Source organism: Balaenoptera musculus, chromosome 8 (assembly GCF_009873245.2).
Source record: "Balaenoptera musculus isolate JJ_BM4_2016_0621 chromosome 8, mBalMus1.pri.v3, whole genome shotgun sequence".
Classification (NCBI taxonomy): domain Eukaryota; kingdom Metazoa; phylum Chordata; class Mammalia; order Artiodactyla; family Balaenopteridae; genus Balaenoptera; species Balaenoptera musculus.
This window is the reverse complement of record NC_045792.1, coordinates 87,696,472-87,768,560: the sequence shown is the minus strand read 5'-3', so window position 1 is coordinate 87,768,560 and position 72,089 is coordinate 87,696,472. Positions and strand designations below refer to the sequence as shown.

Below are 72,089 nucleotides of genomic sequence, written 5' to 3'. Positions count from 1 at the left end.
AAAAGATATTCCATGCAAATGGAAATCAAAAGAAAGCTGGAGTAGCAATTCTCATATCAGACAAAATAGACTTTAAAATAAAGACTATTACAAGAGACAAAGAAGAACACTATATAATGATCAAGGGATCGATCCAAGAGGAAGGTATAACAATTGTAAATATTTATGCACCCAACATAGGAGCACCTCAATACATAAGGCAAATACTAACAGCCATAAAAGGGGAAATCGACAGCAACACAATCATAGTAGGGGACTTTAACACCCCACTTTCACCAATGGACAGATCATCCAAAATGAAAATAAATAAGGAAACACAAGCTTTAAATGATACATTAAACAATATGGACTTAATTGATATTTATAGGACATTCCACCCAAAAACAACAGAATACACATTTTTCTCAAGTGCTCATGGAACATTCTCCATGATAGATCATATCTTGGGTCACAAATCAAGCCTTGGTAAATTTAAGAAAATTGAAATCGTATCAAGTATCTTTTCCGACCACAACGATATGAGACTAGATATCAATTACAGGAAAAGATCTGTAAAAAATACAAACACATGGAGGCTACACAATACATTACTTAATAACGAAGTGATTACTGAAGAAATCAAAGGGGAAATCAAAAAATACCTAGAAACAAATGACAATGGAGATACGACGACCCAAAACCTATGGGACGCAGGAAAAGCAGTGCTAAGAGGGAAGTTTATAGCAATACAAGCCTACCTCAAGAAACAGGAAACATCTCGAATAAACAACCTAACCTTGCACCTAAAGCAATTAGAGAAAGAAGAACAAAAAAACCCCAAAGCCAGCAGAAGGAAAGAAATTATAAAGATCAGGTCAGAAATAAATGAAAAAGAAATGAAGGAAACAATAGCAAAAATCAATGAAACTAAAAGCTGGTTCTTTGAGAAGATAAACAAAATTGATAAACCATTAGCCAGACTCATCAAGAGAAAAGGGGAGAAGACTCAGATCAATAGAATTAGAAATGAAAAAGGAGAAGTAACCACTGACACTGCAGAAATACAAAAGATCATGAGAGATTACTACAAGCAACTCTATGCCAATAAAATGGACAACCTGGAAGAAATGGACAGATTCTTAGAAATGCACAAACTGCCGAGACTGAACCAGGAAGAAATAGAAAATATGAACAGACCAATCACAAGCACTGAAATTGAAACTGTGATTAAAAACCTTCCAACAAACAAAAGCCCAGGACCAGATGGCTTCACTGGTGAATTCTATCAAACATTTAGAGAAGAGCTAACACCTATCCTTCTCAAACTCTTCCAAAATATTGCAGAGGGTGGAACACTCCCAAACTCATTCTACGAGGCCACCATCACCCTGATACCAAAACCAGACAAAGATGTCACAAAGAAAGAAAACTACAGGCCAATATCACTGATGAACATAGATGCAAAAATCCTCAACAAAATACTAGCAAACAGAATCCAACAGCACATTAAAAGGATCATACACCATGATCAAGTGGGGTTTATCCCAGGAATGCAAGGATTCTTCAATATACGCAAATCAATCAACGTGATACACCATATTAACAAATTGAAGGAGAAAAACCATATGATCATCTCAATAGATGCAGAGAAAGCTTTCGACAAAATTCAACACCCATTTATGATAAAAGCCCTGCAGAAAGTAGGCATAGAGGGAACTTTCCTCAACATAATAAAGGCCATATATGACAAACCCACAGCCAACATTGTCCTCAATGGTGAAAAACTGAAATCATTTCCACTAAGATCAGGAACAAGACAAGGTTGCCCACTCTCACCACTATTATTCAACATAGTTTTGGAAGTGTTAGCCACAGCAATCAGAGAAGACAAAGAAATAAAAGGAATCCAAATCGGAAAAGAAGAAGTAAAGCTGTCACTATTTGCAGATGACATGATACTATACATAGAGAATCCTAAAGATGCTACCAGAAAACTCCTAGAGCTAATCAATGAATTTGGTAAAGTAGCGGGATACAAAATTAATGCACAGAAATCTCTTGCATTTCTATACACTAATGACGAAAAATCTGAAAGTGAAATTAAGAAAACACTCCCATTTACCATTGCAACTAAAAGAATAAAATATCTAGGAATAAACCTACCTAAGGAGACAAAAGACCTGTATGCAGAAAATTATAAGACACTGATGAAAGAAATTAAAGATGATACAAATAGATGGAGAGATATACCATGTTCCTGGATTGGAAGAATCAACATTGTGAAAATGACTCTACTACCCAAAGCAATCTACAGATTCAATGCAATCCCTATCAAACTACCACTGGCATTTTTCACAGAACTAGAACAAAAAATTTCACAATTTGTATGGAAACACAAAAGACCCCGAATAGCCAAAGCAATCTTGAGAACGAAAAATGGAGCTGGGGGAATCAGGCTCCCTGACTTCAGACTATATTACAAAGCTTCAGTAATCAAGACAGTTTGGTACTGGCACAAAAACAGAAATATAGATCAATGGAACAGGATAGAAAGCCCAAAGATAAACCCACACACATATGGTCACCTTATCTTTGATAAAGGAGGCAAGCATATACAGTGGAGAAAAGACAGCCTCTTCAATAAGTGGTGCTGGGAAAATTGGACAGGTACATGTAAAAGTGTGAAATTAGAACACTCCCTGACACCATGCACAAAAATAAACTCAAAATGGATTAAAGACCTAAGTGTAAGGCCAGACACTATCAAACTCTTAGAGGAAAACATAGGCAGAACACTCTATGACATACATCACAGCAAGATTCTTTTTGACCCAGCTCCCAGAGAAATGGAAATAAGAACACAAATAAACAAATGGGACCTAATGAAACTTAAAAGCTTTTGCACAGCAAAGGAAACCATAAACAAGACCAAAAGACAACCATCAGAATGGGAGAAAATATTTGCAAATGAAGCAACTGACAAAGGATTAATCTCCAAGATTTACAAGCAGCTCATGCAGCTCAATAACAAAAAAACGAACAACCCAATCCAAAAATGGGCAGAAGACCTAAATAGACATTTCTCCAAAGAAGATATACAGATGGCCTACAGACACATGAAAGAATGCTCAACATCATTAATCATTAGAGAAATGCAAATCAAAACTACAATGAGATATCATCTCACACCGGTCAGAATGGCCATCATCAAAAAATCTAGAAACAATAAATGCTGGAGAGGGTGTGGAGGAAAGGGAACACTCTTGCACTGTTGGTGGGAATGTAAATTGATACAGCCACTATGGAGAACAGTATGGAGGTTCCTTAAAAAACTACAAATAGAACTACCATACGACCCAGCAATCCCAATACTGGGCATATACCCTGAGAAAACCATAGGTCAAAAAGAGTCATGTACCAAAATGTTCATTGCAGCTCTATTTACAATAGCCAGGACATGGAAGCAACCTAAATGTCCATCGACAGATGAATGGATAAAGAAGATGTGGCACATATATACAATGGAATATTACTCAGCCATAAAAAGAAATGAAATGGAGTTACTTGTAGTGAGGTGGATGGAGTTAGAGTCTGTCATACAGAGTGAAGTAAGTCAGAAAGAGAAAAACAAATACAGTATGCTAACACATATATACGAAATCTAAGGGAAAAAAAAAAAAAAGGCCATGAAGAACCTAGTGGCAAGACGGGAATAAAGACACAGACCTACTAGAGAATGGACTTGAGGATATGGGGAGGGGGTGGGGTGAGATGTGACAGGGTAAGAGAGTGTCATGGACATATATACACTACCAAATGTAAAATAGATAACTAGTGGGAAGCAGCCGCATAGCACAGGGAGATCAGCTCGGTGCTTTGTGACCACCTAGAGGGATGGGATGGGGAGGGTGGGAGGGAGGGAGATGCATGAGGGAAGAGAAATGGGAACATATTGTATATGTATAACTGATTCACTTTGTTATAAAGCAGAAGCTAACACACCATTGTAAGGCAATTATACTTCAATAAAGATGTTTAAAAAAAAAAAAAAAGATGAATCAGAATGAGTCAGAGCAATTACAAGAGAATCTACTCAAGATTGACCTTCCAATTGCTTCTCTTCTGTGGATTCCTGGCTTCCCTGATTTCACCTTGAATTTTATCATGGCTACTTCTATCTCTAGATCTTGATCTGAATAGATATTCTTGTTCAAGCTATGGCTGTTGAGAGACCCCTGCTGTTTGCCTCTTGCTCAATTTTCACATTATCCTCAGGAGGAGTTTAACTCCCTGTGGATACTATAAACAATGACATCCACCTGGTATATTACCCATATCCCCGTTCCTCGGACTAGGTTAGAACTGCCTCTTCTACGACAGATCTATTAGCCATGACACACCACTTATTTCCACACTTGTTAATGTAGGTCTTTCTGCTGATCTGCAATTATTTAAGACTTAATACAAAATAGATTTCATATGAAGGTCCAAAATCAATTTGTAGAGATGTGTGGAAGTCTACACAGAAATGGATTCAAAGGCCATATCAAAGCTCAATAAGATAGATTCCAGGGCCACATCTAGCTTCAGTGAGAAATAGCATATTTACTGATTAATATTAGTCAACCATGATACAGGATGCAGAATCCCCCTGTCTCCAAGTTGAACCCATAGTGCACATGCAGCATGTTTCCTTCCCAGCTTCCTTTCACTTAAGAGAACTACCTCTCCCATGTTCATTTCGCCACAGCTTCAATCTTCATACTACTAAACACACCTATTCTCCTGGCTCTGCCAACCTCATTGATGCGAATGTTTTCCAGGCCTTCCAATCATGTTACCTGTCATCCCACCTAAGTAATTCTTACAAAGTGTGAGCAAATGACCCCAAAACATATTCCTTTCTAAGGACAGATGTAAGATATCCAGGAGGAAGAGGCATTCTCTTTCCCTGTGAAGTTGCTATGGGATGATATATTTCTGAAGCTGCCAGCGGCCATCTTTCCCAGTTGCATGGAGGAAGACCACCTATATAGAAGCAAATAAGGCCAACACGTGCACATAAACACATACATACACACACAACCAAGAAGCAGGGATATGCAGTGTTGAAAAATGGACAAAGAGAGGGTATTCTAGAGGCATTAATAATTTTCCTATTCTTCCCACTGACGAATTTATTTCTTTGTAATTATTTCTTCGATTAGGTGAACTGCATCCTTTTTAGCTAAACATGTAAGTAATAATTTCCTTTTTGCTCAAGCCATTTATTCTTTTTTCCCCATAATATTTATTCAGTGCTTATGATTTGCAAGGCCACTTTTTAGATAATGGCAATACAATTACAAACAAAAGAGACCGAGCCCTGACTTAGTGGAACTCATACTCTAATGGAGAGAGAAACAGTGAACAAGATATGTAAGTAATTATTTATTTAAATTGTGTTAGGTACTGATATATGCTAAGGAAAAGAAAATAAAGCAGAGTAGCAATATGAGTGCTGTTGAAGGTAAAGAGAAGTTCAAATTTCATATTGTGTAGTTAGGAAAAGTATTTTGAATTAGGCTTCTGTCACATATCACCAAAAACATTTTATTACAAAGCCCAATATAATGTGAGTTCATCATCCTGTTAATTATATTTATCTTTTTAATTTTAATCTTCCACATTACCATCATATTGCACTGAAGGAGTCTATCCCACAAGATTATATCATGACCTTATTTTGCAGCATTTACTCTACCTTTTAAATGTTCTCATTTTATTTGGTTTTTAATCCTATAGGTACACGTAAATATTTACAGTATTAGGTTGCTTCAAAAACTCAAATTCATATTCTTCATTTGAAGCAACAATAACCAGTTTGCTGTAGTTTTTAACAATGAGCATGGTTGCCGTATTAGCTTTTGCTGCAATATTGCTGCTTAAAAAACAACCCCAAAATCTCAATGGCTCATAACAACATTTTATTTCACACTTACGGTATGGCAGATTTTTTGATCTCATGATGGATCAGAAAAGCTTGAGAGAGATAAGTGGCAACCTGCTTAAGGACATGGCTCAGAAATGGTACCCTATCATTTCCTTCCAAATCCCATTGGTCAGTTCAAGCCACAGGTCAAGCCCAACATATGGGATGGAGGAGTATATTCCACTCATAGTGAAACACTGCAAGGGCAGAGAGGAAAGGAAGCATTTTTAATAAAAAATACAATCTACCATCGTCACTAAGTTTAATTCTACAAACTGAGCACTATAATACCAGGGAGCGATCTAAATACGGCTACACAATAGAAATTCTAGGAACTTGGCCCTATTCAGGTTACACAGGAAGATCTGCCAGAAGGGAGGCAGGACTTAAAAAACAAAAACTATGTAAAGGTGATACACCCATAAAAGGAATATCTCCATGTAGTTGCCTGAACATGCCATGCTACCAGACGTCCCCCTGCCTTCTACCTGAAATTCTGTCCTTCACAATTGATACTATCCTTAGCAGAGCCCAGTTCGGCATTCATTCCTAATTTAACTTTGCCACCTATATTGGCCCTGTAAAACAGAATGTGTATATGACTGTAACACATTTATTGTAATTATCAGAAATGTGTTATAATCCAATCGTTTATCAGCATTATGGGTTCTCTGAAGGTAAGCACAGTATATTCACCACTATACATCAAGGTTAGTTTAGTTCCTGGCTATAGGGATATTCAAATATCAGACAATCCATTTAATCTAAATGATCTTAAAATTTCTCCCTACTCTAATATTAAACACAAAGCACTGTGTTGTCACAAGAGTTTGGAATGTTGTTCTGATAAAGTAGCAATGATTCTCCAGTCTTAGTGCTAAAAATCCTAACAATAATCGAAAAAGTTACTCTGCTTGCTGCATTTAACCAGCATTTGCTCCAACCTTTAGCTCCCTACCTTGGATTTCTTATCCTCAGGGTCCTCTTTTCATTCAGTGTTCAGTTGTGCTCAGTCTTTGGATTGCTGTTCATTCTGCCGATCATTTCACAGCAATGATTTTGGCAGACAAAGCAACTCCTATGCACAGCCAGGTGTTCGCTTTGGCACCCTCACCAGTGGTAGGGGTTGACTCAGATGTTTCCCACACCTGTGAATTGGCCGCCCAATCTCAGCCAGCTCCCATGAACTTAATTATCATGCTCAATTTCAAAATTTAAAAAAACAGTTAAGAGAACATGCATAAAATTTCAGATGCTACTGCTTCTTGCCATCCCCTGCCACGTCCTCCTCAACAGAGCGCTACTGTAAACAGATTAGTGTTTCTTCATCATCATTTTATCTTGATTTGTGGGATGTGGAAATGGAATACAATTCATTATGTCTGAAGAGCTGATTCATTCCAGGGGTGAAAGCATCTCTGTACTTGCCCATCAGATTGTAACAAAGGTGCTCAACCTATAATCCATGAGTAAGTGAAAGGTCCAGGAATGACTTTGACATTTAACATGTCTTTTTTTGAAGCATGTTACAATTTTAGACATCAAAAGTTGGAATTTTATATTAAAATAAAATTGTAAACAGAATTAGACCTCAAATACTCTCATATCTTTCCCTTTTCTCTCAGTCAATGATGTGCTGTATTTCCTTAATGAAGAATGTTTTTGTAGACTCTGAATTGCCATTCATTTGTTTAATACCTTTCCTGCTGCTCCATTTGTTTTATCTACTGTACCAACCTATTGGTCAAAATCCCATGTTTATTCTCCATAACCAAAACTAGGGTACTCTCAAAAGAATAGGCATACAGATCAATGGAATAGAATTGAGATTCCAGAAATAACCCCATACATTTATAGTTAAATTATTTTTCACAAGGGCACCATGACAAATTAATGGGGAAAGAATAGTCTTTTCAACAAATGATGCTAGGACAACTGGATATCCACTTGCAAATGAATTAAGTTAGATATCTTCCTCCCAACAGAGTCAAAATGAATTTGAAATTAATCAAAAAGCTAAATGTGAGAGATAAAACTTTAAAACTCTTGAAAGAAAATAGATATAAATGTTTGTGACCAGGAATTAGGCAATGGTTTCTTAGAAATGGCACCTAAAGCACAAGCAACCAAGGAAAAAAATAGATAAATTGGATTTCATCAAATTTAAAAACTTTTTTGTTTCAAAGGCCACTATCAAAAGTGAAAGTACAAAAGAATGGGAGAAAATATTTTCAAATCATATATATGATTTGTATACAAAATATATAAAGAACTCCAAAATAAAAAATTATAATAACTCAATTAAAAATGGACAAAGGATTTGAATATACATTTTTGCAAAGAATACATAAATGGCCAATAAGCGCATGGAAAAATGCTTAACATCATTAGTCATTAGGGAAATGCAAGTAGAATCAACAAGATACCACTTCACATCCACTAAGATGGCTATAATCAAAAAGACAGACAATAACAAGTTTTGGCAAGGATGTGGAGAAATTCAAACTCTTACGCATCACTGATGGGAATGTGAAATGCTGCAGCCACCTGGAAAATAGCTTGGCAGTTCCTCAAAAGTTAAACACAGAGTTACCTTATGACCCAGCAATTCCACCCCTAGGTATATACCCAGGAAAACTGAAAACATATTTTCACACAAAATGTTCATAGCAGCACTATTCATAAGAGCCCCAAAGTGAAAATAACCCTAGTGCCCATCAAGTGAAGAGTGGATAAACAAAATGTAATATATCCATACAGTGGGATTCAGTCATGAAAAAGAAAGAAACACTGATACATGCTACAAGGAGGAAGCTTGAAAACATTATGCTAAGTGAAGGAAGCCACAGAGGACCCCATATTACATGATCTATTTATGTGAAATGTCCAGAATAAGCAAATTCATAGAAACAGAAAGCATATTAGTGGTTCCCGGGATTTGGGGGAAGAGGAAATGGGACTGACTGCTAACGGGTATGGGATTTCTTTTGGGGGAGATGAAATTGTTCTGGAATTAGACAGTTGCGTTGATCTTTTGAATACACTAAAAATCACTGAATTATGTACTTTAAACGGGTGAATTTTATAGTATGTGAATTATATTTCAGTAATAAAAAATGAACAATCTATTGATACATTAAACAACATTGAGGTATCTCAAAATAATTATGTTGAGTGAAAGAAGCTACACCAAAAAAAGAGTAATACTCTAAGAGTCTATTAATATATTCTAGGAAATGCAAACTTATCTGTACTGACAGGAAACAGATCAGTAGTTGCCTGATGGGAGATATGAGAGGAGGAAGAGGTTACAAAGGGGCAGCAATAAACTTGACGGATGATGAATATATTCATTATCTTGATTGTGGTGATGGTTCCACAGTTGTATACATATGATAAAACTTATCAAATTGTACATTTTCTATACGTGCAATTTATTATATGTCAATTATTTCTTAAAAATTATTAAGGAAAAATACATACTGAACCTATTGGTGGTGAGTAAACCATCAACTGGGAGGAGACACTCAGACTTAGAAAACTGAGATTATGTGGACATATTAGCATGTTCCTGGCAGTGGGCAATTACAAGAATGTTTGGCCCAAAAAGCAGTGACAGCAGAAAACAAGGTCACAGGCATTTGTAAAGCCACCTAAAAATTATGCCCTAGACAGAGCTCCATGAGAACCAGGTCTTTTCTGTGTTCAACCTCACTATGTAGAGCAGTACCTAACACAAAGCAGCCTTCAATAAATGACTAAATAAAGTATTCTGAGCTTCCAATGACAAAATGATCTGTTTTCGTTGAAGTCCATCATTATTTAAAACACACACAGGGTGTGTGTGTTTTGTGTATGTATATTACAAGTTGACAGAAGAGTCATACATTTAATTAGAGTCTCAAATGGGTTTATGGCCTAAATATGGTGACAAATCCGTTCTTTTGACCTAGGAATTAGGATTTTAAAGCTTCCTATTTGAAACTGAGGAAAGAGAGTACTTTTTGGCTCACAACTGATCCCAGTTTGGAGGAGTGATGTAAGAGTTGAGAGTTGACACTACCTGATATTGTTCCCCAGATTCAAAATTCTTTCTCTGCTTAAGTTCTTTTTACCTGGAACTCTCTTTCTCTGACCCCTTGAGAGGGTCTATATGGCAGGGTCTATATTCCAACAGAGAGGAATTCCTAATCATGCTATCTTAGTGCCTCTCATGACACAAACTACATTGTATTGTCTCCATGCATTTTCCTCATAACACTAATGCATGCCACTAACACTTTTTTTATTTGCTTTTTTTTTAATCTGACTCCTCCAACTAGAATTCTAAGCTCCATGAAGGAAGGAATCTTATTTATCTTTTTTCTGCTAAATATCCAGTACTCAAACACAAAGACTGGCACATTTTAAACATTTAATAAACATCTGTGAATGAATAAATGAATGAATGAATGTATGGGTGTAAGTATAATAACTTTAAAGGGAAAGCTAGTTGTATTCTTTGAATACTATAAAAGTTGGGTTGGTCTCGCCTGCAAAAATAAGTAAGGCTCACATCCAGTTTCCAGTTCAGGAATAGCAAAGATCCTTTCCTTCCATTCCATTCTAACAGTTCAATATTTTTTGAACATCCACTATGATCCAAATTTTTTATTAGGCCCTGAAGATAGAAAGATGAAATAAGGCGTTCTGTTGTTTCCCCTGTTTGGAGGACAAGGAACATGGAAAGAGATGAAACCTGAATCAAAAGATATCATCTCCAGGTAGCGCTTCTCGTGTGCTTCGTGCAAGAGGAGCAGGATGTAAGTGATTAAACTTAAGTTTGAAGACAGTCTGTGAATTTTAATTATCTCTACTATCCCTGTCTCCCATTGCCATGGATAATTGAAAGTTGGCCATATTGCTAGGTAACGCTTCATTCCCTGCATAACTTGGCACTTAGATAACGTTCTGCAAGAGAAGCAATTATAGCAATTGTCTCATCGGGAGCGGGTAGAGGATGGATATAAACTGACTCTTGATGACATTTTTGCTTTCAACATATTTATTAGATTTATCAACTTAGTTTTGAAAACCTTCAAATACATATGCTCAGTTGTTGTACCTACCAACCTGGTTGGGGGGGGGGTGGAGATTGCAAGAAATGGGTATCATTCCAGGTGTAGCTACTTATGTAAGGGCACTGAGCAGTGACCACTATGGTCCCTCATTTCCCCCAACATATGTCTATCCAGGAAGTTGTGAGAAAGCTATGATTAAACAAAGATTGAAAATGAAAACAAACAAAGTAAAATGTAGCTTTGGGAACATGTGTGCGAAGGTGCTGGAGTAATTCTCTTTGCCCTGTAGATTTATTGGTGCTTTGGTGGAAAGGACTTCTCAGTTTTTCAAATTGTTGAAGTAGCTCTTTTGTTCATTTCACTACCTTTCCCCAACTGCCTCACTTCCTAAGTCAATGCTTTGTGACTTTGCAACAGTCAGTTTAGACTTTCTAAAGCATGGTGCTTGAGACAATCATCCCAAAGCTTGAATGCTGTGTTTGCTGTGTCCATCTTACAGCCATTGCCCAACAGTCTTCAAGGAAGGTAGCTGCACCACCTCTCAAATACTATTCTGACCCTCTGTAGAATATGCAGAGTGAAGATATTTTTTCCAGCAAGAAGAACCAGCAGGCATTTTAGCACTGGGCTGATCTGAACAGGATCCATTTAGTGTTATCAATACAACTGTCAGTATCTCCTAATGTCAGCTGTTGGGAAGCTGTCTGTAATATTTAAGGCATGGTTATGAAAATATATCAAAGGCAGGTGTCTGAGTCAGAACAATTAAAACTCAGTGATACCTGAAAAGCCAGCAGGATTTGTATTTGAAAATGCCAGTATCTTTTGCTATGTGTGGTGGTGTTTGGTTGCTTTGGGATTTTTTTTTTTTTTTGGTAATCCTTTTCCTTTGAGTAGTGAACTGCACTTTTCAGGGTATATCTCAGTTTTCTTTCAACTTCCTTTACTTCCTGTTAAAAATTTTGAAAAGAAAGGAGAAAAACACTTTTAAGCTTAAAGTTATCATAAGTTACGATATGGGTAAGACTCCTTGACCTCTCATTACCTAATGAGCTACTCTCAGGCAAGTGATTTCTACAGACTTACATGACATCTCCCGAATTTTTTAAAATAATAACAGAAAACCGATTTCTAATTATTGAAATTATTTTTCCTCACCACCATCAGAATCTCACAGAGGTCTCCTACAACTCTAGATACTCTGTGGAAATGCTGGTGCGGATGGATGATTCACAGTGTACGAGAAACATCGCTGATCCCCCTGATAGTCTGGACCTTCTGCCATATGCTCCCACATTGTCCAGTACATCTCCTTTGCAGAACTTAGGACAATGGCAATTGATTATTTGTGTGCCTTTTGCTGACTAAGCTCTACATGTGTGTCATTATGCTAAGTGCTTTGCAAATGTTTTACAATGTAATCTTTACAACAACTCCGCGAGCTTCATATGTTCATTAAGTCAGTATTTTAGAAATGAAAAATGTGTCTTGAGAGATGCTCGGTAGCTTGCTCAAGGTCACGTACTTTGTAATTGGCACTGCCCCGACTAATGGTTACGTGACCTCAATGGACATCATCTTAACCACTATGCAGAACTGACTTTCTAGTTGATAAGCCAATGCTAGATTTTTTTTAAAAGGCATTTTCAATTGCTCTTTAGGGGTAGTTAATTAAAGAACACAATGTAAGATAGTTGTCCACATCTTGGGATGAACTACACAAGACCGATGAAGGAATAACTGCAAAATGCAGCTACAACCAGCAGAGTTCAAGAGTATAGCCACACAAGATAGAAGCAGATTGCAAAAAGTGTAGTGGGGTATGTGGGTGATGGACAGGATTTAGTTAGATATGTGTACATACAGAAGTTTATTTAATTTTATTGTCATTTCTAGATTTATAAATAAATGTTCTTAGTTTTAAAAAAATAATAAAGGGATAAAGAAGAAGGTATAAAATCACCCCAAATCCTGCCACTGAGAAATAATAATTATCAACATTCAGTGCACTTCATTCAGGATATTGAGACAATATACATAGCTTGTGATCTTGTCAGTCATTCTATCAGTACAGATAAGATAGGATGAATCACAAGATTGTTATTTATAGAGACATTATTAAACATGGATTCATATTCCTTATATTTTAAAAATAAAATATGGAGATTATTCAATGAAAATTAATATATTTAACAAAAATGTTGGCTTATAGCTAAACTAAAATAGGTACTAAATTTAAAGAATTATTTCTTAACAGTGAAGGTATTGCTAAAATAATTCAATACAAAATTTAATTAAAAACCATGAGAAATATTGAGGTTGAAATAATTCATTTTTAACTACACTTTACAGGTTTAATTAAGCTTAAACTGTATCAAGTGACTCTGCTATGAAAGGTGAGAAAGAACTTCATTCCCCTTACAATCTTCTTAATTATATTGGAGTTTTAAACTGTCAGTATTCTTAACATATATATTATCTTCTGTAATCATTATTTTAAATTTATTTAAAATTGACTATATACTCACTACTAGTCCTTTGCACATACATTCATTCCTAAGTTTTTTTATCACGAATTCATCCCTCAGTGGGCTAGATTTCATTATCAAGATTTTTTACTCTCCAGGAAAAATGGATGGGTGCTATAATTGCTAAATTCTTGCCTTTTGAGAATATCTGTCTCTTGGCTTTATTTAAATGATATGGACAATTTGACTGGGTTTAAGTTATTTGTGATACTTTGTTTCATTCAAAAGATAATGTATATTGCAACACAGTTTTCTGATACATACTGTTGTGGAAGAAAACTTGGCTTAAATTTTCCTCTTCATTGGTAACTTGCTTTTTCTGTCTAGACATTGACTTTTTTCTTTGTCCTTGAAGATCAGCATCCCCAAAATATATCTTGATTTTGATTTTCAGTTTTATTTCCACATCACTCACCAATATACCCTTTTTAAATGGAGAAACAACTTTTATTTCAAGAACATAATTCTGGCATTATTAAACAAATGTTATGGTCACCCTTGCTTTTAAGCAATTGTTTAGGAACTTTTTTAAAAAGCTGAAGTAATTTCAATATCTCTAATATTTCTGATGTCTTGAAATGGCACCCCACTTTTAACTTTTTTCTAGATTTTCTCTACAAGATCCGAAGTGATCTGATCAAATCAATGGCACCATCAACTAAAAGATGCACCACCATCTTAAGTACAACTAAGAATGAAAACATGCTGTCACTTATAAGATGCTATTTATTGTTATATGTGTTCCAATTTAAAAGAGGATAAAATTGGAAACTGAAAAGTAGGTCTTAGAATTGATGAAATATGAAACTATTTTCATTTTCAGGTAAAGAAACCCAACCGGGTATAGTAAAAAGATTCGACTCAGCTACTTCACTGAACTTGACTAAGCTAGTCAACAGTCAATAAAGAAACCCCTGCTTCCATATCTTCTAACTCCTATCATTTTTCATCCACCAAAACAGCTCCCTCCATTCTAAAGTATGAAGAGGTAGAGGACAGAGCTATAAACCTAAATCACAATAACAAAAATAATAAAATGGCTAAATTACTTTCAAATAAAAATGTCTGCTTTCATATGGATCCCTGATATTGGATCATTTTAAATGGGCCACATGCAACCTAAAGTCAACATCTTCTCTGCTTCAGAGGTTGACCGGAAGATTATGATCTCTTAATTTTCTTCCTTTCATTTGTGGATAAAACTGAACTAATGGTCTGTTGATTCTATTGCACGCACAGCATTTAGAATGACTTATTATACTGCAGTTGCATCTTCATTGTCTGGTATTTTATCTTATGATGGAAATTCTATTACCATTTGAATAGTGAGTCCTCTTTGACCATTTTTAGTTCATTATTATTACATTATCTAAACATGATTAGGTTTAAAATGAATATGAATAAACTCTCTCCACTGAGAGTAGTTTTTATTTTGTTCCTAAAGATTAAAAAAGAAAAAATATTAACCTGAATAATGTAACTGGTGGCTGTTAAGAAGAATGAAAGCCACAGGAGAAGGAAACTGTAGCTAATTTTGAGTTAACATATCCCCAAAGTTTAGATTATTTTAGCATCAAAAGTTTTTATTAGAGTTGAATATATGGTTTCATGTCCCAGTTCCACAAGAAACTACTTTGTGACATTTAGCATGTCAATTAACCTCTCTGAGGCTGAGTTTCATGACCACTCCTATATGCAATGTAGATAGGAAAATGTAGCCTATAATTGAGCAGGTATAAACCCAGGTAAAATTGAGGTAATACTATTATTAAAAGGAGGGTGATAAAAATTGATATTGGGGTATAAGTATCAGTTTCTGTCATAGAAAGCTACAAAAATTGACTTTTCTATTTAAATAAAAATGAAACATAAATGCAAATACTTTAAGGATATAATTACTTACTGTAAATATTTTTTCTTTAGTTCTCTTATAAATTTTCAGACAGAAATAACTTGTTTTTTCTTACTGCTTCATAATCATAATACTCTAGTTGAAAGAGGAAGCCTTGCTAAGTTTAGTGAAATACTTGAGTCAACCAGAATTGTAGTAATTGTTTCTTTTAAGCAACTTATGGTACAATTAGTGACACCGGTGAGGGCATTTAAAATGCATGTTCGTTTTTATCCTGCCCCATTAAAATAAAGAGGCATTTTGCTGAAGCAAGATGATTATCTCTAAGATATTGTTCCTTCATCAAATTTCCCAATTTAGCCCACTTCTGAGTTCTCACAGGGTTTGAGTAAACTAAAGAGCATGATAATTGAATTGCTTTAGCAAATGATATCCCCTGATGGGGCAACAGGAAAGCACAGGAAAGTTTTAAACAGCTGAAGGTATGATGCAGCCTAGCATGAACCTCCTTTCTTGCAACAGATGGAAAGGAAAACAAAACAAAACAAAAAACAATAAATAACTTTTTGAACTAATGTACTTTAAAGATAAATTTTAAAATCTCCTTAATGGCAAATTTTCTCACAATCTATGCCTCCACAGTCTGTGGGGCAAGCTTTGACTCTTTTGATATTTTAAAAAAGCTTTGCATTGTATTTGAACAAAGAATTGAGGGAGAAATCAACTTTTCATCTCAAAGTGTCCTAATTAATAGCCCCTCCACATCAGAAAGCAGTGTGTCATGCAGTTTGGTGGGAAATTGTTTCAATCTACAGGCCCAAACTCTAACCCAATTCATTCATCAGTCAAAACAAAGTTGTTGTTTAAGAGTGGCAGGAATTATGGCTACAGCTGATTGAAAAGAATGGCAAATCCTCTCCTCAAAAACAACTGAAAAGCCAAACAAATAGACCAAAAACACAACAAAACACAAACCAAGAAAACAATTTCACTGCTCTAAAAATCACCCAAAGGCAGAATCAATCTGAAAAGTATTTATGGTTCCAAAACTGCTGGACATTGAGTAAGAAAAGTGGAGATCTATGCATTCTGGCCTGGCCTCCAATCTTTTCCCCACCCCCACCCCAGTTCAGCATGGCAGTTCTGCCAGGATGGGTCAAGTCACAAGGACTGTAAGATTCTCTGCAGTGGGCGAAATGGGCTCACTTTATTTAGAGTGACAGGTATTGCCCATGCCCAGCAACACAGCAGTAGATGCGACTTCTCAGAGGCAGGTCAATGGGGGAGGTCAACATATGTCTACTAGCTTGATATATTGTGGTTAGAAGACAAGCATATTCCTAACTGAGACTGATTACTGTTAACAGGAATAAAAAGAAGGAACTGACAAAATATTTGATAAAATAATAACTAAAAACTTCCAAATTTGATGAAAACAAAAATCTACACAACCAAGAAACTCAACAAACCTAAGTAGGATAACAAAAAGTTCTATACGTTGCAAAATAATTATACAAAAATAAACGTTAAATAAAAACTGAGAAAATTTATTGCTAGCAGTAGTGCCTAACCAGAGATAGTAATGGAATTTCTCCAGGCTGACAAAAAATGACACTAGATTGCAAATGAAATTCACAGGATCATGGGAAGTTGCAAATATATGAGTTAATACAAACAATATAAATCCAAATCCATTTTCTATAGATTTATATAAATATATTTTCCCTTCTTTCTCAAATTTATATAAAGCAAAAGGCTATATAAAGTGATAATTATAACAATCTATTGTTTGGGTTCCTGATACATATCAATATAACATACATAACCATAACAGCAAAAGGAAAGGGAGAAGGGATAAAAGTATACTGGAACAAAATTTGATACTTTAACCAAAATTGAGTGAGTATTAATATGAAGCGTCTTGTGACAAATTAATAAGCATATTATAATTCTTAAAACAACCATTTGGAAAACAACCAAAAATGCAAAAATGCATTTAAAAATCAACAGAGGAGTGAAAATGGTACATTAAAAAATACTAATCCATCACCAAAAACTGCAGTCAGGGAGAAACAGTAAGATACAATACGTGATCAAACATCTAGAAAACAAATTACAAATGACAAAGATAAATCCAACCATACCAATAATTACTTTGAGTGCAAATGGTCTAAATACCCCAATCAACAGGCCAAGACTCTCAGGCTGTATACAAATAAAAAACCAAAACCAACTACAAGCTGTTATATATATCCACCTTAGACTGAGACAAAATTAGACTGGATATGAAAAGATTTATCATGCAAACAGTAAGCGTTAAGACAGCTAGAATGCTATATCAGTATAAGACAAAATACACTTTAAGGCAAAAAATATTATTAGAGACAAACAACGAATTTTGATAATGATAAAAGGGTCAATGCATCAGGAAGATAATAATTATAAACATATATGTAACTTACAGGCCCAAAATATATGAAACAAAAAATGAACAAAATTGAACAGAGAAATGAGTGAGAAAGTTTGATACACTGCTCTCAATAAGTGGTAGAACTAATGAAAAAAGTCCTGAACTATATACAAGACTTGAACAACAGTATCAACCTAACACAGAGCTATAATAATTTCTACCCAACAGCAGCAGAATCCACATTCTTTACAAGCATCATTCTCCAGAATAGATCAGATCATATGCTAGGCAATAAAACAAGTCATAATACATTTAAAAGTAAGGAACTCATATATAGTATGTGATCTGACCACAATGGAAATACATTAGAAATCAACAACAAAAAACATGAAAAATCCCCTGATATTATTAATTTTAAAAAAACCATTCCAAACTCATTGATCAAAAAAGACATCACAGGCAAAATAGAAATAGAAAAATATTCTGAAATGAATGAAAAGGCAAAAACAACATACGATTTATGCAGTGTACCTGAAACAGCACTTAGAGGGAAATTTATACCCATGTGACCAATATCAGAAAAAGAGATCTCAAAATAATAACCTGAGCTTCCACCTTAAGAAACTAGATACCCATGAGCAAACTAAACAAATAAAACAACCAGAAGCAAGGAAATAAAATATATTAGTAGAGACATCAATGAAATAAAAAGCATATAAACAATTGAGAAAATCAATGAAACTCATAGCTTTTTGTTTGAAAAATTCAAGAAATGCAAATTACCAAAAACAAGAAGGAAAAATTATATATGCATATATATATATCACAAAATTATATATATATATATACCACAAAAAATATATTATATACCACAACTGTCTTAGTTGGTTCAGGGTGCTCTAACAAGATATCATAGACTAGGCAGCTTAAAAAATAGAAATTTATTACAGTTCTGTAGGCTGGGAAGTCCAAAATCAAGGTGCTGGTTGATTTGGTTCCTAGTGAGAGCCCTTTTCCAGGTTTGTAGATGGCATGCTTCTCATTGTATTCTGACATGATGGAAAACAGAGAGAAACAAGCTTTCTCACGTTTCTTCTTATAGGGGCACTAATCTCATCATGAGGGCTACACCCTTATGAAATATCCACACCTAACATAACCCTTAATGGTGAAAATGAATGTTTTCCTCCAAAGATGAGGAATGACTCAACTATGTGCATTCTTGCCACATCTGTTCAACCTTGTACTGGATATTCTTTCCATGGCTATGTAACAAGAAAAAAATACAGAAAAATTATCTTATTTGCAGATGACATGATTTTCTATATAGAAAATCCTATGGAAGTCACTAAAGTACTGTTAGAATTAATTAAGGAGTTCATCAAGATTGCAAGATACAAGACAAACATTTAAACCAACTGTATTTCCATATACTAGCAGTGAACAATACAAAAATGAAATTAAGAAAACAATTTCATTTACAATAAGATCAAAGAATAAAATACCCAGGAATACACTTAATATTCAAAGAAGTGCATCTTATACTTAAAACTACGAAGCATTGTTGAAAGAAATTTAGGAAGTTCTAAATAAATGGGAAAATAACCATGTTAATGGATCAAGTAATCTCATAGACATAAATGTAAGAATTAAACTACAAAACTTACAGAAAATAAGAGAATATCATTATGATCTTGAGTTTGGCAAAATATTCTTAGACTTTAAACGTGATCCATAAAATAATTAATTGATAAACTGAACCTCATCAAAATTATTTTTTGTGTTTCAAAAAATATCATTATGAAAATGAAAAGTCAAGCCACAAACTAGGAGAAAAATATTTGAAAATCATATATCTAATAAAGACTTGTATGCAGAATATATAATCCTTACAACTCAATAAGACAAACAACCCAACTTAAAAATCAGCAAAACATTTGAACATTTAACAAAAAAAGATATATGAACGGCTAATAAGCACTTGAAATATGCTCACATTACTAATCATTAGGAAAATGCTAAATTCATAAAGAGACACAACTACACACCCATTAGAATGGCTCTAATCAAAATGTCAGACAATATTGTCAGAGAGGATACTGAAAAACTAGAACCATCATGCACTGCTAGTGGGAAGACAAAAGTGGTACAGACACTTTGGAAAATGTTTCTTAAAAAATTAAACAGTTATTTACCATACAACTCAGCAATTTCACTTGTAGGAATCTATCCAAAAAAAATGAAAAAACAGGTCCACATAAAAACACGTGTATGAATGTTCACACGTCATTAGTCCTAACTGTCCAAAATTGGAAACAACCCAATTGTCCATCAACTGACAAATGAGTAATGTGGTACACCCATATTATGGAATATTATTCGCCATAAAAAGGAATGAACTACCAATTCACACTACAACTTGTATAACCTCAAAAACAGTAGGCTAAGAGAAGCCAAATGTAAAAAAACTACAATGCATGATTTTATTTATATGAATATTTTAGAAAAGGTAGATTTATAGGGAATGAAAGAAAACTAGTGCCTTCCTAGAGTTGAGTGTGGGAGTGTGGATTAACTCTGAGAAACGGTGGAACGCTCTAAGTCTGCATTATGGTGAAGGTTGTACAACTGTACATTTGTTTAAATTATAAAATATTTTTAAAGTTTGTTGGCAGAAACCATTGTTAAATTTGGTTCATTTACCTTACAAATTGATCATTAATTGAGATAATTTACCGAGAAAATAAATTCTTCAGCCTAAAAAAGAATAAATAAATAAATAAAACATAATTTGTCCTTGTTCTCATGGTGGATTGTCGGGGGCAGGAAGGATGTGACATTTCTTTTCCTCCTCTATCTACAGGCCTACTGTCTGCAATTCCTAGAATCTTTCCTTTTCCAGTTCTGGGATTAAAGGTTTTATTCAAAGGTGGTGCAGGGAATCCATCTTTGACAGCAACAAAGTAAACAATACAACAAATGAGTTCCATTTCACTGCAACTATGCCTGACATTTGAGGCCATTTTTCTATTGTTGTCCTGTCATGGTCTACTTTATGGTTTAGGTTTAAAAAAAAAAAAAAAAAGGCAATGTAATGTTATGGGCAAAATCTCAAGTAATGGAGCTGGCCAAATCCAGGTTTAATCATGTTTAAGTCTATCCTTTACCAATGCAAGGACATTGAGAAAGTTACTTGATATCTTTCACCCACAGACTCCTATTCTAGAAATGGAGGTGATGACAATATCTGTTTTCCTCATACAGTTATTTTGAAGATTAAATTAGATATTATATATAAGAACTTATCAAAAGTTTTTGACACTTCAGAATATATCTGAAATATGACCACTTTTCACCTCTTCCCAGGCAATGTCCTTAGCCCATGGGAACAACATTCTCTCCCACACAACTAAAATAGTTATTGAATTCGTCTCTTCACTTCTGCCTTTTTCTCCTATTAACTATTGTTCATATAGAAGATATTTCTAAAATGTAAATCAGATTATGTCACTCTCCTGCTCTAAAATCCTTCAGTGGTCTCCTACAAATCCCTATATTATCTGGCTTCCCTCTACCTCTCTGGCCTCATTCCTCCCAATATTCTCCTTGATCACTGATCAACCTGATCTTACAATTTCTCAAACTCAGAGAATATATTGCAACTTAAAGTATGTGCCCCTCCTGTCTTCCTTTTTGAAATATTCTTCACATAGATAGTCAAATAACTTATTCCCTCACTTCACTCAAGACAAATGACACACCCTCAAGGATGCCTTTCCTGAGCCCTCTAACATAGCAAACTCTGTCACTCTATGTCCCTTTAACTAACTTTATTCTTACTACTGAGTAATATGCATTCATTTTCTAGCTGCTTGTAGTTTTTGTCCCTTCTAGAATATAAGCATCATGAAGGGAGGTCCTCTGAATATTTATTGTATGGCTGTATTTTTAGGACCTACAACACTGCCAGGCACATAGTAGGCTCTCAATAAATATTTGGCTAATAAATGGGTGAATGAATGATAAACAGTAACTCCTCAATATATTTAAACACTATAACTGAACAAGACTTTAGGTGATTTGACTCAACACCAGCTAAAACACATAGCATCGCAATCAATTTCCTAATTGTAATTAAGTGACTACATCAAAATCCTCACATCTCTTAATGCTCATTAAAAAAATCAAAACAAAACAAAAAAAGGCACTTTCCATTTCAAATGGATAACATGTTCACAGATCACACAAGTACTTGCATGAAAATTAAATGGAAAATAAATTCAATACCTTTCTATGTAAATTCATTACTGATTTACTACTATTTTTCTGTTTCACCATTAAACTTAATATAATCTCTCTCCCTTAGGGAGCCTCACAGATATTTTAAGACCTCTACACACAATACTACTCTCTTAAGAGAACAGGAATTTATCCCTACGAACAATTAATCATGGCGTCCTAGAAATGTTTTACAGACCCAGTTTTCCCATAGCTATTTATCTCCTTCCCTATAAATTGCCTTATTACACAGTTTAACTGTTTGCAACCTGAGTTTTCTATTATATTTCATATTTACTTTGTAATGACAGTAAAACCCATCCATAAAATACTACATATGATCCAAAAACTCAATGCCATGAAATGCTATAGGAACAAGAAACAAGCTGCTGTTTGACATGGATCCTCGTTTGGGCTACAAGAGTTAAAACTTTTTCAGTCCAGTTGCCTTCAGGAGCCATTTAGTGAGGGTTGATAACTTAAATACCCACAGTGTTATTCCATGGTTAGACAGAATCTCCTAGGAAGTTGTCTTTTTTATTTGGCCCAGGAGAATTTACTGGGAAAAGAGTGGGCCATTAGGACCCAGGATTGACCTCTGTGTGCCTCCAAATGGGTTACACCTGGCCGTGGCATTCTTTCCACCTTTCTCTTCCAACTCTCCTCCACCCATCCTTAAGAACCTTGTTTAAAGAGGAGAATGGGAGACAACAGCCAACCGAACAATGTCTAAGTTTATAATAAGGTTTTTCTGAAATCATTTTGAAACTAATCAAACTTTTGGAGCCGTGGGATTAGAGTTTGTAGAAAAGTTAACTTTGCCTATATATCTGTCATTTTACCTCCCACTGGAAAGTACATCATCACCAAACTGAGATAAAAAGACACCAATTTAAAAAAAAAAAACAACTCACAAAAGTGTAAAAATGCTCTTAGTAGCGGTCTTTGGAAGCCTCCAGTCACCACGTAGGCCCCTGCCTCGGTCTGCCCTCAGCTCCTTCACGATTACTTATAGCCTGAGAGCCTGGCGGGCTGTCTGTGCACCTTCGGGACCGGTGTCAGGCTCCTTGCCCACCGCCTGACGGGAATACTGGGTTCCACCTTCCCCCTCCTCCTGCTGGCTGGCTCCCTCTGCTTCCAGGGGTTCCCCCGGGGTCCTCAGCATCAGAGTCTCCACTAGCCTCTGCCCGTGCCCTCTTCATGCCCCCCAGGATCTTCTTCTAACGGGTCTCTCACTGCTCCTACTTGTTCTGTAAGTTCTGGGCCTGCCTGTCCTCCCTCTGGGCCTTGAGCTGCAGCTTCTCCTTCTTGGCTACGACGGTGGCCTGCAGTTCCTCCAAAGTCTTGTGCAGGAAACTGTAGGACAGCATGTTCCCCTCCCCAACACCCTCCTGGGTCCTGATGAGCTGCGAGGCCCAGTACTGGTAGCGCCGGGCAACCGCCTGGGGCAGCTCGGTAACACTGTGCCACAATCCCGCTCTGCCTCAAAGGCGCGAGCCCACGGCCAGAACTCACCCATGTCCTGCAGGGAGCTCATCTCCTGGAGAAGCTTCATCATTCCACAACATGCTCCCACAACAACTTTCATGCTATAATAGCGGGATTCCAGCTCCTGGGAGTAGGGACCGTAGTTGATGAGAATATGGCGCTTGACGGCGTTCACGTTCGCCTTGTGCACATTGATGGGAAAACAGGTTCTGGAACACGGTGGCCATGAGCTTCACGTGCACATCATGGGGGCCAAGGCTGCTCAGCACCAGAAGGGAAGGATGGGCAAACTGCCACTCAAGCACACGGGTACCAGCACAGCGAGGAAACCACGGCATGCACCAGCGTGTACGTGTTCGTCTGGAAGATCAAGGCGGGGCCTCCAGGGAGGTGCATCAGCTTAATGTAAATACTGGTCTCCATTTTGCTCAACACCAGTAAATATGTGACCCGGCAGGACCCAGCCAGTACCACAGAATCCTACAGAGTTTTTCTTTCGTCCCCGCAGGCAGGCGGTGGCTGTGAACGGCTCCTCGAGACAGTGCAGACAGCCGGAGCAGCTGTAGGCTGGCGCCTTCCCGGGGCTCTGCTAAACACGAAGAAGTGCGGCTGCGCAGCGTGGGCCTCGCGATGCCGAGCTGCGCGCCCCCAGGCGCATGCGCGTGCTCTTTGGGTCCAGCGACCGCCTTGACCGCCGCCTCCCGCAGTCTCTTCCACGACGTTGCCTCCGCCTGCAGCTTCCAGCACGCTCTGCTCACCTCCTGCACCGCTGTGAAGAGTAACCGGTAATCCACTGTGCTATATACACATAGGGCTTTCAAAATACGAGAAAACTGAGGTTTCTGGTTCCCGACAGAGGTACAAGATGGGCTATGTTGGGGAGAACGGATAAGAGTAAGATATAGTTCTAGTTAAATTAGGCATTGCTGTCGGGAGGCTTGAAATCCGTTCACCTTGACAGATGCTCAGAGCACATGTTTTCCTCCCTGATCACCTTTGCATGTTATTCAGGATCCACCCATCCCCGTTATGCTCTACACAGCTGGGGGCGGGGGGTGGGTGTGGGTTCCATTACCCCTCCACGTGTTTTGTTTTGTTTTGTTTTTTAGGGGTTCTTTTGATCAGTGTTTAAAATGGCTTTGTTACTGAACTAAACTCGGTTCTGCTCACCTGCCCGGAGTAAAGCCAATGTACTGACACCAGGTTGTGAGGAAAGAAAGTTGCGGTGTTTATTGCAGAGCATCAAGCAAAGAGTCCAGGCAGCTAGTGCTTAAAAGGCCCAAATTCCCTGATGGCCTTCAGGGAAAGGTTCTTAAAGACAGGGTGAGGGAGGGGTTGGGGGTTGTGGGGTGTGTGATCAGCCCCTGGACATTCTTCTGATTAGTTGGTGATGAGGTAACTGGGAGTCAACATTGTCAATGTGCTGGTTCTAACCGGTTTGGGATCTACCTGCTTGTGGGCAGCATACAGGTAACTTCTTTCACCTGGTGGGGATTTCAGTATCAGCAAAACGGCTTAAAGCATGTGGCTCAGAATATTATCTATAGTCTTTGAGAAGGAACTAAAGGTCCTTGACTTTGTTTTATTACTAAACTATTATTATTTTGCCTTCCTTGACTGTTTTCCTTTGTTTCTGCATTTTCTTACTTCTCATTAAATTCATGCTTTGGAACTTTGGGAAGGCCTAGGAGGCTAAAGTTTTTCTACAAAGAAGAGGCAGGCAGAGGCCAAGGGGGTGGGGAGTCAGTCCGGGGAAGGCCCTGCAGGGTCCTGCTTGGTTACAACTTCAGACTGGCTCTTTGTTCAAATCACAGACACCTGGTACTGGTGAACCATTTCCACCTCCTTGTTCTGGCATCACTAAGTGTTTCTGTGGCTCAACGTACAAGTGGCTATGTCTCTACCCATCCCCCACTCTCTCCTTTTGCCCCCTCCCTCCTTCCTGTCCCCACTTTGTTGGCTCAAGCTGATATGACAGCTACAGCCTTTATATTCCTCAAAAGAGTTCACTGTGTTACTCCCCTACAATTATAGAAAACACCAGGCCCTACACGGGATCCCATGGAAGCCCTTCTCATTAGAACTGAGGTTGGCCACAGGCACCCTCAGGCCTTTCTTTCAATGTTTTTATGTCCTTGGGGGGCTTTCTAGGATCATGCACTTGTTTTCAAATATTTCCTTTGCAAACTTCATATTGCTCTGGCCTATCAACTTGGAATTTTATGTTTGGTTTTATCTTGGTTTGATCTTGCTATTATATTCATATCACTGAAAAGTAATGGGTCCAGGATTTAAACCTAGGTCAACCTGACTCCAAAGCGCCTACTCGGTAAGATGTCCCCAGACACAAGTCCACTGTCTCTCACCCCTCCCCATCTCTAGCAATATCATCTTGCTCTTTGACCTCTTTAAATGCCCTAAGAAAGTGGCGTTCTTGTCACACTCTCTTGGAAAACTTTAGTTTGATTTCTGAAGGAGAATGTATTCCAGCTCTTATATACTAACTTTAAAGAACCCACTAACATAATGTCTCTTCTCTTGCCTTTCATATTCTTTATCCAGGAAGTTTCTTTGTGGGAACACCTATATGACAACTGATCTTCCCACCCAACATCTTAGAATATGAAAAGAGTTATTTTCCTTCTCAGATAGACCTTGTATAATCAGCAACTGTGTTAATATCAGAAATGTTCACCTGAGCATTCTATATAACCCATTTTTTCAATAAATAGATTTGGCTGCTGAGTAGCATAATTTGTTCAGTTTTCCCTTTGAAATATATTTAATCACAAACTAGAGGTTCACATGGGCCTATATTTACAGACTGATAACTCCAATAATTTCAAATTTATTTGGTTATATTTTCAAAAAGCAAAAGAATGGCAGTGTAATGTATGCAAGAAATTTTAACTGGAGTCAGAAGAGTAATAATACTCGCCCAGACACCCACATAAGATTATTGATAAATGTATATAATAGAACTTTGTAAAACGTAAAGGGATTTTAATACTATTACCCACCCCCACTCCTCGCTTCATAATGCACAGAAAAGTATTGGTTACATTCATCAAGAAAATGCACATAATCCAAAGATATATAGTTGAAACAACACTTTATTATTAAAAGTTCTATATTTCTCAGCATTGAAATTTTCCCTTATGAAGTCAGCAAGAGTACTCTGGAGGGGAACATTGCTTTAATTCTGACTCACTAAATTATTTGTAAACTACTGAATACTTTGAACACATTCTTGAATACATTTGTAATATATCAGGATCATGATACAAAGGCAAAATATGCAGACAGCATCTTTGTATTTTACCTTTATGTTTGCCAGTTATTTATCTTGCACTGCCCCATATTTCACTTGATGCGTTCTATTCAAATAATACACAGTGAGATCAAACCACAAGAACTCCAAATGCTCAGTCTATGATTGCCAGCCAGTAAATAGGTTCTCTTTCAACTTCGTTTAAATAACAGCTCCTGGAACTTAATATAATGAAAGGAGCCTGAAATAAAAAGATTGCTCTGCTTTACATGAAACACTCCTCCACACACATTTCAGTAAAGCCAGCATCTCTGAATCATCCCTTTGATAATTATTGAATAAAACACAATTTCCAATTACACAAGAGAAATTATTTAACACAAGTGCAAGTTGAGTCAATAATAGATTTAATTAAAATGGGCACAGGTGGAAATCGCCTTGGGGGAGGGGCAGAGTGGTCATTTCTTAAAATGAAATTAAAGGGAAAAAGGTAAGCACAGTAATAAAAAGAAAACCTAAGTAACCTATAAATAAATACCTAAGTCAATTTAAAGGTTAAATATTTTTTTCCTGCAATCTCATTACCTTAGCCAAATTTTCCAAAGAATAATTCTGTATCCTTTGAATGCATGAACACCATAGTCCTTGTTAGAATTTATACTGATAAAATGATAGGGGAACACTTAGCACTAACCTTAAGCTATACAAGTTAGGTACTTGATGTGAACTATGTAAGCTCCATATTTATGTTAATTTCTACCATAACATCATGGCAGAAGTTTGTCTTATGATCTGTAGCTCTTTCAGAAAGTACTTAAAACTTCCCTTTGGTTGTGATCCGTAGTACCTACAAATATGAACCTATTGCTATCCTCATATATACTGTGTATGATAGATATACATCCATACATTAATTTTGCTTTGGTTTTTTACTCCCATTTCCCCTATTTGACTGTAAACTTTGAGGACCAAGAGAGTGAGTTATCAAGTTATCAACTCGTATGTACTGAGTGATATGTATAGATAGATAGATAGATAGATAGATAGATAGATAGATAGATAGATAGATATAGAGAGAGAGAGGTGTCTTGTTTTTTAATTCAAAAAATGTTGTTTTAGGATCTATCCATGTTGTGAATTATAAATCTAACTGATTGCTTCTTGCTACTATAAGGAATCCATAATATGTGTCCAATATATGCATCTATTATTTATAGGTATATTTATGTATACTATGTGCATATATATAATTTAGAGAGATCAGCGTGTATAGAGAGATATCAATATATATGCCTCTTGAGATGGCGGTTCTGTTGCTCTCTGTACATTCCCTGCCCAACCAGTCCCTGCTTCACTCACATGACTCCTCTTAATTATGGGGCTTAATTAGTAACCACCTACCTGCTTGGCCCAGCTGCTTGTTCCCCTGGTAACTGATGAGCCAACCTGAAATCAATTCCCCCTATAAATGATAGCCTCCTTCTCCCCCAAGTAGCAAAGATTGCTACTGTGTCCTGCCTGTCCTCTGCTGCCCACGGTGGGCTGTCGCTCCAGGACCTTGGGTTTGCATATGTAATATCCCACGTCCAATAAGCTGTTGATGTCTCTGTCGCTGTCTCTCGGCTCTTTCTTCTGTCTTGAGGCTGGGCAGCTACAGGGCTTGCAGGCCTGCAGGGTGTAGCCCAGCACAGATAGTCAAGGGGATGAGGAACGTAGAAAAACTAACAAAACAAAAGATACTTTGAAGTTTAAAGGAGTGCAAAGTTTTTCTAAATAGAGGATTAATTAAAATATAATCTTCATCTTAGATAATTGGCTACTTATGGCTTGTCATAAAAAGTGTTGCCTCTAAAACAACTTCTAGGAAAACAAAATTACCCTGCCCTAAAAACTGTTGGAGGGAACAAAAAGGGGTTTCTGTGTTGCCAATGACCTGATGTTGTAGAGAGTTAGAATAAAATTGTTTCATAAATTACGAGACTGGAGGTCATAGAGGTTTTCCTACATTTTTCTATTGTCATGGAGTTGTAACTTTCGCACTTAGGCCTTTAAATGTAACTGGATTCTATTTTTGTAAGTACTATAAGATGGTAAGGCAGTTTTTCCAACATCACTTTAAAGGAGCCATTTTTATAACACCATATGTGTAATACACTTTATATAGATATTATATACCATATATGCTTATATATACTATGTGTATAAAAAGAAAAAGCAAATTCTAAAATTAAATACAATTGTTTAATATGTTTACTTGGTTAAATTAATTCAAGGTTAGATTGTTTCACTTGAATCTGAAGCAGGCTTGAACAACAGAGGTATTATGAAATATTTCTGAGATGATACCATATTAAAATATATTTTGTCTGCCATTGCTTCACCACATCTATTAGGAAGCAGAAACTGAGAAAATAATTAAAAGTCTATGGTAATAGTCTCAGGCTTGAGATGAAATAAGCCTTATAGAAGGAAGTGACTGTTGGTACTTCTGATTTACAGATAAGAAAACAAAGGCTCATTAGTGCTAAGTAACTTTCTCTGAGATTTCATTTAGTGAAAAGATTATCTAAGATTTATATGTAGCTCTGTCCGTCTACTCTTAAACTCAGGCTTCATGCATTAAACCAGGAGTCTGCAGACTTTTTCTCAAAAGGGCCAGATATAAATAAGCTTTGCAGCCCATATTGTGTCTGTTGCAACTACTGTCATTATAGAACAGAGGAGCTATAGACAACATGTAAACAAATAAGCATGGATGTATTCCACTAAAGTGCTGTTTATAGACAATTTTAATTTCATAAAATTTTCACGTCATGAAATATTCTCCCCTCAGTTTTTTCAACTGTTTGAAGTATAACAAATTGTTTGCTTACATGCTGTATACAAACAGGTGGCAGGCTGGATTTGGCCCATGGTTTTTTAATTTTTCAACATCTGCACAAAACTGTGTTAAACTTAGGCAGTCAGAAAAGGGCTGAAGTTTGTTTTCTGCTGTGAGATGCTGCAATGAGATCATTTTGCCTTAAGGATGTAGGTGAGGTGATTTTTATGGCATCAAAAATAGATAGCCAGCAACCAGACAAAAGTGCAAGCCAAAGTTTAAAAGTTAGTAATGGTAAGTATTTAAAAGTCATTCCCATGAGGTTATAACTCAAGCTGAAATAATATTTGAAAATGTGACTTTGGAAATAGCCAGAGCTATGCAGTGGGAGGGGAGAAAGTAACAAGAGGATGTGACATGTGTATGGAGGTATCGGTGAAAAGGATAAGAAGGAAGATAAACAAATTCATGGGAAGTAGGGAAGGAGATAGTTTCATGAAAGAGGAGCAGGGCTAATAACAAATCCAAGTGGACAAAAAAGTGGAAAAATTCATGGCTTCATTTAACATCTGAGGAGGCTGACAATGATCTCTGATAGAAGAGCCACTATAGACAGGTTAGTGTAGAAGCAGGTTAAGTAGGTGGCAGAAGTAGGAGACCAGGATTTCCATAGAAATGATCTTTTTGAAAGGAGACTAACCTGTATTAGTTTTATGCTGAGGACTGAAGGGGCAAGTGGACAGAATAGTTTCCAGAATTCAGTGAGACCTGAGGCTAAGAAGGAGGGTCAGGGTCCCCAAGCTCCAACTGTGGAGGGCACAGCTACTGCTAGAGGTCTGGCCTTCCAGAAAAAGTGTTCTAATCGGAGAGGACCTAACAGTTCTTAGGCATTTAACAAAATGGCTGTAGACAAGATCTTTGCCTGTAAGATATTGGCCGATGTTGCATTTCAGATATCTGAAAATATTTTAACCGAGCGATTTACTTCATTTGATTAGAGTACATCTGAACATATTGTGATAAATACACATTATATGCTGTTTTTAGAATTGAAATACATACTGGATTTGTTATTACATAAAATACGAATTTCTCCTTCTACAGTCTTTAGTAACCAAAATTCTCTGCCACCTGTTTCACATATTTATAATCAACTTTAATACCTTAATTCAATTTAAAAATATTAACCCAAAATATTTTTGACATATTGTTTAGATAGAATAAAACTGTACTCTAATAAACCAATTTACATTTATTTTTCTTTTTTTTATATATTATCTCTGTTTACCTACCTTGGATAAGATTAATTCATTGAGTCACTAAATGTCTCATGTATGGTATTTTCCTAGGCACTGTGGAGGATACTAATTAGAAAACAACATTCCTAGCATATGATGCCTGCAATCAGTTTGTAGGGAATAAAGTCATCTAGAAATAAATATTTTGGAATTCAGAAGAGAAAAAGACTGGAGGAAAAGAGATAAAGCGACAGCTTCATGAAGGATATGATATCTGAGTTCAGAATTTAAGAATGGGATATGCCAAGTGACAGGTTATTTTCCAATTACAGGGAGCAGAGAAGATGTCTCCCTCCAACAGCAATAATTGAAAATAAGCAGGCCCTGGGTACAACCAACACCATCTTAAATGGAAATAAATCAGCAGTGATGCAGTCCTTGGGATAGATTGCTCTCTGGGGAATTACCATTCCATCTACCATATTCTATAACAATGGGCAAAGTGACAATATCAAACTTTTAATAATGCTCAGTAAGCACTTTGCCCTAATATGTTGTGACCACAGAATTTGTAGCAAATCATAAAACACACTATGTGATAATCTCCTCAATAAATTCCTTCTAAACCTTTGAACTTGACACATTTTAATCCAGTTTGGAACGGTAACAGTATGTTTTATTCTCTTGGAATTTGAGAAAATAAAATGACATAAGTTTTTTACATTGAAAATCAAGATGCAAGTTCTTATAAACAGCTGCAAGCTTAATTGTCTCTAGTCAATTCTTAAATTACTAAAAGGAGAATTGATGTCTGAAAAAAAAAAAAGCAGAAGAAATAGAAGCTTGAGAAAGATATGCTTCACAAACCTGGTTAAATAATGCTTATTCCTTCACAGTCAGCTAGCTTATTGTCTTACCACTGTGGAAGCTAGGGTTTTAAAAATATTTGTAGTTACAAATATCTGCTCAGTATTAACTTTAATTTGTTTTATATTTTCTTTTGTATTTATTTTTTCTGACAACTTCATCAGTGTCTGTTTGGCAACAATGTGGACTGAGTATGATGTGGTGACTATCACAAGCAAATTCTAAATATATGGTCCTGTTCCAGAGCTCTCAAAGCAATTGACTGTGGCCTCTGTAGGAGATGTGTCATGGGTCAACGTATTCTGTTGCCCAGACCTGCATCTCTGCCCCTGAAGAATTGTTCTCAAGAGGACTCACCAATAAATCTCATAGGTGTAAATATCAGTGTGTCAGAACCCATATCACACAGAACCCAAGCTAAGTTGGATGTCCATTTTCTCCAAGTTCATCTGTAGATTCAATGCAATTCTAGTAAAATCCAAATAGATTTCTCATGAAAATGACAAGTTGATTCTAAAAATGTGCATAAAAATGCATAGGATCTAGAATAGCCTTTTTTCTTTGGGAAGAAAAAGTTACAACTTACACTACTTGATTTCAAGTTTTACTGTATAAGCCACAGTTATCAGGATATGATGGTATTGGTGGAAGGATAAACACATGGTCAATTGAATGGAGTTGAGAGACTAGAAATAGAACCATACATAGAGTGAATTGATTTTTTGACCAGAGCAATTCAGAGGAAAAAGTCATTGCAACAAAGAGAGTCTGGGCCCATAGAGGCTAGATTCATGGAAACATGAAGTACAGATTCCCTGAACAGGTCACTGAGAATGATGACAAGTAGGGCTACTACTACTATACTTTGGCTACTGAACCCAGGTATTCTACTTGTTTGGGAAAACAGCATCATATAAGGCCATTGCATCCTGGTTGGATGGAACATGATTCTTATAGCATAACATCTCAAAGTGGGAACCTCATCTTTGCCTTCAAAAGACCATTCCATCACTCTATCAGTGTGGATCTGTACTTCTGTGGAGTACTGTAAGTGATAAGACCAGTGAATCCCATGACCACATGCTGTAATTTATGCAATAGCTTTTCTTTTTTTTAGTTTTAGAAAAGGAAGCACCTACATTACTTTATTACTGTAAAATTTTCCTAATCCAAACTTGGAATTTCACTAGTCTATCTCACATTTTATGATTCTAAATTGTCTTAGAATCATAAAATTGTCTTAAGTTTGTATGTACAGTATGGTCTTGTCCTTTCATTTAATTTGGAAAATGTATTAAAATTCTCCACCCTCCCCCCCAAAGAAAAGTAGAGTCATGTACCCACTGCCTCACCATTCCTGGTTCTTATGAAGACCAACCTCCAAGATGGTACCTGTTGATTTTTACTTCCATGTATTCATCCTCTTCTGTAGTCTTCTGTCACACTGAATGGAGTTAACCAATATAATCAATAGGATATTGTGGAAATGATACTATGTGACTTCCAGAGCTATTCCACATAGCATGCTCCTTCCACCCTGCTCCCTAATAGATCATTTGCTCAGGCAGAAGCACTTATCAGCTTCCAAAGAAGTCCAGACAACCTTAAACAGGTTCCATGTCACAAGGAATTGGGACCCCTACAAAAACCAGTACTTACAGACCAGGTACGTGAGTGAGACATCGTGGAAATGGATCTCCACATGCAGTTAATCCTTCAGATGACTAAAGCCTCAGATGACATGTTGAGTACAACCTTAGCTGCTATAACCATCTAGCTAAGCAACTCCCAGACTCCTGACTCAAAAAAACTGTGTAATAAATACATGTTTATTTTTTTAAGCCACTAAATTTGGGTGCATTTTTATGCCACCATAGATAACTAATGTAGCTATAAAAGGTATCCCTTAGTATAATGCAGTTTTACGTGTAATCCCATATGTGAACCAGACACTAAATCCTCGGGAATGGTACTGGGTAAAACCCTGTAAGGAGGAAAGAAAAACTCAATCCCAGAATATGTGTTGATTCCATTCAAGGTGAATTACTGTCCTTTCTGAAGCAATTAAATGACCATCCCTAAAAGATGGTGCTATATTGGGAACCCAGTGTAGGTTTTGGTCGATGGCACTTGGACATATGGCAGCAGCAATAGCCAACTCAGCCTTGGAGCCCATGTTATTGAGCCTATGTATAGCATCCATTCTTGCCATCATGGCTCCTCCTCCCATGTGCCCACTATCCCAGCACCGAGGTGACCAATGAATAAACTAGTTAATGTCAACTGGCCAGGTCATTTTGCTTACTTGTGAATTTAGACCCTACTCTGTAGGCAGGTGAAAGGTGCCCCTTTACTTTGGAAGAGATATCCTAGCATGCTCTGTACCACTGGGCATTTAGAAAACTTCACTGATGTGGTAAGCTCTTGAATCTTCATAGAGTTTATCTTCTTTCCTAAAGATTGTACATGCCTTACCAAGACATCCAGCACACTTGCCACTTTTTGCTCATTCAGTCTGATTAACCTGATATATTTATATAGTGGCCTAATGTGGTGTGCATGGAATTGTCCAGGAAGACCAGATACCTCTGCACTATATTTTAACTCATGTTATGGCCCAGTATATGGTCCATCTTGGTATACACTGCATGTACACTTGAAAAGAGCATGCATTTTACAATTATTAGGTTTAATGTTTTATAAATTAAATGTAATCAAGTTATGTAATTGCATGTTCAGTTCTCCTATGTCACTGTATATCCCATCACTACTTCTGTATCTATATATCACTATTGATATTTTTGTCTCAGTTGTCTACCCATTACTGAAAATAGGGTGTTAACTATGCAACTATGAATGTGCATTTGTCTATTTTTCTATCTAGTTCTGTTTTCTTAATGTGTCTTATAGTTCTGTTATTAGATTCATAGACATTTAGAATTTATATATCTTCTTGATGAATTAGCTATTTTATGATTCTGAGTGGTTCCTATTTATCTTTTTTATTTTAAGTCAACTTTGTCTGATATTAATATAATCATACCATATTTCTTATGCTTAGTGTTTTCCTAGTGTGTAGTTCCATCCTTTTACATTCAGCCTAGTTCTATCTTTGTATGTAAAGTACTTGCTCTTGATACCACAAAATAGTTGGGTCTTTTTTATCCAGCCTGACCATCTCTGCTTTTTAATTACAATGCTTAGTGCATTTATATTTAATATCATTAATTATATAGTTTGGTTTAATTCAGTTATTTGCAATGTGTTCTTTAGTGATTCTATCTGCTTTTGGCTTTCTTCTTCTCCTTTCCTGACAGCTTTGGAGTTGATCAAATATGTGTTATTATTCTATCTTCTTTATAGACTTTTTAGCCATATTTCTTTAAATTATAATTTTATTAGTTTTCCTAGGGGTAATGATATGCATCTTAACCAAGTTTACCTAGATTCAGTATTATAAAATTGCAAGTAAAATGTCAAAACAGTAGTAAAATTCCATTTATCTCCCATCCTTAGTGTTATTGTTTTCGTATATTTTACATCTGCTTATGAAATCTGGCAATATAATGTTATATATTTTGCTTTAGTCATCTTTAGAAAAATTAAAAGAAAAAATGTATTTTATATTTATCTACATATTTACCATTTCCTCTGTTTTTCATTCCTTCTGGAAGATCTAAGTTTCCATCTGCTGTAATTTCTCTTCAATCTCAGAAGTTCCTCATTTCCTGAAATTCAGGTGTGCTGCTGACAGTTTTTCTCAGCTGTCATTATCTGAAATACCTTTATTTCTGTCTTCTTAAGGGATATTTTCATTACTTGCAGAATTTTAGGTTAACCATTCAGCACTGTTTTACATCCAGAACTTGAAAGATGTCGATCCGTTTTCCTTTGCCTCCCTTGTTTCCAATGAGAAGTCATCAATCCTTCATAATCTTGTTGTTCTATATCTAATGTTTCTTTTTCTCTGCCTGCTTTTAAGATTTTCTCTTTATTTTCAGTTTTCAGCATACTTAGGTATGGTGTACCATGTCATTTTTTTTTTATATTTAACCTTCTTGGGATTGGAAATCAACAAGTCTTGGTATATAAATTGATGTTTCTTATGAATTTAGGAAAGTTTTGGCAATTAACGTTTCAAATATTCTCATTGACCATCCCCTCTCTCATCTCCTACTGGAACTTAAATTACATTAGGTTACATTGTTTGAGATTAACTACAAGTCACTGAGTTAATGTTTTGTTAGTTCATTTTTCCAACATTTTCCCCTGTATTCTTCAGATTGAATAATTTCTTTTGAATGTCTCAAGTCTAATGTCCCTTTCATTTCCTGACTCTGGTTCTAATAAGTTTATCCTGGAGTTTATTTTCTGATATTGTATTTTGCAATTCTAGAACTTCTATTTGGTTCTTTATATAGCTTCTATTACTATTCTGAGATTTGCCATTTGTTTACTCTTTATCACCAATTACTTTTTTCCTTTGTTTTAAAATGTATTAATAATAACTGCTTTTAAACTCTTTGTATGCTAATACCAACATTTGTGTTTATCACCTTTTTTAAAAAAATTGGAAGTGGGTCATGTTTTCATAATTTTTGGCTATCCATGAATTTTTAAAAAAACATAATCTTTACATTGTGTCATATATTGAAGGGAGCCTAACTTATGCCACCTTTTAAAAAGTATTTTGACTTTTAGCAGGCAGTTAAATTGCTGACAGGTCTTTTTGGTCCTTCCAGGCTTAGTTATATTCTTTGTTAGGGTAGATTTATTGCCATTCAGAACTTGGCCTTAGAGAAGTTCCTCACTGTAGTAAGGTATCCTCACCACTGCGGTGTGACCTTTCTGGGACTTAACATTGTATACACAAGGTGCTCAGCACAGTCTTTCCATTATGGTTGGACTGGAAGGCCAGTGTCTCTCAGAACTACACAACCTACAGTCCCAGCACTGCACGACTTCTGGTATCATTCAGCTTTCAGCCTCAAAGTAGGGAATCTCTGCTGGGCCTCAAGGAATCTCACCTTGCATATGTGCAGCCTAGCTCTTGGCCAAGGATCCACAATGAATGATCACACAGACTTCTCAAGTGTTCTCTCTGTACAGCTCTCTCTTTTACAATGTATGCCCTGCAAATTCCAGCTGCATAAGCACCCCACAACTCTCATTTTTTATCCTCAACTTGGAAAACAGGGTTGCTCAGCCTCCACCTCACTGTTCTATGGCAGGAAAATGTTAGTAGTTGATTCTCCACTTTTTAAGATATCCTTCAAGGCTTATTTTAAATGCTACTAAACTTTTCTTCATCCCTACTACCAAGAATCACCAGTAGTTACCCAGATATTCTCTTTGTACAGATCTCAATAACCTTTAGTTAGTAGCTGGCCTTGAGGATAAATATGTTCTTGCTTAATATCCCTTGTTTAGAGCAAGTTCCTTAAGAGCAGGTGTATTTGTGATGGTGAAAGGGAATGAGCATGGGATTCAGTTTTAGGAGCTCATGAGATTTAGAATTAGAAATGGCTCTACTGTTTTCTGGTTCTAACTTACATGGTCTTAGAAATTTATCTAACCTCTCTGAATGTCAAATCTCAAGTTTATGGTATCTATGACCAACTAGTTATAGATCAAATTGTCATGAGGATAAAGTGAGATAATATACACAAGTGAAATTTTAACCAATAAAGGGCTCATAAAAGTATCAGCTAAAGTACTGTGAGCAGGTCAACGTCATCTTCATATTCATAATCATCCTAATACCTCATAAGGTAAAATTTTATGTTTATGTTAATTTTTTTAATGGTAGTGATAAAAATCTCACCTTGGAATATTTAAGTGCACACAGAATTCATGGCCCTGAAGGGTAATGTTTACTACTGAAATAAATTCTATTTAGCTTTTTACATTTAAAAAATTAAACCTTGAAGAATATAGAATACCACAGTGTTGAATAACTGGGTTTCCTTGAATCAATGAAGAGTCAGATATATCAACTAACAAATGGCTATATTTCTTTAGCACTGCTCATATACAAGAGCAATAAACAGTAGTAAATGACATTTTTTGGATCTTTGTCATGAAACAGTCTTTGTTAATATAACCCCTTTCTACACAACCTTTTATGCATAATAAAACTACCCAAAGGTATGCTTGTAACATCTGGTGGTGCACAGCAATATAATTCCAGTGAGATGACAAACTTTGCACCAGCCAGGGTGAGGGAATGGATTAAAACTTGGTGTCATCAGCAATTTAATTATTTCTTAATGTAATTCTTCAGTGCCTTTGTGGAGGGCTTTTTAGAGGATTTGTTTCACCTAGTGAATAAAACACTAAAAGTTCATGTATTTTACTTCAAATAGTTGCTCTTATATGGCTATATTAAAATAATGAATTTTCATCATAGCAGGCTAACAATAGAACATAGCTCCACTGGAGAAGAAAATTGGACACAATTGAATGCTATGTGGCAAAACATTTAATAAAAGTAAATAAGGATGTCTAACAGGTTTAATAAACACACTAAACTTGGTAGGATACAGTCAGAAAATAATTTTGTTTTTCTACCACCAGGGCCTTCAGATATCCTCTGTGAGATCTCCATTCCCTCTCCCTGGATATCTTTAACAGATGGATTGCTTTTCTGATAACTTCTAGGTTTTAGAAGAGTGTCATTTTCAGGATAAAAATATCTAGTATAATCTAAATCAAAACCCACCTCTCACACAATTCAAGCATTTTCTCCCTACCCCAGTTCAAGACTGACCAAATGTTGGGGAACCAGCAAGGGGCAAGAAGGATCTTGGCATGGTTCCTCTCCACTCCACAGACTTTCTGAGGTAAGGGAGAAGAGACAAAGGATGAGAAAGAAATTAACAAAGTCTTTTTACTTGGTTAATGCTGGTTGTAGCCCTCTGGTGATTGCTGAGTCAGAGATCCAAATGTTGGCTCTTTTATGGATGTGCATTGAAGGATTTTAGGAGACTAGTCACAGGAGCCTTCACTGTGCACCATTCTGACATGGTGATGCACTATATGGCTGACGTCATTCAAACTTCTTGGTCTCTTCCCCCATGTTACTCTCACCTCGACACCCAGAGTCCTTTCCATACGACAGTCTCAGCTACTGAGCCTGCAGGAGAATCACTCTTTCACTCTCGTCTTATCTCTATGAATGTTTTCCATTTGCCCCAATCACTTGGCTTGAGACAAGGTAAAACACAGCTCTTCACTTACTGGAACGGGAGGGAAGTGCACAAAAACCCTGTCTTTCACATATTCTCTTCAAGGAAGTCTCTGTGGAATACTCTTCTGTTTTACTCGTGTATATGTAGAAGATGGATATTTTCTGTAAAGTGAATTTGGTCTCCTCTTCAATTAGCAAAACATCAACAGAGTTGTCTGTAGCCACACTTGTTAAAATGTAGGAACACTCTCCATAACTTACTCAAACTTGGGGGCAGTCGTCAGATCCCCAGGATGACTATAAAGGTCCCACCTCTCACTCTATTACACATATTTGTGAAAATTACTATTTTTGTTTCTAGTTTACTAGAATCTATTTTTGTTTCTGGTTTACCAGATCTACCATGAAGTTAATGATGCTTAAGTTTCAGGTCTCTTTACTTGCATGTGCCCCTTCTAAACCTCTATACCTAACTGAATTTGTAATTTTTTGTTCTTTTTCTTGGAGATGTCCCCGAAATTATGTAAGATTGAAGTTCCCAAAGTCTTGTTTTGCCTTTTTCTAGAGGAATATATTTGCAAAGTGTTCAGAGCAAATGCAAAAATGATTTCACTTGCTCAACTATTGACACCAGTCTTTGTCTTTCTCTTACCAACTCCCCCCTCCAAACTTCTACCCATGTGTGCATGTTTAACTCTTCCTAGACTCTAGAGAATGATTTAATGTAATAATCAATTGTGAGAGTTGATTTAAACACACAGTAATTTACTCTGGTACAAATTTCCATAGATGTACCAACAAATTAAGATCTCAGCATCTTGAGAAGTTTAGTATGGCATCCCAAACAGGAAACTACTGCCATGAATCATTTAATGCAGAAATAAACTTAATTTGTAGGTTTTGAAGGGGAGGTTGGCACAGCAGGTGTTTGATTGACATACCTAATATTATGGGCACTGAGTAAAGTTGTTAAGTAAATTAGGTGACACAGGAGAACCATTGGGAAATTGATCACAATATGACAGAATGAGGAGATATGGATATTACCTCACTGGATTTTAAAAGTCTGTATACTATTTTGACACTGAAGAAATTTCAAGTGTGGTCAGACTGTTGCTGTCCGACCTCAGCCAGAGCTGCAGGCGCCTGCACTCCTCCACAGCCTCCGACTTTGTGGGTCAGTTATAGCAAAGAACTTTTACTCTGCCAACAACATTTGGCAGGGACTGCCTGGGCACTGTGTTAAGATGGCATTTTTCTACCTCTGGATTCAGCGGAAAGCATTTCATGGTCAGTTAGTGATGCTGCCATAGGTACTGCAATGAAAAGTGACGACGTTTAATGCTACGTGTCTTCCATTCATGTATGAGGATAAGCAGATGTGCTGCCTAATAACTATTCTCATCATTATATCCATGTGTCAAGAGATACCCTACAGTCTGTCTTGGCATTTTTGTGATTACATTTTGTACAATAATCTGAAAGAAATACAAAATTCCTACATTTTGTATATTCATTTTAAAACATGTGTGACACTCAGCAGCACATCATAGCAAGGAATGATTAGAATAACTGAATAGAGCTTTTTCTTTCCCTATTTCTAATTCCTCTTCCTCAGTGTATAAAACGTAATACCATGTATTATTCATCAACAGCAATGCAGTGCTGCCGAGCAAATGTCACTCAGTGAGATTACCATATATATATGGCTGTACATCAAAATGTTTTTATGTGGTTTGCGATTATCCAACATTATGGAAATGTGAGTAACGAGTTAAGGCAAATAAGAAACCTTTAGTCAAGTGGTGGAAAGGGAGAATTTTTCTCCATAGCAAATGTGTTGAAAGAACTCAGGTGAGAAGAAAAGGCTTCTTTTAGCTGCCACGCCAGAGCTGACAGAGACCTTGGCAATCCAAGTTGGCAGACATGTATCACAGCCAAGCACCACAGACACCACTGTATCTTATTCTGACACGAGCCATGCAGACTCGCAGCGCTGCTTCATGGTATCGAGTCAGGGACATGAAGATAGACTCCTGAGACCAGAGAGAGATTGGTATTCTCCCTCTTTCAGTTAATGAGATTTTTCTTTGCCTACACTTAATATTTCAGTGTCTAATGCCTTTGAGAGGGATGAAAGAAACTAGTGTATTTAAAACCTCCTATGTTTCAGGCAGTAGGCTCAGTACTTTATACATATTAATTCATTTAACCATATATCTACTCTCTGATATACCTAAATCCGCATTTTATATATACTTAAATCCACAGTTTGCAGGTGAAGAAACTGCAGATCAGAAAGCTGAGGTAGTTTGAGTTAGGTTACCCAAAATTTTGAACCTGAGCTATCTCTCTTCAATTTGTTTTTTCTACTACATCACCCCACCTCATGATGAAAAATTATATTTTTCCCAGTTATTTGTTGTTCTTTGTTTTATCTGCCTGAATCTCCTCGATTATCTATTTCCCACTACCTCATAGAAGCTGAGATAATTTTCTCACCATGTTTTGGAAATTTGACCAACTTTTAAAGAAATGTAAACTAAGTAATTTTCTATAATTTGGCTGTATTTCACATTCAATATTTTCCAAGTAGTTTCCTCTTTTTGCTTTTAAGGTAAGTAGAGGTAATGATATTTAGAGATAAGTTGATCTATCTGCTCACCTAAAACTTTATTCTTTATGTCCTAGAAGGGCAGCAGAGCATCAGGGCTGGGGTCATTCTTGTGATTATCTGAGGAATACCATCGCTAGAGATTCCACATACCCTTGCAGAAGTTAACATCAACAACAGCTTTTAATATACTTAGCATCTCCTTCTACTCAAAGATCTTCTTCCTCTGCTTGTTGCTTTCCGTTTGCAAGGGCTGACCTACACATTCTCTTAGTTCTACCACAGTCTTGATCCTTTAAAATCCCTCCCCTCTCTTCACTCCCCTACTCCTGCTAAGTGAATCACTATGTCACATAGAAGTCATCCTATCTGTAGGCTCCAGTATGGCACCAGATATGTATCTAAGTTCATTTGCAATAAAGATTGCAAATACACTGTTCTAATAAAAATAGCCTTTATCTATTGAGTACTTACTATGTGCTAGGCATTATTTTAAATGCCCTTCATGGATGTAATCAGTTAATCTTCAAACCAACACGGAATGTTGGTTTTAAGATTACCTGCATTTCAGGAAGTCAAGGTTATATAGCTAGCAAGGTTACATAGCTTGCTCAAGGTCTCACATTTTAGTAAGTAGCAGGGCTAGGATTTGAATCCAGTCATTCTGGCTGCAAGCCCTGGATGCTTAGCCATTACATCATCTAGCAGGCATTGCATAGCAGCTACTTTATCTGAATAATCTATTAGGCGATTAATACATCCAGTGATGTAAGAACAATTCCTAGTTGTATTTCTTCTGTATTGTACAGATAAAAACTGAACCTCAGGTTCTTTGTCTAAATTCAGTTATTGAGTAGTAGAATGAAGATTGAGACTAGACTCTTTTACTTTTGATCTTGTTTTCTCTCCTGATCATGCTAACACCCTAGCAGTGTGTGGTATGCATTATATTTAAACCTCTCTTCTAGAGGATGAGCAATATGTTCTCACAGGAAAATGTTCATTACTACTACATGGCAGTAAATATTTTGAATCAACCTACAATTCCAGAGTGCAAAACAGCTTGTTTTAAAGAAATATCTTCTAACTTAAACACACACACACACACACACACACACACACACACCAAAACAAAAACAAAAACTAGGTAGCGTTTTGTAATTATTTATCTTTTATTTTATTTTATTTTTTTATTTTTGGCTGTGTTGGGTCTTCGTTTCTGTGCGAGGGCTTTCTCTAGTTGCGGCAAGTGGGGGCCACTCTTCATCGCGGTGCGCGGGGCTCTCACTGTCGTGCCCTCTCTTGTTGCGGAGCACAGGCTCCAGATGCGCAGGCTCAGCAGTTGTGGCTCACGGGCCTAGTTGCTCTGCGGCATGTGGGATCTTCCCAGACCAGGGCTCGAACCCGTGTCCCCTGCATTAGCAGGCAGACTCTCAACCACTGCGCCACCAGGGAAGCCCCTATTTATCTTTTAAAAAGAAAAGAAGGGCCTCTCTGGTGGCACAGTGGTTGAGAATCCACCTGCCAGTGCAGGGGACGTGGGTTCGATCCCTGGTCAGGGAAGATCCCACATGCAGCAGAGCAACTAAGCCCATGCGCCACAACTACTGAGCCTGTGCTCTAGAGCCCGTGAGCCACAACTACTGAGCCCACGTGCTGCAACTACTGAAGCCCGCGTGCCTACAGCCCGTGCTCCACAATGAGAGAAGCCACTGCAATGAGAAGCCCGTGCACCGCAACAAAGAATAGCCCCCGCTCACTGCAACTAGAGAAAGCCTGCACACAGAAATGAAGACCCAACACAGCCAAAAATAAATAAATAAATTAAATTAATTTTAAAAAAAGGAAGAAAAGAAAATGTAAAGGATTTTTAAGTTGCCAAAATATATAGTTAAATCTTCAAGTTTTAATATTCCTCACAGGAAAAGTAAGCAAAGCAAAATTTGCTGGGAACAACGTGGAGACGAGGAACTTTTCATTCTAAATTTCTAGACTATCTTCATATACTTGTTAAGTGAGTTTATTTGTATTTTTAGAATTTTTCTTTCATTAGAAACCTCATATTATAAAATATTCTTTATTGTATAATAATATCCTTATTAGACCATTTCTACATACAGTGAGCTTTGCCCACTCTCAGTTCCCCCAGATGACCTTGAATTATTCATTTTAGCACATCATTATGTGGTATAAGGATATTTTCTGTATAGTAAGGTAGTGATGAAAATGGAATATGGTGTCAAAAGACTTATGTTTCTATCATATATAAAAATTCGATCTTAAGCAAGTTCCATGTTCTCAATCTCAGTTTCTTTGCCACTAAAATGTGGATAATAATGCCTATATTTCATGGTTGTTTTAGGGTTAAATGAAGTGTTTAACAGGTATAGTTTCTTCCTCTTCTTCCTACCTCAGTATCTTAGTCAAGGTTATTTTGTGTCAAAGTATAGAAACTCATTTAAACTAGTTTCGGTATAAAATGAAAATTGTTGAAAAGACATTCTGCAAACTCAGACAATCCAAGTAAAAGATAATCAACTAGGTCTCAAGACAGGTGGGAAGAGCAAACAGTAAGCTGTCAGGAACCTAAACAGTTATTTTAAAATTGTCTCTCTCTACTGACAAATGGCTTCTCAACCTGCTTCTTTCTGTCTACTTCATTTTTTTTAATTCAAATGTAGTTGATTTACAATGTTGTGTTAGTTTCAGGTTTGCAACAAAGTGATTCAGTTATATTTTTCAGATAATTTTCCATTATAGGTTATTATATTATATATATAATAACCAGTTCTTTTTTTCAGATTATTTTCCATTATAGGTTATTACAAGATACTGAATATTGCTCCCTGCATTATACAGTAAATCCTCTTTGCTTATCTATTTTATATGTAGTAGTGTGTATCTGTTAATCCATATTCCTAACTTTTCCCCGCTCCCTTTCCCCTTTGGTAACCATAATTTTATTTTCTATGTGTGTGAGTCTATTTCTGTTTTGTAAATAGATTCATTTGTATTATTTTTTAGAGTCCACATATAAGTGATATATAATATTTGTCTCTCTGAGTTATTTCACTTAGTATAATATTCTCTAGGTCCATCCATGTTGCTGCAAATGACAATATTTCACTCTTTTTTATGGCGGAGTAATAGTTCATCATGTATATGTACCACATCTTCTTTATCCAGTCATCTGTCAATGGACACTTAGGTTGTTCTATGTCTTGGCTGTTGTAAATAGTGATGCTATGAACATTGGAGTACATGTATCATTTTGAATTAGAGTTTTCATCTTTTCCAGATTTATGCCCGGGAGTGGGATTACTGGATCATATGGTAACTCTATATTTAGATTTTTAAGGAACCTCCATACTGTTTTCCATAGTGGTTGCACCAATTTACATTCCCACCAACAATGTAGGAGGGTTCCTTTTTCTTCACAACTTCTCCAGCATATATTATTTGTACTTTTTGATGACAGACATTTTGACCAGTGTGAGGTAATACCTCACTGTAGTTTTAATATGTATTTCTCTAACAATTAGCAGTGTTAAGTATCTTTTCTTGTGCCTGCTGGCCATCTGTATATTTTCTATGGAGAAATGTCTATTTAGGTCTTCTTGTTTTTTTTAAATGTTTTGGCTGCATCAGGTCTTAGTTGTGGCATGCTGGATCTTTCATTGCAGCACATGGGCTCTTAGTTGCGGTGCGTGGGCTTCTCTCTAGTTGTGGCACGCAGGCTCTCTAATTGTGACCCATGGGCTCCAGAGCACGTGGGCTCTGTAGCTGCGGCACACGGGCTCTTTAGCTGTGGCATGCGGGCTCAGTAGTTGCGGTGCACAGGCTTAGTTGCCCCATGGTATGTGGGATCTTAGTTCCCTGACCAGGGATTGAACCGGCATCCTCTGCATTGCAAGATGGATTCGTAACCACTGGACCACCAGGGAAGTCCCCTTCTGCCCATTTTTGATTGGGTTTTTTGTTTTTTGATATTGAGTTGTATGAGCTGTTCGTATATTTTGAAAATTAATCCATTGTCAGTCACATTGTTGGCAAATATTTTCTCCAGTCTTTAGGTTATCTTTCAATTTTGTTGACAGTCTCCTTTGCTGTGCTAAATCTTTTAAATTTGAGTAGGTACCATTTGTTTATTTTTGCTTTTATTTCTTTTGCCTTTGGAGACTGATCTAAGAAAATATTGCTGCAATTTATGTCAGAGATCGTTTTACGTATGTTCTTTCTAGGAGTTTTATGGTATCAGGTCTTTTTTTTTTTTTTTTTTTTAATTTTTTTTTAAACTTTGGGTTTATTTATTTATTTATTTTTATGGCTGTGTTGGGTCTTCGTTTCTGTGCGAGGGCTTTCTCTAGTTGCGGCAAGTGGGGGCCATTCTTCATCGCAGTGCGCGGGCCTCTCATTATCGTGGCCTTTCTTGTTGCGGAGCACAGGCTCCAGACGCGCAGGCTCAGTAATTGTGGCTCACGGGCCCAGTCGCTCCGCGGCATGTGGGATCTTCCCAGACCAGGGCTCGAACCCGTATCCCCTGCATTGGCAGGCAGACTCCCAACCACTGCGCCACCAGGGAAGCCCGGTATCAGGTCTTATATTTAAGTCTTTGAACCATTTTGAGTTTATTTTTGTGTATGGTGTGAGGAAATGTTCTAACTTAATCGATTTGTATGTGTCTCTCCAGCTTTCCCAGTACCACTTGCTGAAGAGACTGTCTTTTTTCCATTCTGTGTTCTTCCCTCCTTTGGCAAAGATTAATTGACCATAGGTGTGTGGGTTTCTTTCTAGGCTCTCTATTCTGTTCCATTGATCCATATGTCTATTTTTGTACCAATACCACACTGTTTTGATGACTCTAGCTTTGTAGTATTGTCTGAATCTGGGAGGATTATGCTTCCTGCTTTGTTCTTTTTCTTCAGAATTACTTTGGCAATTCCGGGTCTTTTATGGTTCCATATGAATTTTAGGATTATTTGTTCTGGTTCTGTGAAAAATGTCATTGGTAATTTGACAGGGATCCCATTAAATCTGTAGATTGCTTTGGGTAGTATGGCTATTTTAACAATAGTAATTCTTTTAATTGAAGGGTATGACATATCTCTCTGTTTCTTTGAATCTTCTTCAATTTCCTTTATCAATGTTTTATACTTCTCAATGTATAGGTCTTTCACCTCCTTGGTTATTTTTTTTAATGTGATTTTAAATGAGATTTTTTTTTTTTTACTTTCTGATATTTCATTGTTGGTATAAAGAAATGCAACAGATTTCTGTATGTTAATCTTGTATTCTACTGCCTTGCTGAATTCATTTATTAGTTTGGATAGTTTTTGTGTGGAGTCTAGGGTTTTCTATATAGAGTATCATGTCATCTGCATATAATGACAATGTTACACGTTCTCTTCCAATTTGGATACCTTTTTTTTTCTTCTTGTCTGATTGCTGTCACTAGGACTTCCAATACTATGTCGAATAGAAGTGGTGAGAGTGGGCATCCTTGTCTTGTTCCAGAATTTGGCAGGAAGGCTTTAACCTTTTTACCATTGAGTATTATGTTGGCTGTGGGTTTGTCATAAATGGCTTTTATTATGTTGAGATATGTTCCCTCTATACCCACTTTGGAGAGTTTTTATGGTGAGTGGATGTTGAATTTTATCAAATGCTTTTTCTGCGTCTGTTGAGATGATCATGTGAGTTTTGGTCTTTTCTTTCATTAATGTGATGCATCCCATTGATTTTGCGTATGTTGAACCATCCTTGAGACCTAGGAATGAATCCAACTTGATCATGGTGTGCGATCCTTTTTGTGTATTGTTGGATTCGGTTGGTTAAATTTTTGTTGAGGATTTTTCATTTATATTCACTAAAGATATTGGCCTGTAATTTCCTTTTTTGTAGTACCTTTGTCTGGTTTTGGTATCAATGTGATGGTGGCTTCTTGTAAAGATTCTGGGAGTGTGCCTGCCTCTTCAATCTTTTGGAACAGTTTGGGAAAGATAGGTATAAGTTCTTTGTATGTTTGGTAGAATTCCCCAGTGAAGACTTCCAGTCCTGGACTTTCGTTTGCAGGATGTTTTTGTTTTTTTGTTTTTTTTAAATTACAGATTCTATTTCACTTCTAGTGATTGGTGTGTTCAAATTATCTGCTTCTTCTTGACTCAATTTTGGCGGGTTGTGTGTTTCTGGAAACTTGTCCATTTCCTCTACGTTGCCCAGTTTGTTGGCATGTAACTGTTCATAGTATTTTCTTATGATTTTTTTGTATTTCTGCAGTATCAGTTGTTATTTATCCTCTTTCATTTTTTATTTTGTTTATTTGGGTCCTCTCTCTTTTGTTGGTGAACCTGCTTAGAGGTTTGTCAATTTTGTTTATCCTTTCAAAAAACTACCTCTTGGTTTTATTTATCTTTTATGTTGTTATTTTGATCTCTATTTTATTTATTTCCTCTCTGATCTTTATTATTTCCTTCCTTCTGAATTTAGGTTTTGTTTGTTCTTTTTCTAATTCTTTTAGGTGGTAGGTTAGGTTGTTTATTTGAGATTTTTCTTATTACTTGAGGAAGGCCTGTATCGCTATGAACTTCCCTGTTAGAACTGCTTTTGCTGCATCCCATAGATAATTTTTAAGGTTGTGCTTTTCATTGTCATTTGTCTTGAGGTATTTTCTGTATTTCTCTTTGATTTCATCATTGACCCATTGTTTTTTTTTTTTTCAGTAGCATGTTGTTTAGTCTCTGTGTAATCGTTTTTTCCCCCATTTTTCTTTCTGTGATTGATTTCTAGTTTCATAATAGGGTGGTCAGAAAGGATGCTTGAGATAATTCTGTCCTTTTAAATTTGCTGAGGCTTGTTTTGTGTCCTAGTATGTGGCCTATCCTAAAGAATGTTCCATGCATGCTTGAAAAGACTGTGTATTCTGGGGGTTTTTTTGGATGTTTTGTCCTGCAGATATCAATTAAGTTCAAGTATTCCATTGTGTCATTTAGGATCTGTTGCCTTATTAATTTTCTGTCTGGAATATCTGTCCACTGACATTAGTGGGGTGTTAAAGTCTCCTACTATTAATATGTTACTGTCAACTTTTTCCTTTATGTATGTTAGTATGTTTTTATATATTTAGGTGTTCCTATATTGGGTACATATATGTTAATGAGTGTAATGTCCTCTTCTTGTATTGATCCCTTTATCATTATATGGTTTCCTTCTTTATCTTTCTTTATGAACTTTGTTTTAACACCTCTTCTGTCTGATATGAGTATTGCTACCCCTGCTTTCTTGTCATTTCCATTTGCATGAAATATCTTTTTCCATTCCCTCACTTTCAATCTGTGTGTGTCTTTTGCACTACAGCGAGTCTCTTCTAGGCAGCATATTATAGGTTCTTGCTTTTTTATCCAACCTGTCACTCTGTTTCTTTTGATCAGAACATTTAGTCCATTAACTTTTAAAGTAATTATTGATAAGTATGTATTTATTGCCATTTTAAGCCTTGTTTTCCAGTTGATTTTCTAGTTCTTCTTTGTTCCTTCTTTTTGTTTTTCCTTTTGTAGTTTGATAGTTTTCTTTTGTATTATGCTTGAGTCCCTTTATTTTTGCTTTTTGTGAATCTATTGTGTTTTTGATTTGTGGTTACCCTTGTTTTCAAGTATGTTTACCCATAACTATACCTACTTGCTTTAGACTAATAGTTGTATAAGTTCAAACACACTCTAAACGATCTATATTTTTTACTTTCCTCCCCCACATTTTGTGGTTTTGATGTCCTATTTTACATCTTTATGTTTATCCTTTTGTTGTTAATTGTAGTTATAATTGCTTGTACAAAAAATTTGTTTTTAATCTATATACTAGCTTATTTAAGTGATCTTCAATCCTTTTATATATTTGCCTCTCCTATTGTGTTTTCCCCTTTCCTATAGATTCTTGCTTCTTTTCTATTTAGAGAAGCTCTTTCAATATTTCTTTTAGGTTAGCTTTAGTATCGCTGTATTCTTTTAGTTTTTGCTTGTCTGAGAAATTATTATTTTCTCCTATTCTAAATTATAATCTTGCTGGATAGAGTATTCTAGGTTGCAGGTTTTTCCCTTTCGGGATTTTGAATATATCATGCCACTCCCTTCTGGCCTGCAAAGTTTCTGTAGAAAAATCAGCTGATAGCCTTATGAGGGGTTCCCTTGTAACTGACTCCTTGTTTTATCTTCTCGCCTTTAGAATCCTCTCTTTATCTTCACCTTTTGTCATTTTAATTATTATGTGTCTTGGTGTGAGTCTGTTTGGGTTCATCTTGTTTGAGACCCTCTGTGCTTCCTGTACCTGGATATATGTTTCCTTCTTTAGATTTGGGAAGTTTTCAGCCATAATTTCCTCGAATACATTTTCGATTCCCTTTTTTCTTTCTTCTCCTTCTGGAATTTCTATTATGCATAGGCTAATTTTATATTATCCTGTACATCTCATATGTTGCTTTCATTTTTTTCTTTTGTCTTTCTGTCTGCTGTTTTGATTGGGTGACTTCCATTATTCTATCTTCCAGATTACTTATTCATTCTTCTGCATTGTTTTGTCCGCTATTCACTGCTTTTAGCTCAGTTTTTATCTCAGCAATTGAGTTATCTAATTTTGATTGGTTCCTCTTTATAGTTTCTAGATCTTTGTTAAAATGATATATCCATAAACTTTCATAATGCTTTTAACATTTTTATTACCTCTATTTTGAACTTGGCATCTAGTAGACTGAAGAGGTCTATTTCATTGTTTGTTCTTTCAGGGGATTTCCCTTTTTCTTTTAATTGGGAGTAGTTCCTCTACTTTTTCATTTTAAATTTCTCTGTCTCTTTGAATTTAGGAGAATCAGTTATCTACTGTGGTCTTGAAGGGCTGTTTTTATGTGGGAACATCCCTGTGAGAGCCCAGTATTTTTGGTGAGAGGGCTGTTTTTGGTATGGATGCCTGCCACGTCTTTCCTCAGAGTGTGCTGGCCATTATCCCCTTGATAAGGAGGTGTGGTTTATGTTGTGGTGACCAGAGCCTGCACTGGATGTTGGGTGGGGTCTCCTGTTTGTTCTGTGGCTGTCACAGCCCTGTCAGGGGCAGGGTCTGCTCCTCGGTTCTTGAAGTAAAAACTCTGAGGTTCCAGTTCAGTAAGGCTCTGTTCCCTTAAGTGTGTTCTCTATCCCCAAGGAAGTGAGTGCTGAAGCAAGCGAGGCCCATGTGGTCACAGTGAACCTATGTGCCATCCATGCGGCATCCTCCATTTTGTTCAGAAGTAGCCCAAGTTTGTGTCCCGTGCTTTGTTGTGTTCCTCCCGGACCTAGTGTTAGCTTGGCACTGGGGGTGGTGATGTTGTGGATTCAGGAATCGAGGAGGTTGTGCCACCACCTAAAACTTGGGCTGCCTCTATGGTAGGACTCTCCCAGGGCCTTTCCACCCCACATCTGGCTTTAGGCTCTGGTGTGAAGTATGTGGGACTGGAGCACTCCCACTGGGAAATAAGCCCGCTGTGTACTCCTCCCCAGGGGCAATCTGCTGGGAATGTGCCATTGTGTGATGCCACCTGCCACCGGTGTGTGCACCGGTGGGTCCACTGCTGCTGGACCCACACCCACTCTGAGAGCATTGATAATGGGCTTCAGTGATGTCAGCCCTGCCCTCTGCCATGTGCTTGCTCACAAAGTCCCCCACCAGCAGAGCCACATACTGTCACGTGCAGCTGTCAATGTGGCTCCTACTGTGGACCCACACCCCACCCTGCCTGCGCTGATACTGGGGATCCTATGGAAGACCTGTGCCTTTCCCTGCATATGCTAACAATGGTGGCCTGGACCACACTCTAAGCCCTTCGTGCTATCCCTGCACAGCTAGACTGAGTCCTTTCCCAGGATCTGTCCACTGAAGTCCAAGTTTCAGTGTCTAGCCTCTACATGTACCAGCAGCCCCTCCCAGCATGTTTTGGGCTGTGAAATGCAGCAGCCTGGCAGCCATCAGCACTGGTATCTCTCCACTCTGATTGCCACCAAACCATCACATTCACACAAGGGAGACCAGGCCTCTTCAGCTACCTATCTGCACCGCAGGTCTCCCAGCTGGCAAAGGGAGTTCCCAGGGCACAGGTGGAAACATTTCCTCTTTCTCAGCTTCCTCCCAGGGGCACTAGTCCTGTCCTGATGACTTTTTTTTATTGTTGTTGTTCTTACCCAGTTACACGGAGATCTTTCTTACAGCTTTGGTTGTATGAGACCTTCTAACAGTTTTCAGTTGGTTTTCTGTGAGAATTGTTCCACGTGTAGATATATTTTTGATGTGTTTGTCAGGGGAGATGAGCTCCTTGCCCTTCTACTCCACCATCTTGATCTCTTCTACCTCATTTTGCTTTTATCGGTCGATCTGATTTGTAAGCTTTTCTGTGTATGTGGCTAGCCCAAATTTTATAATTAATATAGTCTCAAAATCCATACTTTCAATCTGACTCCAAATTCTAGGGTAGAGAATCTGATTGGCTCCAATTGTGTCAGTAGCCTGGCACTGATCCAGTTGTCCATTTTGGGGACATAGTTTCACATGAAGTATTAGAGGTACCAGGAGTCTACCCATGTGCTTATCAATGCAAAATGATGGGCTTAAAGCTGGAACTGTGTTTGATATTACATTTTATAAGTGTGTTCATCATGTTTTATTTTTATATTATCTACTTCACCTAGTGTAGAACTATGTACATAATGAACGATTTTTTTCTAATCCTGCCAATCAGAATCAGAAGTCAATCAATATTTATTGAGTACCTACTAGGAAATTCACACATTGCCATTTAATCCACAGAAAATACTCATGGAGCAAATATTAGTATCCTGATAATGTTGGTTATTTAAATACTGAGTCACAAAAATACTAAGTGACTTGCCCACAATCACACTACAAGTAGATACTAGAGGCGCCTCCTCGGTCTTACTGCAAAACCACATGCAGTCACCTTCTACTGTCAACCATTACCCACACTGCCACTAACCCATCGAAGGACCTTGAGAAAAATGTGGGGTAGATTTAAGAAACCCTGTAATTCTCTTCAGCTCTACATTAGTGTAGTAGCTAAGTGTATGGAACTCATATTGTGATTTTGGATTGGTGATCTAATCTCTGTGTTTCAGTTTCCTCATCTGTGAAAGGGAGATGAGGAAATTGAAATGTACTTTCTACATTTTTTTCTTTTTTTATTAAAGTATAGTTGATGTACAATATAGTGATTTGCAATTTTTAAAGGTTATATTCATACATTTATAGTGATTATGAAACATTGGCTGTATTTCCTGTGTTGTACAGTATAGCTTTGTAGCTTATTTTATGCATAATAGTTTGTACCTCCCACTCCCCCACCCCTATATTGCCCCCTCCCTGGTAACCACTAGTTTGTTCTCTATATCTGTGGGTCTGCTTCTTTTTTTGTTATATTCACTAGTTAGTTGTATTTTTTAGATTCCACATGTAAGTGATATCATACAGTATTTGTCTTTGTCTGACTTATTTCACTGAGCACAATACCCTCCAAGTCCATCCATGTTGTTGCAAATGGCAAAATTTCATTCTTTCTTATGGCTGAGTAGTATACCATTGTACATATATACCACATCTTCTTTGTCCATTCATCTGTTGATAGACATGTAGGTGGCTTCCATGTCTTGGCAATTGTAAATAATGCTGCTATGAATATTGGGGTGCCTGTATCTGTTTTAATTAGTGGGGTTTTTTCAGGTATATATCCAGGAGTGAAATTGCTGGGTCATATGATATTTCTGTTTTTAGTTTTTTGAGAAACTGCCATACTGTTTTCCACAGTGGCTGCACCAATTTACATTCCCACCAACAGTGTATGAGAGTTCCTTTCTCTCCACATCCTTGCCAACATTTGTTATTTGTGTTCATTTTGATGACAGACATTCTGACAGGTGTGAGGTGATATTTCATTGTGGTCTTGATTTCCATTTCCCTGATGACAGCAATGTTGAGCATCTTTTCATGTGCATGTTGGCCAGCTGTATGTCATCTTTGAAAAAATGTCTATTCAAGTGTTTGCCCATTTTTAATTGGGTTGTTTGTTTTTTTGATGTTGAGTTGTGTGAGCTGTTTATATACTTTGGATATTAACCCCTTATCATTTATGTCATTTGCAAGTATTTTCTCCTATTCAGTAGGTTGCCTTTTCATTTAGTTAATGGATTCCTTTGCTGTGCAAAAGATTTTAAGTTTAATTACATCCCATTTGTTTATTTTAGCTTTTATTTCCTTTGCTTTAGGAGACAGATCCAAAGAGAGATTGCTACAATTTATGTCAGAGTGTTCTGCCTATGGTTTCCTCTAGGAGTTTTATGGTTTCCAGTCTTACTTTTAGGTCTTTAATCCATTTTGAGTTTATTTTTGTATATGGTGTTGGAGACCATTTTCCTTTCATTCTTTTACATGTAGCTGTCCAGTTTTCCCATCACCACTTACTGAAGAGACTGTCTTTTCTCCATTGTATATTCTTGCCTCTTTCGCTATAGATTGATTGACCGTAAGTGTGTGGGTTTATTTCTGGGCTCCCTATTCTGCTCAGTTTATCTATGTGTCTGCTTTGGGCCCAGTACCATACTGTTTTTATTACTGTAGCTCTTTAGTATAGTCTGAAGTCAGGGAGTCTGATTCCTTCATCTCTGTTCTTCTTTCTTAAGATTGTTTTGGCTATTCGTGGTCATTTGCATTTCCATACAAATTTTCAAATTATTTGTTCCAGTTCTGTGAAAAATGCTATTGGTATTTTGATAGGGATTGCATTGAATCTGTAGTTTGCCTTGGGTAGTATGGTCATTTTAACAATATTAATTCCTCTGATCCAAGAACATGGTATATCTTTCCATCTGTGTCATCTTCAGTTTCTTTCATCAGTGTCTTATTATTTTCTGAGTACAGGTATTTTTCCTCCTTAGTTAGGTTTATTCCTAGGTCTTTCACTCTTTTTGATGCGATGGTAAATGGAATTGTTTCCTTAATTTCTCTTCATGATACTTCATATTTAGTGTTTAGAAATGCAAAAGATTTCTGTATATTAATTTTATATCCTACAACTATGCCAAATTCATTGAGCTCCAGTAGTTTTCTGGTGGCGTCCTTAGGATTTTCTATGTATAGCATCATGTCATCTGCAGACAGTGACAGTTTTACTTCTTCCTTCCCAATTTGGATTCCTTTTAATTCTTTTTCTTCTCTGAAGGCTTTGGCTAGGGCTTCAAATACTGTGTCAAATAAAAGTGATGAGAGTGGGCATCCTTGTATTTTTCCTGATCGTAGAGGAAATGCTTTCAGCTTCTGACCATTGAATAGGCTGTAAGCTGTGGGTTTGTCACATGTGGCCTTTATTATGTTAAGGTATGTTCCCTCTATGCTCACTCCTGGAGAGTTTTTATCATGAATGGATGCTGAATTTTATCAAAAGCTTTTTCTGCATCTACTGAGATAATCATATGGTTGTTTTTTTTTAACATCTTTATTGGAGTATAATTGCCTTACAATGGTGTGTTAGTTTCTGCTTTATAACAAAGTGAATCAGCTATACATACACATATATCCCCATATCTCCTCCCTCTTGTGTCTCCCTCCCACCCTCCCTATTCCACCCCTCTACACCTTTATTGGAGTATAATTGCTTTACAATGTTGTGTTAGTTTCTGCTGTATAACAAAGTGAATCAGCTATATGTATACATATATCCCCATATCCCCTCCCTCTTGCACCTCCCTCCCACCCTCCCTATCCCACCCCTCTAGGTGATCACAAAGCACCGAGCTGATCTCCCTGTGCTATGCAGCTGCTTCCCACTAGCTATCTATTTTACATTTGGTATTGTATATATGTCAATGCTACTCTCACTTCGTCCCAGCTTACCCTTCCCCCTCCCCATATCCTCAAGTCCATTCTCTATGTCTGCATCTTTATTCCTGTCCTGCCCCTAGGTTCATCAGAACAATTTTTTTTTTTAGATTCCATATATGTGTGTTAGCATATGGTTTTTGTTTTTCTCTTTCTGACTTACTTCACTCTGTATGACAGACTCTAGGTCTGTCCACCTCACTGCAAATAACTCAATTTTGTTTCTTTTTATGGCTGAGTAATATTTCATTGTATATAAATTGATACAGCCACTATGGAGAACAGTATGGAGGTTCCTTAAAAAACTAAAAATAGAACTACCATATGACCCAGCAGTCCCACTACTGGGCATGTCTCTTTTTGAATTATGAAAACCATGATTCAAAAAGAGACATGTACCACAATGTTCATTGCAGCACTATTTACAATAGCCAGGACATGGAAGCAGCCTAAGTGTCTATTGACAAATGAATCAGATGGTTTTTACTCTTCAATTTGTTAAGGTGGTCTATCACATTGATTGCTTAGCAGAGATTGAAAAATCCTTACACTGCTGGGGTAAATCCCACTTGATCATGGTGTATGATCCTTTTAAATGTATTGTTGGATTTGTTTGCTAATCTTTTGTTGAGAATTTTTGCATCTATGTTCATCAGTGATATTGGCCTGTAATTTTCTTCTTTTGTGATAACCTTGACTGGTTTTGGTATCAGGGTGATGCTGGCCTCATAGAAAGAGTTCAGAAGTGCTCCTTCCTCAGCAGTTTTTTCGGATAGTTTGAGAAGGATATGTTTTTTATTCTTGTCTAAATGTTTGGTAGAATTCACCTGTGAAGCCATCTGCTCCTGGACCTTTGTTTGTTGGGAGTTATTTAATTATTGTTTCAATTTCATTACTAGTAATTGGTCTGTTCATATTTTCTATTTCTTCCTAATTTTGTCTTGGGAGATTGTACATTACTAAGAATTTGTCAGTTGTTTCTAGGTTGTCCATTTTATTGGCATATAGTTGTTCATAGTAGTCTCTTATGATCTTTTGTGTTTCTTTGGTGTGGGTTGTAATTTCTCCTTTTTCATTTCTGATTTTATGGATATGAACCCTCTTCCGTTTTTTCTTGATAAGTCTGGCTAAAGGTTTATAAGTTTTGTTTATCTTTTCACTTTCATTGATCTTTTCTATTTTTTTAGTCTCTATTTCTGCTCTGATATTTATGATTTCTTTCCTTCTAACTTTGTGTTTTGTTTCTTTCTCTAGTTCCTTTAGATGTAAGGTTAGGTTATTTGAGATTTTTCTTGTTTCCTGAGGTTAGCTTGCATCTCTATAAACTCCCCTCTTAGAACTGCTTTTGCTGCATCCCATAGATTTTGTATTGTCATGTTTTTGTTTTCATTTGTCTCTTGGTATTTTCTTATTTTCTCTTTAATTTCTTAGTGACCCCTTGTTTGTTTAGTAGAATATTTTTAGCGTCCATGTGTTTGTGTTTTTTGCAGTTTTTACATGTAGTTGATTTCCAGTCTTATAGCATTGTGTTTGGAAAAGGTGCTTGATATGATTTCAATTTTCATAAATTTACTGAGGCTTCCTTTGTGGCCTAGCATGTGGTCTATCCTGGAGAATGTTCCATGTACACTTGAAAAGAATGTGTATTCTGCTGTTTTCAGATGGAATGCTCTATGTCAATTAAGTCTTTTTGATTTAATGTGTCATGTAAGGCCTGTGTTTCCATATTGATTTTCTGTCTGAATTATCTGTCCATTGATGTAAACGGGGTGTTAAGGGTCTGCAACTGTTATTCTGTTACTGTCAATTTCTCCTTTTATGGCTGTTAGTATTTGCCTTATATATTGAGGTGCTTCTGTGTTAGGTGCACATTTACAATTATTATACCTTCTTCTTCGATTGATCCCTTGATCATTACATAGGGTCCTTCTTTGTCTCTTATAACAGTATTTATTTTTAAGTCTATTTTGTGTGATGTAAGTATTGCTACTCCAGCTTTCTTTTGATTTCCATTTGCATGGAATACCTTTTTCCATTCTCTCACTTCCAGTCTTTGTGTGTCTTTAGATCTGAAGTGAAGCTCTTGTAGGCAGCATATATATGGGTCTTGTTTTGGTATCTATTCAGCCACTCTGTCTTTTGATTGTAGCACTTAGTCCATCTCCATTTAAGGTAATTATAGATATGTATGTTCCTATTGCCATTTTGTTAATTGTTTTGGGGTTGTTTTTATAGGTCTTTCTTTTCCATTCTTATTTTATTCTCTTATTTAGTGTTTTGATGACTATCTTTAGTTTTATGTTCGGATTCCTTTTTCTTTTTTGTGGGTATATCATAGATTTTTGGTTTGTCATTACCATGAGGTTTTACATAGCACTCTGTATATAAATGTGGTAGTTTTATGTTGCTGATCTCTTAATTCCAAATGCATTTTAAAAACCCTCCATTCATACTCTCCTCTCCTCATGATTACTGTTTTTGCTCTCATATTTTACATTGAATTACTTTTTGTATCCCTTAGCTGCTGATTGTGGATATAGATGATTTCACTACTTTTATTTTTTAACCTTCCTACTAGCTTTGTGTGTGGATGTTTTCCTATGTTTACTATATGTTTGCCTTTACTGGTGAGCTTTTTCATTTCATAATTTTCTTATTTCTAGTTGTGGCCTTTTCTTTTTCACTTAGAGAAGTTCCTTTAACACTTGTTATAAAACTGGTTTGTGGTGCTGAGCTCTTTTATCTTTTGCTTATCTGTAAAGCTTTTGATTTCTCTGTAAAATCTGAATGAGAGCCTTGATGGGTAGAGTATTCTTGGTTGTAGGTTTTTCCCTATTATGACTTTAAACATATTGTGCCACTCCCTTCTGGCCTGCAGAGTTTCTGTTGAAAAATCAGCTAATAGCCTTATGGGAGTTCCCTTGTATGTTACTTGTTGCTTTTCACTTGCTGCATTTAGTACTCTCTCTTTATCTTTAATTTTCATCATTTTAATTTCAGTGTATCTTGGTGTGCTCCTCCTTGGGTTAATCCTATATGGGACTCTGTGCTTCTTGGGCTTGGGTGAAAGTTTCCTTTCCCATGTTAGGGAAGTTTTCAGCTATTATCTCTTCTAATAAGTTCTCAGTCCCTTTCTCTCTATTCTCCTTCTGAGACCATGTAATGCAAATATTAATGCACTTGATCAATTTAAGACATCTCTTAAATTGTCCTCATTTCTTTTTATTCTTTTTTCTTTTTTTTTTCAGTGTCAGTGATTTCCACTACTCTGTCTTCCAGCTCACTGATCCATTTCTCTGTATCTTTTTGTATACTGTTGATTCTTTTTAGTATATTTTTTATTTCAGTTATTGTATTCTTCATCTCTGTTTGGCTGTTCTTTATATTTTCTAACTATCTGTTAAAAAATTCTGACTTTTCAATCTGTGCATCTATTCTTCTGAGTTCTTTTTTTTTTTTCTTTTAATTTTTTTAAGTGGTCACTTCTTAAGAGTTTATTTTTAGACTTTAATACATATTTCTTCTCTATTTTTTCATAGCAGTGATGCATTTCCCAGGGTTAATAATGCCAAAGGGGACCAGTATTAGGCTTGACGGTGTGATGCTGCTACCTGTTTAGCTATCCTTTCTTTCCTTTATTTAAAAAATAAATTTTTTTTAACATCTTTATTGGAGTATAATTGCTTTACAGTGGTGTGTTATTTCCTGCTTTATAACAAAGTGAATCAGTTATACATATACATATATCCCCATATCTCCTCCCTCTTGCTTTTCCCTCCCCCCCTCCCTATCCCACCCCTCTAGGTGGTCACGAGTTCTTTGATCATCTTTATGATCATTACCCTGAGCTCTTTCTTGGCTAGATTGTCTCCATTTCACTTAGTTGTTCTTCTGGGGTTTTATTTCATTTCTCGTCTGAAACATGTTCCTCTTTCACCTCATTTTGCCTAAGTTGCTATTTTTATTTTTATGTATGTGATAGGTTAGTTATGTTTCTCCACTTGGAGAAGTGCTTTTTATCAGAGATGTCCTATGTGTCCCAGCAGTGTACTGCCCTCTTCTAACCCAAGCTGTATGCTCTAGGTGTTACCCCTGTGAGGGCTGAGTGTGTCCTTCTGTTGTGGTAGGCTGACTATGTGCACAGTCTGGTAGGCTTGGTTGGACCCTGGTCTGGTTGGTTGCCAGACCCTGCCTTGTGCAGAGGCTGCCCGCTGTTCGTTGTTAGGGCCTAGTCAGGGGGCAGATTACTGCAGAACCCCTGGAGGCTCTGGGACTAGTGCTGGCTCATTGTTGGGCAGAGTTGGGTCCAGAAGACTCTGGGGCTGTTGCCCACCCACTGTTGGGTGAATCCAGGCCCTGGGGTGGTTAGTGCCAGACTACTGCAGGCAGAGCTGGCACCTGGAGTCTGGCTGCAGGACTCAGGCATCCCAGAGCTGTCATAATGCTGGGGGGGATGGGGGGGCGGTTCTTGACACAGGTGGTACAGAGGTCCAGGGTGTCCTAAAGCTTGTGCACGCCTGTAGGTGGGCAAGGCTGTGAGCCAGTTGATCCCAGGGCAGTGTCTGGCCTGCTGTGCACAGGCTGGGTCCTCAAGCTGTGGGAGTGTGGTTTTCTTGCATCTGGCATCTGCCCCCTGGGGGGTGAAGCTGGTCCAGAGGCTAGAGAAGGTTTTGTGGAGGGCAGAGCCAGTTCCTCTCCACTGGTGGATGGAGCTGGGTCCTGGCCCTCTGGTGGGCAGGGCTGTGTCTAGAGGAAGCTGTGGGCTCAGGAGGTCTTAGCAGCCTGTCTGCTGATGGTGGGGCTACGTCCCCACCCAGTTAGTTGCTTGGCTTGAAGCATCCCCAAACTGGTGCCTACAGGTTGTTGGGTAGGACCAGGTCTAGGCAGTAATGAGCTAGAAGGAGAATTCCACAATGGCAGCCTCCAGCACCAGTGTCCACGCGGTTGAATAAGCTCCCCAAAATGGCTGCTGCCAGTGTCTGTGTTCCCAGGGTGAGACGCAGCCCCCCCACCCCTTCCCACCTCTCTAGGAGACTCTCCAAGATGTAGGTTTGGCCCAGTCTCCTATCAAGTTATTTCTTTTGTCCTGGGTCCTGGAGAGTGTGAGATTTTGTGTGTGCCCTTTAAGAGTACAGTCTCTATTTCCCCCAGAAATTAAGCCCCACTGGCCTTGAAAGCCAAATGCTCTGGGTGCTTGTCTTCCTGGTGCAGGACCCCCAAGCTGGGGAGCCCAATGTAGGGCTCAGAACTCTCATTGCTGTGTGAGAACCTCTGCAATATAATTATTCTGCAGTTTGCAGGTGGCCCACCTGAAACTTGATTATATCGTGAGTCCACCCTTCCTATCCATCTCTTTGTGGTCCCTTCTTTGTCTTTATTTGTAGAAGATCTTTTCTGGTAGGTTCTGGTCTTTTTAATCAATGGTGGTTCTGCAAATCGTTGTGATTTTGGTGTGCTCATGAGAGGAGGTGAGCTCAGGGTCTTTCTACTCCACCATCTTGGCTGATCTCCAGTTTCTACATTATTAAATTGTTAAGAATTCATTGACACAATCAAGTGTCTGTCACATAGTAGTATAAACAGCTAAGAATTATTGAACATCTGCTCTGTGATAGGTGTATTCTAATTATTTTTCTTGGTTGACACTCTTAATACAATGACCCTATGTTATCCACTTTATACATAAGGAAAATAAAGCAGAAGTTTCCTGCTCAGTTTCACATATCCAGAAAATAATTGGGCCAGCATTCAAACCCGAGCAATCTGTTTCCCTAAAACTAGGGCTCTTAATTATGATACTACACTGCAAACCAAGAAATAGTTAAATAGCAGAGCTTCAGTAGTACTAGCTGTTCTTCTGATTTGTTCTATGATGATTCATATCACGTAACCCATGATCTTTCATGAATTATATAACTTGGTTCTATAATATGGATTGTTAATTTATAACCATCCCTTATAAAGTATGCATCAGAATCATCTTTGCATTTTTTTTAAACACAAATGCCTATGGCCACTTGTGACCTTGTGACCTTCTAAGGGTGGAGCAAAAACAAGAGTAATTTTAGTTAGCTTCACAGTTGATTTCCTGCTGAAGAACCAATAAATCTGTTTGGGGGGCCTTGTTCACCACAGAAGAGCTCACTTACTTTCTACATGAGACTCAACTTTAGTGCCAGTGAATTGGAATGCCCAAGGGTAGGGCCTGGGAAATTTAATAAATTCCCCAGACTAATGTTTTGCACAACAAAATTTGAGATTCATTGTCCTAGGTTAAGACTTAAATGGTCAGAAAAGTTTCTTTCCCAGTGAGGCAACAGGAAAGTCACAGACAAAAGTGCTGGCGATGTCTCCCTGTTCACTAACCCATCATCATGTGGAGCTGCCTGGCCTTCATCTTACCCACAGAGCAGAGCAGTTGCTTTGGTATCTTCCAGGTTAGGTGTGCTCCCCTAGCACAATCTATTGTTATGCATTTGGATTTTCTTTGGACAACCCAGCCCCTTCAGTGTTTCCTCAATCAACTAACAGTGAGAAAACTTAGGCTAGGGCATGTTAAAGAAGCTTCTAAGTCAGCCACAAGGTTTGCAGTTTTAATTTGATGTAATTCATAAATTACTGCTGTTACTGATTCTGTTGTAGCTGGCGAACCCTGCTGCTATATGAGGCAGCTGCCTTCTGTAGTTGAGGTGTGCCTGAATCCATTAATGGATGTCTTGGTCACAGATACAATTTTATAACAGGTGTCATTTACTTAGACTGACACTGCATGTGGAAATCCCTGCTGTTTCCCTTTTGCACACCAGTGAGATGAAGCTGTTTCTTTGCTGCACTCAAAGTTGTATTGCTGTCAGCTGATGATTCAGAACGCAATAGCTACCTTTTAAAAAAATTCCACTGGGAGACATTTCTCAGTATGGTAAAAAAATAACCATTTTTGCATCACATTTCTTGTGAAGCAGACCGAGAAACTTGTTATAATAACAAGAAGGGAAAGAATGATCGAATGCAAATTGTTACACATCTGAAGTCCAAATCCTGCATGGGCTTATTTCATAAGGAGCATTGTAGTGAAAGCTACTTCATTTCTTTTGACATTAACTCATTTTTTCAACTCTATTTTTTCTTAGTTCAAGAACAACAAAAATTTTAAGATACACCAATCATTTATTAGCAGGTTTTCAGGAACAAAAATTTTTAAATGGAAAAGGTGTATTGTATTTACATTCTATTGATTATAAAATACAACACAGACTAAGAAATATTAAAATGTTAAGAAGTAAAAAGTACCTTAAACCTAGCAAATATGGTACATTTATTATGATATTCTTTAGGCCTTTAAAAAACTTTGTCCTCAGTGGCCAAGAGTCAATTTATAATTGTGTTAAAAGGCCTAGGGATAATACTTCCAATCACAAATTAAATTTGATCGGCCTGAGTGCCAATTTGACATGCTGTGTATAATGTGTTCTATTATATTTTTCCTCTTTAGGGGAAAAAAAAAAACTTGTGAGAAAATAGGTCTGCTTATTACTGTCATTAATAGCTAACACTTGCTATGTGACTGGTACTTTCTAAGCATGATCTCATTAAATACACACAGAAATCCTAGGGACTAGATACTATCATTAACTCCTGGAGTAGTAATTAGTGCTATTCACCAAATGTTTCTTGCCATCCTCCTCCTGGGCAATTGATATGATTCCACTCCCCCAAATTCCCTGCCCCCTTTGATATTAGGCCTTTCTGTTGGCCTGAATCCTGAGTGACCATAATGAGTAGAATACCCTGTCCACCCACTTTGGACAGGAGAGGGAAATAAACTTTTATTAGGATACCGAGATATGGGGGTTGTTTGCTACTAGCATATAACCTATAATGTCCTGACTGGTATATCCTCATTTTCTATTAAGAACTTAGGGTCCTTTCTCCACTCTCATTACAGTCTCCGTTCTTCATTTCCCCCTGAAAATACAGTTCCTTACTGCTCTATTTGTACAGCTTGTTTCAATTCCTGCTCACCTCTCTAATTTCATGGCATAATTTTCTCAGCTCTTCTGAATACCTCCTTTGCAGTTCTCTCCAGTCTTTGATGTTCAATGGAAATCATCGCCCTAAAGTGGGGATGGGGTAGGAAGAGGTTTAAAGTTCCAAAGAAGATCTATTCTGTCACCCATCTACTGAAAGGTAAATGGCAGTGACCAGTTTCTGGGCCAGTCTTCAAAGAGAAACATCTTCATTTACTCCCTGGCTTGGGAAATAGGCTTATGGCCCCTCAAATATCATGGTCACTTTTTATTGTATATTAAGTTTTTTAACTATGAGTCACTTCTTTAAATGTTATTACAGGACTCTTTAACAATTCTGTCATTATAGTCATTGAGGGTCAAAGTAGAATTAAGCAAGTTGACCCTAGTGTTTGTTTAGATTTAAAAATCTAAACTGTGCCATTTTCTTATGTCTCAAACTTAAGCAATTTAGATAATCACAGTGCCTCAATATAACATGGGGATTATACTGGAACATACATTTTGAGGTCACTGGAAATATTAAGTAAGTTAATATATTAAAAATTTTGTACAATAAATTAGTTATTATCACTAATTCCCCCAATGTGGCAGACTGCAGAAGCTCCTAAGGTGAATAGAGCATGTCTTTGCTTTCAGGATCCTCACAGGGGAGGAAGGGACACACACAGATTATTGCAGTACAGTGTGTTGATTTTTATGATGGCTATAGGTAGGAAGGTATGTGAGCATGGAGGAAGGAGAATTTAATCTTGGCCGAGGGAACCAGAGGAAGCAAGATTTGAGAAGAAATCTAAAATTTAAGTCTTAGTAGGTTGACAAGGAAATTCCTGGCAAGAGGAATAGCAAAATCATGGAGTTCTAAGAGCGTAGGCTTAAAGTATAAGGAGAAGGGGTCATGAACAGAATCTGGAAAATTAACCAATGGTAGTTTGACACGTACTTGTGTGTGTGTGTGTGTGTGTGTGTGTGTGTGTGTGTGCGTGTGTGTGTGTGTGTGTGGTCTTTAGCTGTTTCTGTCTTGTATTTTCGGTTTTTATCTTAAGCTACTCTAAATCCTTTTTGCAAGAATGTGAGGTATAAAAACAGATGCTTTTAGACAGCAGTGCTTAGCCCTTAGCACCTCTGTGGGAGTTGTTTGACAGCCAGCAGAGAGTCAGGACAAGAGATGCCTAAAGGTAAGTGGTCCTGGTCATGAAGGAGGAACACAAGCACAGAGGAAGAGCACCGCTGGAATAAGCATGGGACCAAAGGTTAAGTTGGGCCTTTTCTACTTTTTAGTCATCTCTTGTAACACCTACACTTATTTTGCAATGTCTCTGCGCCATTGGTACAAATATTACTTAAGCATTCTTCTTTGTTTACGTCTAATACTATAATGTCTCATCTTCGGTAATAGTGTCAGTGAATTCAAAAGGTATGTATGTGCTGGTTGTACGTTTCTAATACACATTAAGATAAATACGAAACTAAATTTAAAAATGACTCCATTGCCACTAAAATCATGTCATTTATCCCACCTGGTACATTTATCACATTTTAGAGAAAAGTGTTCTTAACCAGTCATGAGAGAAGATCTTGGCTTGAAGAGAATGACGTGTGTACCAGCCCAGCTCTTTCTAGTCATAATGCTTTTCAGAACCAGCAGATTTCTGAAAAGGAGTTAAGTATACTGAGGGAGCAATAAGAAAGGGAGAAAGAAAGAATTAAAAAGAGTGAGAATAAAAGGGAAAACCCATCAGATCACTACACACCTACCTTGAGGCACTACAGCGTAGAGGTTCCGACAGTAAAATCTAGCAGCCACTGCAGGCGCTCAAATTCTCTCTCTGCTACTTGCGAACTATGTGATCTGAGCAAAATTTCTTACATTCTTTGTATCTCAGTTTTCCCATCTTTAAAACAAGGCTAATCATACCCCAAAAAGGTTTTTGTGAGGAGTAAAAGTTGACGATTGCAGGGTGCCTGAAGTGACGCCAAATAAGTGCAAAATAAATGTTAGGTAACATTATTCGTATTAGGTACACTAGTACCATAATGAATTCTTTAATTTAGGGCTTTTTGAAGCCTGCAAGGGATTTTTAAAAACTGCTCAACTGACTCAATAAAAGAAACTAATTCTACAGTTAGTTCTATATTTGAACGTGCCACAAACACAATTCAATACGGCCCAGGTAATAGTCTCGCGTTCAGGATGGTGAAAGGAAAACTTCTGGTCTCCATTGAGATCCTCTTCTTCCAAGTGTGATCCTCTGCCGTATCCCACACCAGAATGGACAGTGGCCCCATTCCATACTTGTCTCAAGGTATCCATGTTCGGATTGGCCACTTCCTTATTGCAGAGTATACTCTGTTTGCAGAAAAAATTTAATCTTTACACTTGCCCTGACTCAGAGTTAACTTTAAGTGCTACTTTAATCAGTTTCTTTCAGATCTGAGATGTTCTGTCTCCTTCACTTTGTAACTTAAGAATTATTAAGTTTAATTTGTTTGGACTTAAAGTTCTCAGCAATATTTACACTTTGCCTCAGGCTCCTCTTCTCCACCTCAATCGGCATTCTTTGATACTTGTCAGATTTTAATCCACACCATTTCTTGTGTCACATTTATTTCACTTTGGGGGCTCAACCCCCCTGTTCAAAAAAAGGATATAAACATTGCACAAAAGCAAGGAAGCCATTACTGTGCCTAAGTCATACAGCTCAACATCCTCTATAGCTGCTACTGATGGCATGTCTATTTATCCTTATCATTTATGAGGCTATGCTATGAGAACTCTCTCTCTAAGCTTTGTTTCCTTTAATCCTATGAAATGTCGCTAAACATGGTCAAAGATTCTCGTCTTTGACAAGTTTATGACAGCGCATTACTTATGATGACCGTGAAAGTATTTGCAAGGCAAATAAATAATATTTTAGAGAACAGAGTTTCACGGGGTATTTCTTCCCCTGGGTACCCCATTAAACCCTTATGCACCTTGAAGATGGAGTGTGGTCCTTTATAGATGCAAGAATAGAATTTTACTAAGTGATTGGGGAGTGTGGCGATTGTTAAAGAAACCAGGTCTATTCAAAGGTAAGGGGAACGACTTGCTGGTCAATAGAGATCACTTCTAGAATTACAAGAGCAACCTTGCTGAACTTGGAAAAATTATACAGTAAAATATACCAAGAGTCCTTATTCCAGGAATTATAAAACTGCTAATTAGCCACTTCAAGCCTTTTGCTACATTTTGCTCTGGGTCAGCTGCCAGGCTGATTTTTGGCATTCACGTCTGTGCCTTCAGCTTTTGATAGACAAATAGGATAAACTTTCCACCAAGTAGGAGAAATACTTTTCCCTGAATTCAGTAAGAATAAATTACTCATTGAGGGGAAAACAAATTACAAATCACTTCTTAAGGAAAGACCTGGAAAAATATTACCATAGCTTTTCAAAATGAATGTGTTTCTCTACTATGGTTTTTTGTTAAGGAGAAACTCCACATGGTACTTCTAACAGTTGACACACCCTTGTCAATTTTTTCAACCATGTTTCTGTCATTTTCTAGGGTCCATATCAAAACAGCTCTATTTTTATTTCTGCTCTTCATCTATTCTCTCATTCACTCTGCCACCGACTCAGTGACTGACAATTTTGGTGAGGTTTCTACCGCCCAGAAATGTCTTTGCACCATTGTTTTCAGTGGCTGTTATAACTCATTCCATCTGCTCTTTGTTCCCCCTTTTCCTGTTGTGTGAAACATTTCTGAAATACAGTGCGGGAAAGAAATGCAATCCTGCACTGCTGTCCTGTGTTGTGCCGCGCTTTCATTTTCAAGCTGCTTTTTGCTCTGCAGTATCCATTTCTCCAGGAAAATGGCAAAGTGTCGATGCCTTGAGGGGCCGACTTGGCTTTTTTTGTTAATCATAAGTAATTAGAGAAACTGCCACATGTTGTTTTGGATAGTGCTTAAATTCAGAAATGCTGTGAAAGGGGGAATATATACAGCCGGATTAAAGATATCCGAAGGCAAATTAGTATTTTCAAAAGCTCAAATGGGTTGATTTGTTACTTCAACCCTCTCGAAAACACCTGGCTCTGCGTAAAATTGAAGACTCAGCCTAAGAGAAAAGTATGTAACGAGGCACCGCAGGGAAAAGAAATCATGGCTCAGTCTCATTCTCCGCTGTACAGTTAACCTTCTAGACAGGAAGGTGGCTACACGCGGGATGAGGCATGCCATGAAGTCCCCTCAGAACCCCTGCCTCCCTCTTCCGCAGTACCCAAAGTGCCCTTTAGGAATTATTCCTTCGGGTCTTAAAACGGTCTTAATTACTAAAACTCTACTTTCAAATTGTCAGTATCTTCCTTAGAGGATACTTTTGCAGGGGTAGGTTTCATTTAATTGTCTAAACACATCTGCTAGCCAGGAGGGAAACTTATGTTGAAAAGTCGACTTAAGTAGGTTTCTGGGTTGGGGGAGCAGGCATAGCAGGGTAAAGGACAGGAGAGTTGAAGAGCTAACAGTGATTCACTAAAAGCCCAAGGTAGACTCTTAGGATCTCCGTGAGGGATGGAAATTAAGGATGATCTAATAACCACTTGCGTCCCTTAGCCATGCACCAAGTGGATACCTAGTTTACAGTTTTTCCTAATGCATTTAATTACAGTGAACCTACTGAGATTTTTTTCCTATCCAGCTATTAACCACTGTTAAATTCAGTCCATCCAGTAAGCTCTTTAATATGTCCATGGTGTAAAGAATACTTCCACTGCCTTCCCGATTAAGCACCAGAACACTCCCTAGGAGTTATAGCAATAGTCCCATCTGGGCAACACAGAGGGAGGAGACTCAAAGAATGAAGAGGCAGTTGGGGCTCAGGACATACAACCTCAAAATAGGGCAGCTTGGCATATTGAATGTCTTAAGCTGAAGGAGTTTGGGGAAATGTTAGAAGCAGAAAGGTCTCTTTGATCTCCTATCCCCCCCTTACCCTATTTCTCTGAAATGGATCATAAAATCCTCATGTGAGAGGGACCCTCCCTATACCCAGAGGAAGGGAGTAGGGACATAAAAGAATCCTAACAAATAGATCTTTCTAAGGTTACCCCAGTTTATTACAATGACCTCATACTCCTTAACCTATCATATTCTTCCATGACTATCTATTCCTCATCAAACGTAGCACAAAAATACAAAGTCTGTTTCTTTGGTTCTTCATTTCCTTATGAAGGATCCTTGTCACATAAAACTTATTTAAATAAACATGTATGCTTTTCTCATGGTAGTCTGTCAGTTTATTTTCATACCCAGCCATGGACCCTAGCAGGATCAAGGAAAAACCTTTTTCTCCCCTCCGAGACTAAAGTAATAGCCAGCAAAATCAGAGTTCTTTTCAATTGTATCAGCTTCTCCCATACATTTCTGACCTAAATCAGGACAGGATCCTGTAACTTCATTGCCAGGGACTATAGAAGTTGCTGTTTCATGGATTATCTCTCAGGTAGGTGTGTGCAGTGCCCATCTGATCTTTAAGAGAATGCAGCATACTTACAAAGAGCTACATCATAGTGTAATTTTGCACTTACCTTGGGTATAGATAGGATATTACCAAATACTTCATTCTAAAAGGAGTTGTTAAAATCCTCAACTATACACTTGCAACCTCTGGATCTTAAAAAGAATTAGATGTCAAAGACCCTTTATCATTTTGAAAACACACACACAGCCTCCATCCCTACAAATAATAACAATGACAATAAATATAATAATGGTCAAGAATGTATAGACACTGCAATAACCAGTAGTCTGCCAGTCTCCTTGTCTATGAACTCTGACCTACAGGACTGGTATTTTCATGGAAAACTGAGACTATTTCCAGGAAAATCAGATCATGAAGGGATGAAGTGAACCAGGAGAAAAATGTCTTGAAGCAGTTTTCAGCTATCCGAAATCTATAGCTGAGGATTGGGGAGCCAAATGCCCAGCAGTTGATGATTATATGATCTTATGCAAATCATTCATGAACTCCAATCCTCAGTTTATTTAGTTGTAAAAAAGCGGGAGAGACACTCATCAAAAGGTTTTCAGTCCTGTCTGTGGAGGCTTTTAGTTTTTGTAGTCACCTCAAGGGTCACTGCAGGGTTGTGGGGAGAGAGCAGTTGGGTGAGGCTCTAGTCACACGCTGTCCCTTCCCCTACTCCCCCGCCCTTACCAGGGGAAGGGCATCTTCAGATGCTGGGACAGCTTCCTCAAAGCACAGCTTTCATTATCAATATCCTTCTCAAAATGGACCCACACTGTCCTGAAAATAAAGTCAGACTTCAGGTCTGTAATGTTGCACCCCAAATAATTTCCCACAGTTTCTCATATTTTAAGCCAGTGCCTTTGCTCATCTATCCTTATGCCGTGAATGACTTATTTAACAATTTCTGCCTTGGAAAATTTTCCCCATTCCTCAAACCCCAGGTCAAGAAATATTTGTTCCCATGAAACCTTCTCTTCTCCTGTTTTCCCACTTGTTCCCCATTCTTTCCCACCCTTGCCCCTCTGCCCATTATATCACTCCTTCATATTTGTAAATATGTGGGGTGTGCATGTGTAAAAGAGGAGAGAGAGATTCCTCCAGCAAACAGAAACATTTCTGAGATAAGCACCATCTTATCCATGTTTATATTTACACACGTATGTGTGCTCAGTAAATGTATGTTGAACAGAAAAGCATTTTTGATAAAAAGTTCCACAGCTCAAATATATGTGAAAATCACCTGGATTGAATTACCTGAAGGCTCTTTCTAGTTCTCAAGCTGTGGAGCTCCTGTGAAATGTTAGTTCCATATGAACCTGTACATTTATGCAGATGTGCCTGTAGTGGTATATCAGAATTCAGTGTTCTTGTAGGGACTGCCTAACATGACACTTGTTGGTAATGCTTTTTTTAGTGATGGCCTTTGGGTAAAGCAAGTAACAGAAATTTAGTCCTTGTCACTGAAGTTTTTCCATGGGGTTGTATAGCTAGAAGGGGAACGCAAATTGCTCTAGTTCAGCTCTGGACCTGATCTTCTCACCCAAAGTGCCAGACTCTGCAATAACTGTGCTCTCAAATATTCCCTGTAGTCGCCAAGGGATATTGCACATGTGATCAGGATATATCTATGCCATCTGGGTATTATGTTGTCCCGCCAGGTCTCCATTGGAGATCTGCCGTACCCATCGGGCATTTCAGTGCTCCTTGAGTAGCTGCAGTTTCCTGCCAGGGTTCTGTTGAGTCAGGTACCCTAGCTAATTGCCTAGAAAAGTAGTGCTCTGCCTGGGGTGGTGACTCCTGGTGCTTCCCAGGGTGCTAAACCAGCACTGTTTTTCTTTCAGTTCTCACAGAGTCCTTCATGAGACTGATTTGTTTAGTTTCTGACTTTTTTCTTCTTTTTGGAGGTACTGAACAATAATTCCTGGGTCCAGGTAAGGGGAACAAGGTATGTGTTTCCACCCTCCTACTCTCTTCTGTCTTGTGTATAATTCTCTGTCCTCCCCCACCTCTCTCTCTCTCTCCATATATATAAATATACACACACATACACATTATTATTATTTATACATATATTTATTTATATCTGCTCTTGGTCAGAAAAAAAAAAAACTACAAAATAACCACAACCACAACAAAGCCAGAATAAGAAAAACAAACAAAATGCACGCTTATCCACACTAACAGATATGCAGATACCCCAAAAGGTCAACATTTAGCAGGAAACCCAAATTCTGAATTCCAGGTTTGACTTAGCAGGGATTCATATCTACAGAATCTACCTCTGTCACCAAAGAACTCTTCATTCTACAAACATCTTCAAGCTTCATGGTTGGGTTTTTTGTTTTACTGTCATTTGTTGAACAGTCCATTTTGTTCTATACATCTTACATTTAACACCCAAAATAACCCTATGAGGTTGAGGTACTTATTCTTATACATTTCTCTTTCAAAGTTAACTCAGAGTGACTTCAGTTTGATTTTTTCATATTTTAGTTGCCAACAAGAAGTAGATCCCCAAAGTTCATATTGCAGGAGTCAGATACTTCCACATAAATAAATCTTCATGTACTTTTATAGGCTCTCTGCAGTAGAACCTCTAAATCCAAAATAAGAAGGAAGACGTACATTTTGATTTTTTCCACACCTGTTCATATCGCACAACTTGACCTGATTTTGACTTTGGCAAGAGGGGAAAAAAGGCTTTATTTGTGCGTGGGATGAATAATGTGAGTAACATGACCTCCACAGCTTAAACTAACACGTCAGATGGTTTAAACCGCAAAAACCACATTCAGATAATTAGGTAGAGAATCTGATCTATACCCAGAGGAACACAAAAATACAAAGTGCCAGAAGCCATGGCAGTAGCCTACACAGGGAAGGTTACCCAATCTGATCAAATTCTCCCAGGTGTTAGCTGAAGAATGAGGGTACAAACAAGGCCAAGTGTATTCATATTATGAGAATGTCCTTTTTTGAATTAATTCCTGAGTTTGTAGAAGTATGTTTTATTAGAAAAAACTATGGGGATAGAAGAGTTCTATTAAAACAACCCCAGAAACTAGTCACCAAATCTGGCTCAGAGAAGAG

The 72,089-nt window shown here is 37.4% G+C and overlaps 1 pseudogene; it reads right to left on the bottom strand.

Annotated features, from left to right (window-relative positions):
- Nucleotides 1-23,087: 23,087 nt before the first annotated feature.
- LOC118899561 lies at nt 23,088-65,803 on the bottom strand (annotated as a pseudogene).
- Between the last annotated feature and the right edge of the window lie 6,286 nt (nt 65,804-72,089).